Source organism: Canis lupus, chromosome 3 (assembly GCF_048164855.1).
Source record: "Canis lupus baileyi chromosome 3, mCanLup2.hap1, whole genome shotgun sequence".
Classification (NCBI taxonomy): domain Eukaryota; kingdom Metazoa; phylum Chordata; class Mammalia; order Carnivora; family Canidae; genus Canis; species Canis lupus.
This window is the reverse complement of record NC_132840.1, coordinates 63273534-63345622: the sequence shown is the minus strand read 5'-3', so window position 1 is coordinate 63345622 and position 72089 is coordinate 63273534. Positions and strand designations below refer to the sequence as shown.

Genomic DNA, 72089 nt, shown 5'->3' with positions numbered 1-72089 from the left:
GAGAAGCAGGCTCCATGCAGGGAGCCCAATGTAGGGCTTGATCCCAGGAAAAGGTAGTGCTCAACTGCTGAGCCACCCAGGTGTCCCAAATCTCTACCTTATTAAGTGTTAACTGTATCTTTATTAGTTTTTTTAATAGAAAATAAAACAAATTTTAATAAGATATTTATTAATGTTTATATGACTTATTTTAAAATTATCACTAGCCTACATATTCCTTAATATAAAGAACCCTCTTTTGCTTATTATAAAATCTCCACAGTTGAGTTTTAACCCTCACATGGCAAGAACTCAAAAGATATTGAACAGATAAATACATTTTCAAAGAATTTTTAAACATTCCTGAATATTCAGCAACATTAATTGTGCCTTGTATATTCTGAAGCAGTGTATTTCTATTGGAAAGAACATTGAGCTTAGGTTCACAGATAGGTTCCATATGTTTTATCGGCCTCCTCACCTAAGAAAATCTTTAATAACTTTGGCATTAAATGCTATGATATAGTAAAATAGGTATTATACTATGATTTCATCAATGTTTGTGATACATTGGATTACTGGCCCTAAACCACCTATCCCTACAACTATTCCCTTTGTTATTTAACTTGGAAATTCTTCCTCCAAAATGTTCAGCTATGTGATGTCCTTTAGCCAATGGAATTTAAGTAAACACAGTACGAACAGGGCATTGGCATTAGCTTGCACAATAGAGCATGCCCTCTTGTCCATCTGACATCCTCACAAGAACGCCTCCTGGATAGATTGCTGGTTCTAGGAGGAGGATGAGCTAACATGAAGCAATATTTTACTAGTAACCTGTTCTATCCTGTCCAATTAAAAGATCATTCTTGGCTGTTGCAACATTTTTCTAGCTATATCTCCTCAGTCAAGGGAAACTAAAGCAAAAATAAACTATTGGAATTGCATGAAAATAAAAAGCTTTTGCACAGTAAACCATCAACAAAACAAAAAGGCAACCTACTGAATGAGAGAAGATATTTTAAAATGATAAATCTGATAAAGAGTTCATATCCAAACTATATAAAGAAAACTCATAGAAGCCAACACTAAAAAATCTGATTAAAAAACGGACAGAGGACCCAAATAGGCATTTTTCCAAAAAGAAATACAGATGGCCAACAGACACATGAAAAAGATACTAATCGCCACCAATCATCAGGGAAATGCAAATCAAAGTGAGATATCACCCTAAACCTGTCAGAATGCCTAGTATTAAAAGGACAAGAAATAACAAATATGGGCAAGAATATGGAGAAAAGGGAACCCTTGTACACTGTTGGTGGGAATGTCAACTGGAGCAGCCACTGTGGAAAATAATATAGAGTTTCCTCAAAAAAAGTTAAAAATACCAAATGATAGTTATTCCACTACTGGACCTTTATCAAAAGAAAATGAAAACACTAATTGGAAAATATATATGCACTTCCATGTTTATTGTAGGTTTATTTACAGTAGCCAAGATATGGAAACATCCCAAGTGTCCATTGATGAATGCATAAAGAAGATGCAGTATATACATACAATAAAATATCAGTCATAAAAAAGAATGAGATCCTGCCATTTGTGACATCAATGAATCCAGAGGATATAATGCTAAGTGAAATAAGACAAGGAAAGACAAATACTGTAAGATGTTACTTATATGTGAAATCTAAAAAACAAAACATGAATAAGCAGAAAAAAGTAGAAACAGACCCATAAATAAAGAGAACAAACTGATGGCTGCCAGAGGGCAGGGGGTAAGGGAGATGGTCAAAATGGGTGAAGGATCGTGGGAGGTTTAGGCTTCTAGTTATGGAATGCATAATTCATGGGGATGATAGGTATAACAGGGAATATAATTGATGGTAATGTAATAATGTATGGTGATGGGTTGTAGCTCCCCTTGTGGTGAGTACAGCATAATGTATGGACTTGTTAAATACTAGGTTGTACACCCGAAACTAACGTAGCATTGTGTGTCAACTACAATAAATAATAATAATAATAATAATAATAATAATAATAATAGTCTCTATTATATAGAAATTGAGAGGGGGAAAAATCATGCTCAGAATGTTTTTACTTATTCTGATTTTTAAGAGTATTCTATCTGTCCCAAGTACTAGATCTTTGGTTCATGGAAACTTCAGCAATCCTTAAAGTTTTGTCACTATGGTTTTGGTTAAAATACCATTTCTCCCATCTAATGTACAAGCCCTTTGAAAATGTGAGTGCCTTTGACAGTTCTTTATAAAACTCCCACTTCTTCTTCTCATCCAGAACCCTGTTTGAGACTCTCCCATTCCTCCAGGTCTATCGTCTCTTTATGGATTTATGCTTTTCTATGACCTTTGTTATATTTGTCACTCTGTTGTCTTGGACACCTGTTTCATACCCTAGCTAATACAAGATTGACCTGGAAGACTTTTCAAGTTCAGACTCTTGAGCCATCCATACCCAGTGATTCTTGGGGAATAGGATCAGAAAATCTTGTTTAAATTTTCTCCTCAAAGATTTCTCGTACAGCAATTTTCATTTCCTAATGATCTGGCCTGTTTTCTTTTTCTTGGCTGTCAAAACTGAAGAATGATATAATGATCCCCCACCCCCCAATATTGCCTTCATTCTCCCTTTATTAATTGGTTCTTTCTTGTTTATCAGAGAAGAGACTAGTAAAGCATGTTTCTGTCTCTACTTTTGACAGAATAGTATTTCTAGTAAGTATGCATTGGTGGTTAATGTCTTTCATCATTGTTCTAACTTCACTGTGAGATGTTTTTATTTTTATTTTTTATTAGAATAGCAGTCCCCATCATGTTTCTCCAGTCAGGCATACTTATATTCTTTTGGGATTATTTTTATGTCTATTGTTGCTACCCTATGGGTTTCCCTCTCTTCAAGAAAAAAATACTACATCTTTTATTTGTATGAATTCATTCAATCTTTGAAAATATATAATGACATACAGAGGAATTAACCCCAATTTGCAGATGAGGACATCAAGACGCAGACAGATTGGTAGTCCTTTGTTCCAACATGTGCAATTTACAATCAGCAAAGTCAGGTTTAAGTCAAGGCCTGTTTTATTCCAAAAGACTGTGATCTTTCTACCACGTCACACTGTCTATATGCTAAATCAAGTTAAATTGAAATTACATTTGCAATCCCTTCTTTGTTTCCAAGACAACTTGTTTGAATTTAAATATATATGAAATAAATATTCTCTTTATATATATATTTATTCATGAAAATTTTATTTTACATATAAATTTATGTATACTATAAAAATTCCCTGATTGCTAAAAAAAATACTTAGAATCTTCTAGCTAAATATAAAAAGCAAAGTTTGAAAAGAGCAGCATGCAAATAAAAGCTGTTAATATAAAAATTCCCCAAATAAGCTGACACTCTATATATCCCTTCTACCTTTTAGTCACCCGAAATTTAATTATTGCCGCACAACCTCAGGAGCATATTTGCCAATTTGACGTGGGTGCTACTATATGTGTGAACATTCCAGATGAATGGCAGGTGGACCTCAATGTAACAAAAAAAAGGATATCCTTGAAAATTTCAAGTTCCTGCTTTCTCTAATAGGTTCTCAAGTTCTAACATTTAGAAAATATCACATTCAAATATCAAGGAAATTAGTTATTGACAGCAAAAATGACCTAAATAATGACCAGTCTTCTAAAGTTGTGAGGGCTTATTTCTCTTGGTTTGTTCTTTTTGAAAGAACAGCAGTGACCCCATTAAAAATATTCATTGCTTAAATATGCCAAGAACTCATTGATTTAGTCCAGGCATTATCAGTCTGGTGGATTATATGTTTTCCAAACTATTCATGCATCTAGTTTTGCTTTCTGCTTGATTCTCTCTCCCTTTGGTTCATTACCCACCTCATTAAAATTTCCATCAAGAAGAGGACACCTAATTCAATCCTGTCACTTGTTAACTGCTCTTCCAGCCACTGCATGTGTTGGCAAATTAAAAGCAACGGCTAACGTGTGTGTTGAGCCTAGCTTCTATTTTCATGTTTTCATTATGAGCTAAGAAGCAGCAAATGCTCTTTGAGTGAATATTGTGTTCAAGGTGGTCCATTAAGAAAAACTGAATTTCCAGATTGCTCTGTCCATAAGGAGCTTAGAATAAAGAATAGAAGAGGCTGGTCTTTATGCACAGTGCAATCAAAAAGGCAAAGGTATAACATATGTGCTTATATATATGTGTAAGTTTGAACATGTGCTCTGAATGCAAATAAATATGATGAGGCTTAATGTACATGCATAAGGATGGATGTACTGAAAAGAATTCTCCTAGAACCAGCAATATAAATGGAGTGAGATGATAATCCTGTCAAAGCAAAGGTCAGACAAGGAAGCTTTAAGGAATAAGATAAAGGAGATGGTAAACATTGAAAATTGCAGCCAGCCAACAGTTGCCTTGTGATCTTTGGGTCAATGAAGAGAACCCAGCAAAAGTGGTTAAAAGCAACACATCCCTGTGGCTGTTTTTATCCTCTATGCCCACAGATCCTTATCTTCAGGGGCTTTAAACACATTTGATGATGTCTGGGAGCAAAGATAAGTAAATGTAATCACCATGATAGATGGGTACTCTTTTTTCTTAAACCAAAAACCTAGTATCTGAACTTGGGAAGGAATCTAGAAATTATCTGGTACCAAATACTATAAATTAGAGTAGCACTTTGGATCATCAAGAAACTGCTAAGCCTGTCCCCTAGGTTCTCATTTCTTCACGTCACCCCCATCACCAGAGCACTGAAAACTTGTACAACTGTGATCCTAGAAAACTTTAGCCGGGGGGGGAGGGGCAAGATGGCTGAAGAGTAGGGTCCCCAAATCACCTGTCTCCACCAAATTACCTAGAAAACCTTCCAATCATCCTGAAAATCTATGAATTCGGCCTGAGAATTAAAGAGAGAACACCTGGAATGCAACAGTGAGAAGAGTTTGCGCTTCTATCAAGGTAGGAAGACGGGGAAAAAGAAATAAAGAAACAAAGGCCTCCAAGGGGGAGGGGCCCCTCGAGGAGCCGGGCGGAGGCCGGGGCGAGTGTCCCCAGGACAGGAGAGCCCGTCCCGGAGGAGCAGGAGCTGCACCGACCTTCCCGGGCGGAAAGGGGCTCCAGGGAGGTGGAGCAGGACCCAGGAGGGCGGGGATGCCCTCGGGCTCCCGGGGACACTAACAGACACTTGCGCCCCTGGAGAGTGCGCCGAGCTCCCTAAGGGCTGCAGCGCACGGCGGGACCCGGAGCAGCTCGGAGGGGCTCGGGCGGCGGCTCGGCGGAGGGGGCTGCGCGGCCCCGGGAGCGCGAATCCAACAGCGCAGGCTCCGGAGCACAGGGCGCCGGGACACAGCCCAGGATCCCGCCTCCCCCGGGACAGGCAGAGGCCGGGAGGGCCCAGGACGGCGAGGACGCTCCTGCCTCAGCTGAGCAGATCAGCGGCCCCGCCCCGGAGCCTCCAGGCCCTGCAGGCGGAGACCTCCGGAGTTACTGCGGGGGCTGACTCCAGGGCTCTAGAGCTGGCCCCACCACTGGGGCTGTTCCTCCTGCGGCCTCACGGGGTAAACAACCCCCACTGAGCCCTGCACCAGGCAGGGGCACAGCAGCTCCCCCAACTGCTAACACCTGAAAATCAGCACAACAGGCCCCTCCCCCAGAAGACCAGCAGGACTGATTGACAACTTCCAGAGGAAGCCAAGGGACTTAAAGTACACAGAATCAGAAGATACTCCCCCGTGGTTCTTTTTTTTTTTTCTTTGTTCTGTTTTTTTTTTTTTTTTTTTTTTTTTTAAATTTTATTTATTATTTATGATAGTCACACAGAGAGAGAGAGAGGCAGAGACACAGGCAGAGGGAGAAGCAGGCTCCATGCACCGGGAGCCCGACGTGGGATTCGATCCCGGGTCTCCAGGATCACGCCCTGGGCCAAAGGCAGGCGCCAAACCGCTGCGCCACCCAGGGATCCCTCTTTGTTCTGTTTTGTTTTGTTTTGCTTTTGGATTTGTTTCCTTCCCCCACCCCCCTTTTTTTTCTCCTTTTTCTTTCTCTTCTTCTTCCCTTTTTTTTTCTTTTTCGTTTTTTTCTTCCTTTTTTTTCTCTTTCTCTTTTCTTTCCTTCTTTCTCTCCTTTTACTCCTTTTCCCAGTACAACTTGCTTTTGGCCACTCTGCACTGAGCAAAATGACTAGAAGGAAAACCTCACCTCAAAAGAAAGAATCAGAAACAGTCCTCTCTCCCACAGAGTTACAAAATCTGGATTATAATTCAATGTCAGAAAGCCAATTCAGAAGCACTATTATACAGCTACTGGTGGCTCTAGAAAAAAGCATAAAGGACTCAAGAGACTTCATGACTGCAGAATTTAGAGCTAATCAGACAGAAATTAAAAATCAATTGAATGAGATGCAATCCAAACTAGAAGTCCTAACGACGAGGGTTAATGAGGTGGAAGAACGAGTGAGTGACATAGAAGACAAGTTGATAGCAAAGAGGGAAACTGAGGAAAAAAGAGGCAAACAATTAAAAGACCATGAAGATAGATTAAGGGAAATAAACGACAGCCTGAGGAAGAAAAACCTATGTTTAATTGGTGTTCCCGAGGGTGCCGAAAGGGCCAGAGGGCCAGAATATGTATTTGAACAAATTCTAGCTGAAAACTTTCCTAATCTGGGAAGGGAAACAGGCATTCAGATCCAGGAAATAGAGAGATCCCCCCCTAAAATCAATAAAAACCGTTTAACACCTCGACATTTAATAGTGAAGCTTGCAAATTCCAAAGATAAGGAGAAGATCCTTAAAGCAGCAAGAGACAAGAAATCCCTGACTTTTATGGGGAGGAGTATTAGGGTAACAGCAGACCTCTCCACAGAGACCTGGCAGGCCAGAAAGGGCTTGCAGGATATATTCAGGGTCCTAAATGAGAAGAACATGCAACCAAGAATACTTTATCCAGCAAAGCTCTCATTCAAAATGGAAGGAGAGATAAAGAGCTTCCAAGACAGGCAGCAACTAAAAGAATATGTGACCTCCAAACCAGCTCTGCAAGAAATTTTAAGGGGGACTCTTAAAATTCCCCTTTAAGAAGAAGTTCAGTGGAACATTCCACAAAAACAAGGACTGAATAGATATCAGGATGACACTAAACTCATATCTCTCAATAGTAACTCTGAATGTGAACGGGCTTAATGACCCCATCAAAAGGCGCAGGGTTTCAGACTGGATAAAAAAGCAGGACCCATCTATTTGCTGTCTACAAGAGACTCATTTTAGACAGAAGGACACCTACAGCCTGAAAATAAAAGGTTGGAGAACCATTTACCATTCGAATGGTCCTCAAAAGAAAGCAGGGGTAGCCATCCTTAGATCAGATAAACTAAAATTTACCCCGAGGACTGTAGTGAGAGATGAAGAGGGACACTATATCATACTTAAAGGATCTATTCAACAAGAGGACTTAACAATCCTCAATATATATGCCCCGAATGTGGGAGCTGCCAAATATATAAATCAATTATTAACCAAAGTGAAGAAATACTTAGATAATAATACACTTATACTTGGTGACTTCAATCTAGCTCTATCTATACTCGATAGGTCTTCTAAGCACAACATCTCCAAAGAAACGAGAGCTTTAAATGATACACTGGACCAGATGGATTTCACAGATATCTACAGAACTTTACATCCAAACTCAACTGAATACACATTCTTCTCAAGTGCACATGGAACTTTCTCCAGATTAGACCACATATTGGGTCACAAATCGGGTCTGAACCGATACCAAAAGATTGGGATTGTCCCCTGCATATTCTCAGACCATAATGCCTTGAAATTAGAACTAAATCACAACAAGAAGTTTGGAAGGACCTCAAACACGTGGAGGTTAAGGACCATCCTGCTAAAAGATGAAAGGGTCAACCAGGAAATTAAGGAAGAATTAAAAAGATTCATGGAAACTAATGAGAATGAAGATACAACCGTTCAAAATCTTTGGGATGCAGCAAAAGCAGTCCTAAGGGGGAAATACATCGCAATACAAGCATCTATTCAAAAACTGGAAAGAACTCAAATACAAAAGCTAACCTTACACATAAAGGAGCTAGAGAAAAAACAGCAAATAGATCCTACACCCAAGAGAAGAAGGGAGTTAATAAAGATTTGAGCAGAACTCAACGAAATCGAGACCAGAAGAACTGTGGAACAGATCAACAGAACCAGGAGTTGGTTCCTTGAAAGAATTAATAAGATAGATAAACCATTAGCCAGCCTTATTAAAAAGAAGAGAGAGAAGACTCAAATTAATAAAATCATGAATGAGAAAGGAGAGATCACTACCAACACCAAGGAAATACAAACGATTTTAAAAACATATTATGAACAGCTATACACCAATAAATTAGGCAATCTAGAAGAAATGGACGCATTCCTGGAAAGCCACAAACTACCAAAACTGGAACAGGAAGAAATAGAAAACCTTAACAGGCCAATAACCAGGGAAGAAATTGAAGCAATCATCAAAAACCTCCCAAGACACAAGAGTCCAGGGCTAGATGGCTTCCCAGGGGAATTTTATCAAGCGTTTAAAGAAGAAACCATACCTATTCTCCTAAAGCTCTTTGGAAAGATAGAAAGAGATGGAGTATTTCCAAATTCGTTCTATGAGGCCAGCATCACCTTAATTCCAAAACCAGACAAAGACCCCACCATAAAGGAGAATTACAGACCAATATCCCTGATGAACATGAATGCAAAAATTCTCAACAAGATACTAGCCAATTGGATCCAACAGTACATTAAGAAAATTATTCACCATGACCAAGTAGGATTTATCCCTGGGACACAAGGCTGGTTCAACACCCGTAAAACAATCAATGTGATTCATCATATCAGCAAGAGAAAAACCAAGAACCATATGATCCTCTCATTAGATGCAGAGAAAGCATTTGACAAAATACAGCATCCATTCCTGATCAAAACTCTTCAGAGTGTAGGGATAGAGGGAACATTCCTCGACATCTTAAAAGCCATCTATGAAAATCCCACAGCAAATATCATTCTCAATGGGGAAGCACTGGGAGCCTTTCCCCTAAAATCAGGAACAAGACAGGGATGTCCACTCTCAGCACTGCTATTCAACATAGTACTGGAAGTCCTAGCCTCAGCAATCAGACAACAAAAAGACATTAAAGGCATTCAAATTGGCAAAGAAGTCAAACTCTCCCTCTTCGCCGATGACATGATACTCTACATAGAAAACCCAAAAGTCTCCACCCCAAGATTGCTAGAACTCATACAGCAATTCGGTAGCGTGGCAGGATACAAAATCAATGCCCAGAAGTCAGTGGCATTTCTATACACTAACAATGAGACTGAAGAAAGAGAAATTAAGGAGTCAATCCCATTTACAATTGCACCCAAAAGCATAAGATACCTAGGAATAAACCTAACCAAAGATGTAAAGGATCTATACCCTCAAAACTATAGAACACTTCTGAAAGAAATTGAGGAAGACACAAAGAGATGGAAAAATATTCCATGCTCATGGATTGGCAGAATTAATATTGTGAAAATGTCAATGTTACCCAGGGCAATATACACGTTTAATGCAATCCCTATCAAAATACCATGGACTTTCTTCAGAGAGTTAGAACAAATTATTTTAAGATTTGTGTGGAATCAGAAAAGACCCCGAATAGCCAGGGGAATTTTAAAAAAGAAATCCATATCTGGGGGCATCACAATGCCAGATTTCAGGTTGTACTACAAAGCTGTGGTCATCAAGACAGTGTGGTACTGGCACAAAAACAGACACATAGATCACTGGAACAGAATAGAGAACCCAGAAGTGGACCCTCAACTTTATGGTCAACTAATATTCGATAAAGGAGGAAAGACTATCCACTGGAAGAAAGACAGTCTCTTCAATAAATGGTGCTGGGAAAATTGGACATCCACATGCAGAAGAATGAAACTAGACCACTCTCTTGCACCATACACAAAGATAAACTCAAAATGGATGAAAGATCTAAATGTGAGACAAGATTCCATCAAAATCCTAGAGAAGAACACAGGCAACACCCTTTTTGAACTCGGCCACAGTAACTTCTTGCAAGATACATCCACGAAGGCAAAAGAAACAAAAGCAAAAATGAACTATTGGGACTTCATCAAGATAAGAAGCTTTTGCACAGCAAAGGATACAGTCAACAAAACTAAAAGACAACCTACAGAATGGGAGAAGATATTTGCAAATGATGTATCAGATAAAGGGCTAGTTTCCAAGATCTATAAAGAACTTATTAAACTCAACACCAAAGAAACAAACAATCCAATCATGAAATGGGCAAAAGACATGAAGAGAAATCTCACAGAGGAAGACATAGACATGGCCAACATGCATATGAGAAAATGCTCTGCATCACTGGTCATCAGGGAAATACAAATCCAAACCACAATGAGATACCACCTCACACCAGTGAGAATGGGGCAAATTAACAAGGCAGGAAACAACAAATGTTGGAGGGGATGCAGAGAAAAGGGAACCCTCTTACACTGTTGGTGGGAATGTGAACTGGTGCAGCCACTCTGGAAAACTGTGTGGAGGTTCCTCAAAGAGTTAAAAATAGACCTGTCCTACGACCCAGCAATTGCACTATTGGGGATTTACCCCAAAGATACAGATGCAGTGAAACGCCGGGACACCTGCACCCCGATGTTTATAGCAGCAATGGCCACAATAGCCAAACTGTGGAAGGAGCCTCGGTGTCCAACGAAAGATGAATGGATAAAGAAGATGTGGGTTATGTATACAATGGAATATTCCTCAGCTATTAGAAATGACAAATACCCACCATTTGCTTCAACGTGGATGGAACTGGAGGGTATTATGCTGAGTGAAGTAAGCCAGTCGGAGAAGGACAAACATTATATGTTCTCATTCATTTGGGGAATATAAATAATAGTGAAAGGGAATATAAGGGAAGGGAGAAGAAATGTGTGGGAAATATCAGAAAGGGAGACAGAACGTAAAGACTGCTAACTCTGGGAAACGAACTAGGGGTGGTAGAAGGGGAGGAGGGCGGGGGGTGGGAGTGAATGGGTGACGGGCACTGGGGGTTATTCTGTATGTTGGTAAATTGAACACCAATAAAAAAAAAAAAAAAGAAAAAAAGAAAACTTTAGCCATTGAGATACATACCACCAAAAAGGACAGAGCCAGAGACTGAAGACTAGTTGTTTTTCACCAGTGAATCTGATGCTGATCAATGTCTCATCCATTCAAAAAGTAATGACCCAAGATAATAGGATCAAAGATGTATTTAGTAAGTGTAATTCAATTCAAACTAAACTTTTCTTCATCCCAATTTTTATTATGTTAACAAAGTGCCTATCAAAACAAAGAATGCAAATCCCTTATCAGATAAGTAATCTGCATTTTTTTTCCTTCAATCTGTGGCTTGTGTCTCATTATCTTGACATGTCTTTTGGAACATTAGGAGTTCTTCATTTTGATGAAATCCAGTTTGTCAATTTTTTTCTACACGGATTGTTCTTTTGTGTCATGTTTAAGGAATCTTTCCCTTACCCAGGGTTACATATATTTCATATGTTCTTCTAGAAGTTTTAGAGTTTTAGATTTCACATTGAAGTCTATAATATAGTATAAGTTATTTTTTGGATAGGGTGTAAAATGTAGACACAAATGTGTTTTTAACAAAAATGGACCTCCAATTGCTTCTGTACTATGTGTTGAAAATACTATCCTTTCTTCATAAAATTGCTTTTGCATCTTGATCAAAAATTAATTTACCATATATGCTGTATTAGCCTGCTCAGATTGGCATAACAAAATATCTTAGACTGGGTAGCTTAAGCAACAAAAATTTATTTTCTTTAAATTCTGGAGGTGAACTGTCCAAGATCAAAGTTTCAGGTGATTTGGTTTCTGGTGAAAGCTATTCTTCTGGCTTGCATATAGTTGCCTTAGAGCTGTCTTCTTATAAGGACACACTAATTCTATTGGATTAGGCTCCAATCTATATAACCTCATTTAACCTTAATTACCTAATTATAGGTCCTATCTCAAAATATAGACAAATTGGGAGTTAGGGCTTCAACATATGAATTTCAGGGGGACACATTCAGTCCATAACATACATATTAATCTATTTCTGGCCTATTTATTCCTTTGATCCATTGTGTACCTTGATATCAACATGAGCTGTCTAATTATAGTTGCTTTATAATACATTTTGAAACTGGCCATGTAAGTCGAACAAATGTGTTCTTTTTCAAAGTTGTCTTGCATTTCCATATGAACCAACTTTGAATTTCTACAAAAAGTTCTGCTTTAAATTTTACTTATTTGCACTGAATCTATAAATAAATTTAGTAGAGTTGAAATTTTAACAATATTGAGTTTTCCAATTCATGAACACATTTAGTCTTCCTTAATTTCTATCAGCAATATTTTTATAGTTTTCAAGTCTTGTGTACCTTTTGTCAGATATATCTGTAAAAAATTTATACTTTGATGTTATTATAAATGAGTTTTTTAAATTGTTAGTATATAGATAAACACTTGATTTTTTTTCTTGTATGGACTTTATCTTGCAGTGTTGCTGAACTCACTTATTAATTCCAATAGCTTTTTCTGTAGATTCCATAGGGTCTTTTATGTAAACAAGAAAGTCATCTGTGAATGAACAACTTTGTATCTTCCCTTTCAATCTGGATGCATTTTACTATTTTCTTATTGCACTGGTTAGAGCTTCCAGTACAATATTGAAAAGCATTGATGAGAATGGGTATTCATTTCTGATTTTAGGAGGAAAGCAGTTAGTCTGACGTCATTAAATATGATGTTAGTTTAGGTTTATTATAAAATTCCCTTCTATTCCATTTGTGCTAGAGAATTTTGTCATAAATAGATGGCAAATACTAAACTTTGTTAAATACTTCCTCTCAATCTATTGTGATGACCATAGTTATTTTTTTTCTTTTCCAGATTGTTATTATAATGAATTAAATTGATCTTTAAATGTTAAATCAACTTGAATTCTGGAAATAAATCATGATTGGTTGTGATGTATTTTTTTTCTATACTTTTGGGCTTAAAGGGTGACAATTTTCCTAAAATTTTTGTATCTATGTTCATCATAGATGTTTGCTTATTAGTACTTTTTTGTTTAATGTTTTTGTCTTGTTTTGGGAATCAGAATAATGCTGATCCTATTGAGTTAATAGGGAAAAATTCACATCTCTCCAATTTCTGGGAAAAAAATGAGTACAGTTGGTATTCTTTCTTTTTTAAATGTTTGGTAAACTTATCACTTAAGTCCTGAGACTTTCTTTGTGGAAAATTACTTAAATATAAATTTAGTTTTGTTAGTAGATACAGGACTACTCACATTATATAATTCATCTTGAATGAGAGAGCTTGTGTTTTTCAAGGGGTGTCTATTTCTTCAATATTTTTTTTTTTAGTTTAGTGACAAAATTCATTCATAATATTCCATTATTAACCTTTTAAAATATTTATAGAATCTGTAATGATATCACCTCTATTCCTGATATTAGAATATTTTTCTCATCAGTGAGACTCAACATTTAATAATTTATAGTGAACTTCTCAAAGTGCTTTTCAGAATTAGTGTTTTTGTTTTCTCCAGATAAATACCCTGAAATGGGATTGCTAAATCATATGGTAGTTCTATTTTTCATATTTTCATGAACATTAATACTCTTCCACAGTGGTTGCATCAGTCTGCATTCACACCAACAGTGTACAAGCATTCCCTTTTCTCCATGTTCTTGCCAATACTTGTTATTTCTTCTCATTCTAATAACAGCCATTCTAACAGGTGTGAGGTGATAACTCATTGTGAATCTGATTTATATTTCCCTAATGATTAATTATGTTGGTCATCTTTTCCTGTGTTTGTCGTTCATCTGCATGCTTTCTTTGAAAAAATGCCAATCAGATCTTCTGACCATTTTTTAATCAGATTTTTTATGCTATTGAACTATATGAGTTCTTTATAGGTTTTGAGTATTACCTGTTTATCAGATATGTGATTTTTAATGATTTTCTCCCATTCAGGGAGTTATCTTTCATGCTGCTAATGTTTCCTTTGTTGTGCAGAATCTTTTTAGATTGATGCAATCTTACTTAGTTTTGCTTTTGCTTTTGGTGTCAGAATCAAAAAAAGTCATTGTTAAGACATATTGTCAAGATTATCACTTATTTTCTTCCATGAGTTTTATGGTTTCTGGTCTTACATTTAAGTTTCAAATCTATTTTGAGTTAATGTTTGTGTACAATGTAAGATAGTGATCCATTTTCATTCTTTAGGATGAGCCTGTTCAGTGTCTCCAACACCATTTATTGAGATTGTCCTTTCCCCATTGTATATTCTTATTTTAGTTCATCTTATATGCGTGGATTTATTTCTGGGCTGTCTATTCTGTTCCATTGATGTGTATGTGTGTATTTAAGCCAAGACCACACTGTTTTAATTACTATAGTTTTGTAATATAGTTTGAAATCAGGGAACATGATGCCTCGAGATTTTTCTTTCTTTCTCAAGATTGCTTTAGCTGGTCATGGTCTTTTATAGTTTCATACAAATATTAGTATGTTTGTTCTAGTACTATGAAAAAATGTCATTAGGATTTTGATAGTGATTGTACTGAATCTGTAGATTACTTTGGTAGTGTAGACAAATTCTTTCAATCCATGACCATAGAATATCTTTCCATTTATTTGTGTAATCTTCAATTTCTTTCATCAATGTCTTAATATTTTTAAAATGCAGGTCTTCTAGCTCCTTGATTAAATTGATTTCTAGGTATTTTTTTGATGCAATTATAAATGGAATTGCATTCTTAATTTCTCTTTCTGATAGTTCATTGTTAGTGTACAGAAGTTAAAGAGATATTGTTTAGAAATGTAACAGATAATTTGGTGTATTGATTTTGAATCCTGCAACTTGACTAAATTAATTTATTAGTTTTCAGTTTTCTGAGGGATTCTATAGGGTTTTCTATGTATAACATCATGTCATCTGCAAATAGTGACAGTTTTCCTTCTTCATTTCCAATTTGGATATGTTTTATTTCTTTTTCTTGCTTACTTGCTCTGCCTAGGACTTCCAATACAATGCTGAATAGAAATGGTGTATTGTCTTGTTTCTGATTTTAAAGGAAAAGTTTTCAGCTTTTCATTTTTGTGTATGCTGTTAGCTGTAGGCTTATCATATAGAGCCTTTATTATGCTGAAGTACATTTCCTCTGTACCTACTTTGTTGAGAGTTTTTAATCCTAAAAGGATATAGAATTTTGTCAAATTGCTCCTTATGCATCTTTGGGAATGATTGTATAATTTTTATCCTATATTTTGTTAATGTGTATCACATTGGCTGATTTGTGGATGTCAAACCATCCTTGGATCCTGAAATAAATCCTATTTGATCATATTTTCTCAAGGTATTTTTAAATTATTCTTTTGATTTCTTTGTGACCCACTAATTGTTCAGTAACATGTTGTTTAATCTCCAAATATTTGTGATTTTCCCAGTTTTCATTGTGTAATTAATTTCTAGTTTCATACCACTAAAGCTAATATATCTCCTTAAATATTTGGGTACTCCTAGGTTGGGTGCAAAAATATTTACAAAGTGGGTTTTATCTTCTTGCTGAATTTACCATTTTATACAACTTCCTTCTTTTTATCTCTCATTACTGTCTTGTCTTAAAGTATGTTTTGTCTGATAAGAGTAGAGTAACTCCAGCTTGCTTTTGGTTTTCATTTGCATGGAATATCTTTTTTCATCCTTTGATTTCAGTCTTTACATAAAAGTGAGTCTTGTGTAGTGGTACATAGATGGATATTGTTTTTTATCCATTCATCTACTCCATGTCTTTTGTTCAAGAATTTAGTCCATTTACATTTAAACTAGTTATTAACAGATATGGGCTTACTGTTATTTTGTTATTCTTTTCTTGGGCAGTTTTTATAGTTACTCTCTGTTCATTTCTTCTTCTAATCCTCTCTTTGAGTTTGATAATTTTCTTTAGTGGTATGCTTGTATTTCTTTGTCTTTCTTGTCTGTTTACTATAGGATTTGCTTTGTGGTGACCATGAGGCTAATATATAACAACTTATACCATTAACACTCTATTTTAAGTTGATGACAACTTATTTTTGGTCCCATTGTGAAGCTCAATGTTATTATTTCCCACCCAACTTTTCATGTTCTTTTAAATATTTTATTTATTTATTCATGAGAGACAGAGAGAGAGAGAGAGAGAGAGAGAGAGGCAGAGATACAGACAGAGGGAGAAGCAGGCTGTATGCAGGGAGTCCGATGTCGGACTCAATCTGGGGTCTCCAGGATCAGGCTCTGGACTGATGGTGGCGCTAAACTGCTGAGCCACCCAGGCTGCTCCCTTTTCATGTTTTTGATGTCACATTTACCTCTATTTATTTTGCATATCCTTTAACTAATTATTGCAATCCTAGTTGTTATTTTTGTTTTTATTTCTTTTAACTTCCACATCTCGGCAACTACACAGTTGCATGGGGTGTAGATATACAAGTCTCCACAGGCCACCAAAGCCAGTTAATCGAGGGGCATCTCCTAGGTGACAGTCACAAAACCTGGAGCACCCAATGCATGTGAAACTCCCCTCCAGAACACACTGGTGCTCTAGAGTATGTCAGAGAGTAAGTACAACAATAGTACCCATCTTCTGAGGTCTTTGGAATGGATTATAGCCACCCTCAAAATGTATGTTTAATTAGAAGTCTGCCCTACAGCTGTAGTCATGATGTTTAGCTAAAAAAACCCCTTCACAGAAAGGCCAAGCTCCTAAGTCTGTTGTCTCTTGCTGTGCCCTGGGTGAGGTAGCTATTGAAACCTTATTTCTCTAGTTACGGTCCTGTGAGACTCACCCACTAGTGTAAGCCCCATTGGCCATCAGGGCCAAGCAATGTAGCAGAGTCCCTGAAAGGAGTCACAAAAACTGAGGAAGAGACAGGATAGGAGCTGTTTTTTGGGTGACAACAGTTATTACAGTCCCATGGGACCAAAAACACGAGCTTTCTTGGTATCTAGAACCAGGTGATCAACATACCTCCCTTAGGAAGATGCCACAAAAATCAGGGCACCAGATATGTGTAAAAGCTCTCTTCAAAAAGATACTGGTGATGTGGAGCATAGCAAAGGGAGACTATGAATATGGCATCCACCAGTTTCCATCTCCAGAGTGTTCTAGCAGTCTCCTACATGTCTGTGTTTATGCATTTTTAAGCTCTGCTACTATGTACAAATAATTTTAAAAAATTTTATGTCCTTCTCTTGAATAGACCATCTTATCTTTATGAAATAACTCTCTTTAATCTTGATCGATTTTTGTTTTCTGAAATCTACTATATTAATTTCTTACTGCAGCTGTTAAAAATTACAACCAACTTAGTGGTTTTAACAATATAGGCTTATTAGGACACCTGAGTGTCTCAGTGGTTGAGCATCTGCCTTTGGCTCAGGTCTTGTTCTCGGAGTCCTGGGATCAAGTCTTGCATTGGGCTCCCCACAGGGAGTCTGCTTCTCTCTCTGCCTATGTCTCTACCTCTCTGTGTGTCTCTCATGAATAAATAAATAAAACCTTAAAAAAATCTTATACTAGATACACACACAAAACAAAGAGAAAGGAATCCAAGTATAACACTAAAGAAAGCCATCAAACCATGAAGGAAGAGAACAGAGAACTACAATGAAATCAGTAATCAAAAAACTCCCCAAAAACAGAAGTCCAGGACCAGATGGTTTTACAGCTGAATTCTACCAAACATTTAAGAAGAGTTAATACCTATTCTTTTCAAACTCTTCCAAAAAATACAAGAGGAAGAAAAACTTCCAAGTTCCTTCTATGAAGCCAACATTACCCTGATATCAAATCAAAGACCACACACACACACACACACACACACACACACACACACACACTAGAGACCGGTATCTCTGAGGAACATAAAAGCAAAAATCCTGAAAAAAATATCAAACTCAATTCAACAGCACATTAAGAAATTTATTCAGCATGATCAAATGGGCTTTATTCCAGTGATCCAAGAGTGATGAATATCCATAAATCTATCAATATGATATATCATCTTAACATGAGGAAGAATAAAAATTATATAAGCATCTTGATAGATGCAGAAAAAGGATTTGACAAGATACAATATCCATTCATGACAAAAAACTCAACAAAGTAGGTTTGAAGGGAACATGTCCTTAGCAACCTATTTATGGATATGTTTCTTCAGACAGAGGAAACAAAACAAGAAGTGAATTATTAAGACTCAAAATAAAAAGTTTTTGCACAGCAAAGGAAACCAAGAACAAAACAAAAAGATAACCTAGTGAATGGGTAAAGATATTTGCAAATGACATATCCAATAAGGGGTTAGTACTCAAAGTATACAAAGAACTTACCCAACTCAACACCAAAAAAAAAAAAAAAAAATCTGAAAAAAATGGACAGAGAACCTGAATAGACATTTTTCCAAATGTCCAGCAGACATATGAAAAGATGCTCTCCATCACTAATCATTAGGTATTTGCAAATCAAATCCACAAGGAGATGTCACTTCATAGTATTCAGAATAGCTAGTTTCAAAAAGACAAAAAAATAACAAGTGTTGGTGAGATGATAGAGAAAAGGAATCCTTGTGCACTGTTGATAGGAATATAAACTGATACAACCACTATGTACATAGGCATAGAAGTTCCTTAAAAATTAAACAGAATACCATACAATCTAGTAATTCTACTATTGGGTATTTACCCAAGGAAAAGAAAATACTAATTCAAAAAGTTATATCCACCCCTCTGCTTATGTGAGCATTATTTGCAATAGTCAAGATTTGGAAGCCACCCTAGTATCCATTGCTAGATGAATGGATAAAAAAGATGTGGTATTTATATATAATGGAATATTATGCAGCCACAGTAAAGGATGATATCTTGCCATTTGTCACATCATGGATCAACCTAGAGGGTATTACATTAAGTGAAATGTCATCAGACAAAGATCAATACCAGATGATTTCACTTATAAGCAGAATCTAAGAAACAAAACAAATGCAAAACAACAAAAACAAAGAAGAGACCTGGTCATTGCCAGAAGAGAGGTTAGTGGGTAGATGGGGAAAGATAAAGGAAATTGATAGGTATGTACTTCCAATTATAAAATAAGTAACTCATAGAGATGAAAAGTATAGCATAAGGAACATAATCATTTGATATTGTACTTGTGTTGTATGCTAACAGATGGTGAGTCTACTTATTGTCATGAGCATTGTGATATACAGAATTGTTGAATCAGTATGTTGAACACCTGAAACTAGTATAGCATTCTATGCTAAATATACTTCAATTTTTTAAAAGTCAAGGTGTCAGAAGGGCTGTGTTAATTTCTGGAGGCTAGAAGAGAATCCATTTCCTTCCAGCCTCTAGAGGCCACCCACATTTCTTGACTCACTGCCCTTACTGTATACATCGAAGCCAGCATTGTCTGATCATTCTTTCATACTCACTTCTTTCCTTTTTATTTTTTTATCCCCTTTCACTTTTAAGGAAATCATGATTCCACTGGTCCCACCCAAATGTAATAGCAGTTTAGGCGACCAAACTAATAGGTGACTGTATCTGCAAACTTAGTTCTCCTTTGTTCTGTAATGTAACATACAATGTGGGTATCTTTGAGAGAGCCATTATTCTGCCTACCTCATCTACATTATCTAATATAGTATAACCAATCTAGCTTTTGTTTAGTTTGTGTTTGTATACTTTTTCTTTTTTTTCCTTTTACATTATACCTGTTTGTGTTTTTATATTTAAAGTGGGTTTCTTATAGGCACCATGTACTTGGGTCTTGCCTTTTATATTCAATCTAACAATCTATCTTTATCATTATAATTTTTTTTAGAGTAAGCTCTATGCCCAGCATGGGGTTTGAACTCACTACTCCAAGACCGAGTCACGTGTTCTACTGACTAAGCCAGCCAGTTGCCCCCAATCTATCTTTGGATAAAAAAACAGAAGATGGACTTGGACTGGCTCTCCTAGTTCTTAGGCCTTCAGACACAGACTGGAACTTGTACTGTAAACTTTCCTGCTCCTCAGGCCTTTGAATATTGTACCATCAAGTCTCCTGGTCTGGATTTCCCAGTTTCTAAAATTGCATGAGCTAATTACACACACATACAGCACACACAAATACTGATTAATACTCTGCAATATGTGTTCTATTTATTATTAATTCCTTTTATCTTTTTATCTGCATTTTTGATTAGATATTATAATTTCACTTTTTTTCCCCTTCTTTGGTGCTATAACTATTTGCTGTGTTATTTTAATGGTTTTCTTAAAGTTAAAGGATAGCTCTTTAATTTAGCTTGAATGATAGCATTCCACCTCACATGTAGTTTAAAATACATGTAAAAGCCTTGTATTTCCAAATTTCCTTCAGCTTTTATAGTTTTGTTGTACTTCTACATAATTATAAGTTTGCACATATGTCATTATTTTATTTTGAAGAGTTGATTTTCTTTTAAAGAGATTTAAATAAAAAATAGTCTCCGTTTTTAACCAAGTAATTATTATTTTTGGTACACAAGCACCAGGCATTGTTCCTTGTAATGCTTTTTGAGTGGTTCTTTCCCAGCCTTGAGTTATTTTCTCGTGCATAGGCACTGACTAGTCCTCAACTGGATACTCAAGGGAAATCACCTGCACATGTCCAGAATTTTCTTTCTGTGTAGCTCTCTCCCTTCTGGCGCTTTTTGAACTCTAGCTTCCTTGGCTTTCCTGGACACACAAATCCTCAAATCCAGGAGATTTTCTACACTATGCCTCCACTCCCCTCCCTGCCCTGTGTGGCCTGGAAGCTTTCACCAAACTGTGAACTCAGGCAGGTGTAGGACGCCTGCCTTCTGTTTTCATCTTGCAGGCTTTGTTATCATCTGTTGTCTAGTAGTCAACGTCTTGAGTGTCACTGTTTCATATGTTCTGTCTGTGTTTTTAGTAGTTTATGCTAGAGGGTAATTATATTCCCTTTTACTTTTGATACTTTAAAGACTTAAAGCCAAAATAGCAAGCAGAGACTGGGAATAATAATTGTAATAATATTCATCTTGAATAATTCTTATGTATTCCTTGTTTCCAAATCCTATTTTGTATCTCTTTCTAAAGAAGTTCTCCAAATCTGGACATAATAGAAACCTAATATGCAATCCAAAAAAAAAAAAAAAAAAAGTAATGTCCTAGTGTATTTTACCCTAGTCAGATCCCATGTAGGTAGCTTTATGTTTTAGAAAGTCTGGTTTTAAAAAGAGCATTGACAGAAGGATCAATTCTGGAGAAGATTTGCCGAAAAAGAGAGTGGTTTACAGAACTATCTTTGTGGAATGACTGAAATAATTAATGGCATTTGGTTTTGATAAGGGATTACTTTAAGAAATCATAATATCATATCAAGAAGGTTTAAGGAAAAATGAATTGACTTAGTGTGTAGCATAGAGGAGATGTAACTGCTTTTGTTCAGCATAAGCAAAAACATACTCACCAATTTGGTCACAAAGGTAAAAGGCTAAGTGAAAAACATTATGGCTCTGGAAATATTCAAACAGACATTTATATGACCATACATCAAGGAAGCTATGGAAAGCATTGTAAAAATGCCCTATCAATTTTCTTCTTAGTTTCTGAGGTCTGGTGTTTTTTGATTTGTGCTTGTCAACCAAAATGTTGAGTTCTCTCAGAGACCATGATAAAGACTAGAGAATGTTCAAGGGGACTCTCCCTTCCTCATCTCCCACTTCAGTCAAGGTAGCACAGTTTTTCATTGCTTTATCTGTTGATTTTCTCATGAAGAACTGGAGAAAGATTTTTGAAGAAAGTAGTGCATGAATACAAAGACTTGAAAATACAGAGGTGAAGTTCTACGAATTTACCTTCTGATTCTTTAGTTAGCAATAATTCTAAAAGCTTTAATATTCGAATGATAAAATGCTGCAAAACCAGAAAGCTAATTTATTTTGTGGTCACTTCTGGATTGGCACTAAATAAAAATGTCCCATCACTTAAAAGCATAAAAGGTACAATCCACACAGTACAATGGATTTGATTCTAGGGAGGCACTTCCAAGAATAATTATTTTGTCCTCAATTCAAAATAGGAAGTGAAGGATAATTTTTCCATTTCAGCTCCACTAGAGGATGTGTTTTCTAAAGCCACAAAAGAAATGTCTATGATAAAAGGAAATAGAATTTACTCAGGTGAATTCAGAGCTTGCACAGGGAAAATCTCAAAGAAGGAGTTGAACCCAGTGTTGTGAAGATAAAAACCAATGTTCTCTTCCTAACAGGATGGTAAGCGGAGATCCAATGCTCCTCAGACATTCTAGTTCTCTACAAGTTATTTGTGCTGTCAGGAAAGAGCTCTCTGTAGCACAAAAGCTTTTGTTTGCCCAGTTAACAAGGTATTCTATCTTTCTAACACACAATTTTCATCACAGCCAAAACATCTTGGAAACTACAGAAGTAAAGATACAGCAAATGGACACAAGGTCCAGCTTATGGATGAGATAGTGCTTGTTTTAATGTGGTTGTATCAGAAATGGCCATATATTGATTTAATGTATATGGTTCAACACTCATTACTGGCAACTTCTTTCTTGGCTTCTGCTTTTCAGATGTATCTGTTCTGTTCTGTGTATGATAAAGGTTTTCTAACATCATCACCAAGAGATGAATAATAATTATTTTATAATTTCCCTTCAGAAAGTAGGGAAAAAAACTAGATTTGCCACTTTTAAGTATGTGGATTTGGGATCATAATTTTACTTTTATGAAGATCAATTTCCTAATCTATGAAAGTTTTGACATTTAAATGGATACAAACAACTAGAGTATAATAAATGCCCCGTGATTTCTAGTATTGTTATTATTATAGTTTATTCTATTATTCTTGTTTCTCTAAAATTCAAGAAGTATTTCTTTTTTAGCGTTTTAGTCTTTGCAGACTATACTTGCTTCTTGGACATAATGAATGTACTTAATTTTTGTTTGCTAGTGACCAATTTAGCATACTGTCAAATATAAACAGTACACCATTAAGTCCAAAACTACAAAAGTGTAAGTAAAACATGTATCTCTAAGTTTATTTTCAGATGATTCCCTTCACCATTTTAGGTAGTTCCTGCATGATCCCAACACACAGTGAATCAAGACTTCATCCATGGGTATGACTTATTACTCCAAGTATTTCTTTTTTTTTTTTTTTCTCCAAGTATTTCATTTCATCTCCTTTGTTTTTGTTTTTTCAGTGTGAGACAATGATGTTGTTGATGAAGAATACATGTAAATTGATACAAGTATGAATGCAGTATGAAAGTATGCAAGATGCTGTTACTGTTACATATATTATATTTGTTAAGTATTCCAACAGAATCAGAAAAACATTGTATTGGATTATATTATAGTCCTTCCAGAACCATTTAGATACTTATAGAAAATTTCTACAAGTCAATATATGTTACATTTTGGAAGATACTTTGAATTACAGAAATACACACACCTCTAAATCAGGCTTCTTGTTTTATAATATGATTGTGTCTAATGAGAAACAACAGCTGAGGGACAGAATCGTGAAAAAGAATCTGAGAACTTCACATGGATCAAGTGTAGTGATTGAAACAGGAGATGATGTTGGAGAGATGAAGAGCTATAAACACTACAGAGCAGGGCTTGAATTTCATACCAAAGACAATAGAAACCACTGAAGGATTTCCAGAAGGAATGGAATCTGATCCAATTTCCACTGTTGAAAGCTCATCTCAGCAGTAGTGTAGAAAACAGAGTAGGCACAGGACAACAGCTAAAGCCAAGAACAAAAATAATAAGAATGTGTTCTATGAAAGAAGCAAAGTCATTTGCAGGAGAGAGCCAACTGAAGGATTATTGAGAAACTAACTCGAGAGGTCTTAACACGTAGAAACTGATATAGAATGAAAAATCTTGGATTATTGTGTGCTGTAAATCACTTAAGTGGAAAATATAGGCCAAGAAAGAATTTTTGAAGTAATCCGAGAAATGATGAGTTTAGGTTTAAATAACCTGAGCTTCAGATTCTGTTTGCAATCCTAATTTAAGAATACCCAACAGGCAGTTAGATACTTGGATCTGACATTTATATGAAGGTGTTGGAGTCATCAATATATAGCTAGTATTAATAGTATAGTTTAGGAAGAGAGTAGTATGAAAAAAGGCCTAAAATAATTTCAGAAAAATACTAATGTTTAGAAGAGAACAGAGTCCAGGAAATAAATTTGAGGAGTGACTACAAAAATAGACCACCAAGGAAGAACCACAAATACCAAAGGAGAGATTTCCTAATCTCCTCTAAGATGTTAGGTAAGACATAGACAGCAGAGACCATTGTGTTTGATGATTAACTGGTCTGTGGCCACCATAGTGAGAATGGTTATAACAGTGTTGTGTAAGAAACAGTCAGAGAAAAGGGTGAGCTGAAGAGTGAACTTCCCTGAGAGCTGATCTAGGGAAGAATGGAGAATTCATCAACATAACTGGTACATAGCATAAAGGAAGCTGAGAGTAAATGCATAAAGTATTTCAGAACTGAATGGGTGACAATAAGAAAAATCTTTTTATCCCAAAGAGAGGCTTTAAAAAATTAAGGTACAGTTCAAAGGGAAAAAAGTTGTCTTAAGGGACCAAATCTTTTTAGAGATGAGGCACCCCGATTAGCATAAGCCACTTCCGGGCTTTCTATTTTCTTAATTTTTTCACTTTTAAGTAGTCAATGGGTGACCTGAAAGATACTGTCCTATCATGAGACACCATTGGTATCTTCCTCAGAGAGGCAGTCAGAGTTTTTTGAAGCAGCAAAGGACAAGAGTGTACCACTTTGAGGATGGTTCCTCAGGGTTTCTGAGGGGAAATTAAAAGCATTTCTATTTTTTTTTTTAATTTATTTGTTTATGAGAGAGAGAGAGGCAGAGACATAGGCAGAGGGAGAAGCAGGCTCCATGCAGGGAGCCCGACTCAGGACTCGATCCCAGGTCTCCAGAATCATGCCCTGGGCCAAAGGCGGTGCTAAACCGCTGAGCCACACAGCCTACTCAAGGCATTTCTCTTTAAACGATAAAAGGAAACAAGCAATCAATAGCCTCTGGTGCCTTAACTGGAAGTTTTCAATGTTCAGCTGAAGGTTTACCTGCCTGTCATGCCAACTCTCTGAGCCAGAAACATTGTTGAGAGCACTGTGGTCAGTTCTGGGAAAATCGATTCTTCACATTTCTGCCTGTTTCTTGGCAATGTCAAATAGAAAATGCCCACACACTCCAAAGCACTTATTCCTTTGTATAATTTGAGGGGAGGGTTTGTGAGTGTAGCTTGCACTTTCTGGTGTAATCTGTAAAAGTCATGACATTCATAAAAGTGATGGTATCACCCGATTAAATGTCTTCTATCAATGTTATTCTTTGCAGGTTTGGGGAGAGAGACAAAATAAAAATACTCCATGGGTAAAAGTTCCATGATTTCTCATTTGTAATTTGTTGTTCTCTTCAGAAGTAAGCTGTATCAAGCAAGATATTTTTGATTGCAAAGAATATGAATCCAACTCAAAATAGCTTTAGCAAACTTTATGCCTTAGATAAGCCAATCATGAACAGGCAGGAGGAGGTTTGTTCTTAGAGATGTCTGGATCTAGACACTAGGAAACTGCCCATCACACACATTTCTCTCAGTTTACTTGCTTTGATGTCTTCAAATTTAAGTGTACTTTCTCCTCAACTTCATAAGATGACCTTAACTTACTCTGCAGAGATATGTCTTGTCTCCATCATATCATATCAAGGGAAAAGCTCAGAGTTGCCTCCTATGGGTCAAGTATCCATCTACCTGTCGAACCAGTTACTGAGTCCAGGTGAGAGAGACCCATAAATGGCCCAGCCAGGGTCATTTTGCAGTAGTAGTTGCAAGGTCTGTTGCCATAGAAGCTAACATAGGCAACGTCATTCAGAGAAGCCTCTTCAGTGACAGATCAACCTCTGTGCCTAGTCCAGGAACAAAGACCAATACATGTACCAGTATTAACAGAAGTTGTAGCTCCTTTTTTCATGATAAAGGAAGCACTTATAAAACTAAAAATTGCTTATCAAGCAGATGTCTTCCATCAAGTGCCTGGTAAGAAGATAGACAAAGGGCAACTTTGCCAGTAAAAAAGAGAAAGCCCCTGATAATGGAATCAGAGAAACTCGGGCTTTTGCTTACTTCCTTTGTGATGGTGAGCAAATTGTTTAATTCCTCTAAGTCTGTTTTCTTAAAGATAGCAATTATTCATTAAATACTCTTCAGTTTTTTTTAAACAAGCAAATTAATGAATATAAAATTTCCTTTTTAAAAATATTTTATTTATTTATTCATGAGAGACAGAGAGAGTGAAAGGCAGAGACACAGACAGAGGGAGAAGCAGACTCCCATGCAGGGAGCCCAAGGTGGGGCTCGATCCCTGGACTCTGGGATCATAACCTGGGCCAAAGACGCTCAACTGCTGAGCCACCCAGGCATCCTGAATGTAAAATTTCTTAATGGAAACCTAGCTATACAAATGCTGCATGTAACTCCTTTCTCTTTCTGACATGTCCTGTCTGGGGCCATGGGGCAATCTGTGTCCTGGGTAGCATTTTCACATACTGTTGCTAAGATTATCCCACCAATAGAATCAATCTTTTCAGCCTATTCTAGAGGCAGGTGCTTAATAAATTCACTCTGCCTTTACTAAATGTATGTGCATATGACACAGCTCAGCTTTGACCCTTATTTTAATCTCATTATGTTACCATCTTTCTCATTAGAAAGGGCTGACACTGCCCTCCTTGTGGGCAATGAAGCAGAGAAAAGCAATGAGGAGAAAAAGCTTTCCACAGAGAGGGAAATACGCTTTCCACAGAATGTGAAGGGCTGTATTATCTTGTGTCATTACAGAGTCCTAGCCCAAAGGGTAAACACTTAATTCTATGTCTTGGAAGGATGTATAAAGAAAGTGGGATGGCATAGACTTTTGAGTGTTTCTGCTACGGATTTTACATCTGACTCTCTATTACTAACTAGGTGACCTTGGGAAAGTTGCATAGCTATTTTGAGACCCAGTGTCTACATTTGCCCAAATGGACATAATAATAACTATCTTAGAATAGAGGGAAATAATAAAGAGATGCTGAAAAAGAATACATACATGACTTCTGAACCAAAATCCAGCAGAAGTTGCCTAGAGTTTTAATCCCTCAGGGACACAAGGAACCAGGACCCAAAAAGACCCACAGGTAACAAATAGAACCAGGCGTGTAGGACCATGACTTCTGCCCCAAGTGTGGAGGCTAAATCTTTTCTGGAGCTGTGGCCTTCACCAGGCTTCTGTACAAGTGCTGAGAAAGAAGCAGAGATGGCTGTCCAGGCAGAATTTGCATCAAGCTGCTGCTGATTGGGGATCCCTGGGTGGCTCAGCGGTTTGGCGCCTGCCTTTGGCCCAGGGCACAATCCTGGGGTCCCGGGATCAAGTCCCATGTTGGCCTGGAGCCTGCTTCTCCCTCTGCCTGTGTCTCTGCCTCTCTCTCTATCATAAATAAATAAATAAAATCTTTTTTAAAAAAAGCTGCTGCTGATTAAGAACCTGAACTTGTGATACTCTAAAAGAAGAAAGTCTGCTAACACCAATTTAATACCTGATTTTCAGCTGGGGACAGTATCTAGATGAAGGCAACAATCAAATCAACAGGTATGAAAGGAAACTTAAAAGAAATCCTTTCACTCAAAGCTCACAAAGAAAATCAACAACAAGCACAACAAGCCAACAAAGTCAGCACCTGGGAAGCTTTGTTAGAATTCTGGTTAAGAACATGATCTCTGGGTATGTTAGTTTTGAAAACATATTAATTAACCTCCTCATCCCTGCATTTTCTCATCTATGAAATAGATATAAAATAGCATCTACTTGATAGAGTAGCTGTGTTAAATGAGTTGGTATGAGTAAAATACTTAAAATAGTGCCTTATTCATAGTAGTTGCTATTATGAGACAGTATATTGTTATACTTTGGCTTAGAGGAAATCTGCTCTGGTGTCCTATTTAGTGTTTTTGTTTATATAACAAGAAGAAACTTAACAAAATTAATCTATTTAAAATCCTCACTGAAAAAGGAAAGAATGAAATTAAAACAAAATCAGAAAATAAAATACATTATTATGTATCATTAATACAAAAGGAGGAAGAAAATAGAGAAAAGAAAAGAAAGAAGAGAAAGGGAAAACAAATAGCAATAGGGTAGATTTAAACCTAACTATCAATAAGCACATAAAACCTAACTGGTCTAAAACCTAAATAAAAGACAGCTATTGCCTAACTAGAATATGTAAAAAGATCCATTCGTGTCATACTTAAAAGAGACTCATTATAAATATAAAAATACAAATAGGTTACATGTAAAAGGAAGGTGAATGATACACCAAATGTAGTGGATTGAATTGTAGAACCTAAAAGATATGTCCATCTGGAACTTCAGAATGTAGCATTATCTGGAATAAATGTCTTTACAGATGTAATTAAGGTAAAGATATTGAAATGAGATCATCCTGGATTAGAGTGAGTCCTATGAGTGAGTCCTTGCAATGGCAAGTTCTTATAAGAGAGAAGAGGAAGCAGATCAAGACACAAAGAAGGGAAAGCCATGTGAACACAGAGTTAAAGATTCATGTGTCTGCAAGCCAAGGAATGCTAATAATTATTAGTTGTTGGTAGCAACTAGAAGTTAGAAGAAATGCAAGTAATAGATTCTCCCTCAAAGCCTAGAGAACAAACTAGCCTTGCTGACACCTTGATTTTGGACTTCTGACCTCTAGAACTGCTAAAAGAGTACATTTCTATTGTGTTAGGCCATCTAGTTTGTGGTAATTTGTCACAGAATTTTTTGAAAACAATATACCCCATTAACATAAATCAAAAAGTTGGTGTGGCTATATATTATAGGACAAAGTGGATTTTGGAGTTATATTTAGACAAAGAATATAAGCAGGAATAAAAAATGTATTTAATAAAAATCAAAGGGCTAACTCATCAGGAGGACATTTATGCATCTAATAACACATCTCCAAAATCCATGAAAGAAAAATTGATTCAAATGCAAGAAGAAACAGGTAAGCCAAAATAAAAATCAGAAATTTCACTATCTCTCTCTCAGAACTTGACAAAACAAGCAGACAGAAATCATAAGCATATACAGGACTTGAAAAATTCAACCAACTTGACCTAAGTGACATAGAATACTTCATTCAAAAATGACATTTACAGACTACTTCAACAACCTCAGAATCTCTACCAAAGTAAACCAATTCTGGGTTAAAAAGAACTCAAGTCAAAGTATATTCTCTGACTATAATGGAATTAAATTAGAAATCTCTATCAGAAAGATTTTCAGAAAATCTCTAGATAGGACCTAAATAATACACATCAAAAAACCAAACCAAACCAACAAAAGAGCCCTTCTAGGTCAACAAATTAGAATAGAGGAAAACTGAAAAGTAATTTGAACTTAATGAAAATGAAAATACAACACACCAAGGTTTATGGGATGCTCCTAAAGCAGGAACTGAGAGAAAAATTAGAGTACTAAGTGCCTACAATAGAAAAGAAGGAATCAAGCAAGGACCTCAACTTCCTTCTCAAGAAACCAGGAAAGAAAGTTCAAATAAAATTCAAAGTAAGTCGAAGAAAGAAAACAGAGGTGTGACTTAGTTGGTTAGGGGTCTGACTCTTGATTTTGGCTTATGTCATGGTCTCAGAGTTGTGAGATTGAACCGCACCTCAGGCTTGTGCTGGGTATGGAGTCTGCTGACGATTCTTTCAGTCCCTTTCCCTCTGCCCTCTGCACACTACTTGTTCTCTCTTTCTTTCTCTCTCTCTCTCTAAAAAAAACAAAAAACCAAAACCAAAACAAAACCAAAACAAAGAAAAGAAAAGAAAAACAATAAAATACTGATGGAAATCACAAAACAAAAACAATAGAGGAAATCAACGAAAACAAAAGCTTTTTTTTTTTAAAGATCAATAAATGATAACCTCTGGCCATATGGATGAGGAAAAAAAAGAAAAGGCATGTTACCAATATCAGGAAGAGAAAGTGGCATTATTACAAATGTTAAAAGGATAGAAAAGAAATATTATGAACAAGTTTATGCTAATAATTCCAACAAATTTAGGTGAAATGGATGAATTTCTGAAACTACCACAGCTTCTTCAAGAAGAAATAAATTACCTGAGTAGTTCTATATCTATTGAAAGAACTGAGTTTATAGTTAAAATTATTTCCACAAAAAACATGTCAGGCTGAGATGGATTCACTTGTCAATTGTAGCAACATTTAAGAAATAAATAATACCAATTTTCAACAAACTTCATCAAAAATTGAGGAAACCATCATTAACCTGATACCAAAACTTGACCAAAACTATTACAGGAATAGAAAACTACAAACCCATATCTTTCATGAACACATGCAAAACTTCTAACAAAAATTTAAGCAATAAAAAGAATTTAAGCAATAGATTCAATATATATAGGGAAGGCTCTTTTTTTTTTTTTTTTTTTTCAAATACAAGGTTGATTTAAAATTCAAAAGACAGTCAAGGACCAAAAGAACAAACAACAAAAAAGAAAAAGTTAATTATAATTCTCAGTAGAAGCCACAGTGCTTTCAACAAAACCAACTTCTCTCCTAAAAAACAAACAAGAAAAAAAATCAGCAACAGAAGTTTATTAAATAAATAAATGCTTTCCTCCAAAATTAACAAGAGAAGAATGTTCCCCCACCACTATAACATTGACTGGCAACCCTAACCAGTGAAATTAGGCAAGATAAACAAATCAAATGCATCCAGATTGGAAAGAAAGAATTAAATTGTCTTTATTTATAGACTAGCAAGTCAGTTAGCAAGGTGGTAGGGTATGAGATTAGTAATAAAAAATCAATTGTATTTCTACACAGTTTCATTGAAGAATCAGAAATTAAAATAAATATATTTATGTAGAATAATGAACATGAAATACTCAGGGATAAATCTGACAAAACATATGGAAGACCTGTACACTGAACGGTACAAAACAATCCTGAAAGGAATTAAAACCTAAACAAATGTAGATAAATAACGCATTAATGTATTTGAATGTCTACTATTATAAAGATATCCATTCTACCCCAATTGAACTATAAATAAAATACTATCTAAATCAAATACCCCAGAAATATTTTTATAAAAATATGCATGGTAATTCTAAGATTTGGGTAAAAATCCGAAGGACCTGATGATTGAAACCATTTCAACAAAAATAACAATACTGGGGGACTTAGGCCAACTTTTCTTCAAAATAAAAAAAAAGGGATACTTATCAAGACAGATATTGGAATAATGATAGTTATAAAACTCTACAGAACAGAACAGAGTCCATATATATATATATATATATATATATATATATATATAGCCAACTGATTTTTCAACATGACAGTCAGTGTAATTCAATGGTGGCACTCAATGTATTCAATGCATAACAGAAAATTTATTTCAAGTAGAGTTGGAACAACTAGATATCCATGTTGTGAGCAAATAATCTCACAAGATAGGCAAAATTATTTTTAATAGATTATCGACCTAATCATTAAGCTTCTAGAAGAAAACAGAGAATAAAATTGATAGCCTAGGATAGACAAATATTTCACAGAACCCAAAAGCATGAACCATAAAAAATTAAATTGATAAACTGGCTTTATCAAATAATATATACTATATAACCCTTTGTAGAACACTGTCAAGAAAATGAAAACGTAAGTTGCAGACTAGAGGAAAATAGTAGAAACTCCTATATCTGACATAGGAAATTTATCTAGAATACAGAAAGAGTTCTCAGACGTCAATGAGAGGATATCCCAATATATAAATAACACAAAAAATTGGAACAAACATTTCACAAATGACATTATACCAGTACTAGTCAATGAGCACACACATAGAAATGCTCAGTGTCATTAGTAACATAAAAACAAAAATCAAAATTGCATCAAGATAAGATTTTTTTAACCCATGCAAATGACTAAAAATAGAAAGATTAGCAACTCCAGGCGTTGACAGAGGCTTAAAACAACTGGAACTCTCATACATTGCTGGTAAGAGTGTAGATGGTACAACCACCTTGGAAAACTATTTGGCAGTTCCTTACAGAATCATATAACACATTTAGTATGTAACCCAGCATATCCACATCTTGAAAATTATACAAGAGAAATGAAGACATTCATCCATAAAATATTGACCTGTAACTGCTCAGAGCAGGTATATTCATAATAGTACCAAATTAGGAAAAAGATTCCATTAGCAAATAATATATTCATATATGTATATATGTTATATATTGCATATTCAAATATATATATTTGTGTACTAAAAGGCTATTCAGCAATGAAAATGAGGAAATGTCTGCTTCACACAATATGGTTGAATCTCAAACACATTATTCTGAGAAGTAGCAGCCTTTTTTTGACACCTGGGGCATACATATCTAATCTGTTATAGTAGAAATTAGATCAGTGGTTGTGTATACTGGAGAGTAGGGGAATGTAATTACAAAAAGGAATGACCAAACTTTCTGAGGGGATGTAAATGATATATAATTAGATTAAGGACATAATTAGTATCTGCATTTACCAAAAATCACTGACCTTGCATTTAAAAGGTGCTATTATATGTAATGTATGCTTTAATAAAGTTAATTTTTAAAATACACTAGAAAAAAAGGGATAATAAATTCAGAATTTAAAATAAAGTTTGCCTTGTGACCAAGGATGGCATAGTGGGAGAAGGCATATGTACATTATTTTCAAGATCCTATTGTTGTTGAGATAGTTGATTTAGAAGAGCTCACACATGAGAAAGAACAAACATACAAACAAAATGTTTGGACTAATGTTTAAAAGTCTGATGAATAAAGGATTGTAACAATACTATTCTATTCAATTAAAGTCCAGTAAAAATAAAGAGGTAAAATGTTAGTTACATGCGTAATATCATTCATGAAAATAAAAAAAAATTACTTTAAAAAATTATTACTCTATTAGAAGGAAAGATAATAATCATTTAATGAACTTTTTGGTGGAACTTATTAAATAATATGCACAAGACAAATTTACAAAGAACAAGTAATTTGATCATACTATATTTTAAAATATCTGTAGGATAAAAAAACCAAACAGCAGAAAATTATTTGTAAATAATATATTAGACATATCAGGAAGAAAGATATGAAAAACCCAATAAAAATGGGAAAATAATAGGAATAGAGAATTTATAAAGATGGACATTACCTCAATATGCATTATATACAAACAATATAATTTTCTAGAAGGCAGCAAATACAAATGAGATAAATATAAGTTATTTTTCAATTTTCAGGTAAAGAATTGAAGATAATAAAATCATTTTTGACAGGAAGTGAGGAAAAAGAGATTGTTACATATTTCTAGTAGGTATATAAATTGGTATAGCTACATCGGAGAATTAGATTCATACCCTGTGAATAATCAACTCCTACCTACCCTAGAGAAACAAATATACAATGAGGTACATTAAAAATTATTTGTAGTAACCAAAAAAAAAAAAAAAAAAGAAGAAGAAGAAAAGAAAATGGTTTCAAAATCCATCAATGAGAGATTTTTTGTAAAATCACATGATCCATTCTTTCCATGGATACTACATAGCAGTTTTTAAAAAAGTGGCAAGGAGGTAAATCTGTATGTGGTAACCTGGATACTTCTTCTTCTTTTTTTTTTTTTTTTTAAGATTTTATTTATTTATTTATTAATGAGAGACCGAGAGGCAGAGGGAAAAGCAGGCTCCATGCAGGGAGCCCGACATGGGCCTGGATCCGGGGTCTCCAGGATCACACCCTGGGCTGAAGGCGGAGGCAAACCGCTGAGCCACCCGGGCTTCCCAACCTGGAAACTTCTAATGCAGAGGCAAGTTGCAGTAATACATGACACAATTCATTAAAACAGTGCATGTCCATGTGTATAAATGTAGACACATTTATGTGCATACATATATGTGCATATATATGCATGTATCTTCATAAACATACATATATATACATGTATACACACATACATAGTTTAATACATAATAGAACATTTTCTTTAAATTTTTCAATTCTGTTTTTCTTCCCATTTCCATAGAGAATTCATAAATCCTCAGTGTGGTATCTATTCTATAACTTCCTCCACGTATGTATGATGATGTATTATAGATGAACACAGACTTTTAAAACTTTTAATGAAAACTGGATCATGTTATATAAATTTATACAAGAAGGGATCCCTGGGTGGTGCAGTGGTTTAGCGCCTGTCTTTGGCCCAGGGAGCGATCCTGGAGACCCGGGATCGAATCCCACGTCGGGCTCCCGGTGCATGGAGCCTGCTTCTCCCTCTGCCTATGTCTCTGCCTCTCTGTCTCTCTCTCTCTGTGACTGTCATAAATAAATAAAAATTAAAAAAAATAAATTTATACAAGAAAATTTTGTCATTTAAAATAAACTAAAGGAGTTTTTTTTTTTCTAAAGGAGTTTTTAAATGTTATTGATGTATACCATATATTCAGATAAGTGTACAAATCTTAAATCTGTATTTGGCTTCTTTTTTTTACCAAATGCACATACTTGACCAAATGAAGATATGTAATATTGCTAGTCTAATGTCTTTCTCAAAAATATTCTGTAAAGCTGGTGAAAAGGGAGTCAAGAATCAAACTTCAGATTTAAAATATCAACTTTATGTTCCTCCATGTTATTTGGTAGCTTAATAAAAAAGACAACTGATAATAACTTGTGATCCAGATGACCACACCTATTTGCAAACAAATACTTCTTTATCAATTTCATAACTGTTTGAACAAGCTGCTTATTGATACCTTTATTCCATATGATTATTCCAATAGTTTTGCCTTCTTCGTTATGATAAAACTTTATAAAATAGGATTTAATAGAATAAGGAAATGCTATTTTATCTCCTTTCCCCTCTGCAATATGTATTTATTGGTTTGCAGACTTGAAATTTCATGGTCTGTTTAACTCAGTGTTGCTGTTTGTGATTCCACAATGCTCAGTAACATCACTGTACATTCCAGGCACATCCACATGACCTAGTTAATGAATGCTCTGAATGCTCTGAGCAGATTATGCTGATGATATGCTGTGCTCAGGCCAGAGCACAGGATGAGACCTAAGAAGGGCTCATTTTCTCTCTTGGCTACTGATTTGCTATGTAAACTTCAATATTATATTGAGTCCTAAGCCTAAACTCCTCCCACGCACAAGGCTAATAATAACAGAGTATTTGATGGTGAAGTACTTTGGCAACCTTGTTAGAAAAGCTTTGGGAGTGCACATATTTATTATTTATAAAGGCTAGGAAATATTTAATGGCAACTATTTTCTTATTCTACAAAAATTATTTCCATAGAAATGGATCCACCATTATTGAACTTAATATAGAAAACCTACTGAGAGAAACTAGAAATAGTATCACTTTGGTGATTATCTTCAACATTATTTTTAATCTATTATTCATACATCAGTGATTTATCTACCATCTAGATAAACAGTCATGTCTAATTAATAGTGAGCATGAGGTAAAAAACAAAAAACAACCACCATCAAAATATCAATTGCATTAAACTATTTTAACAACAAATGCAACAAATGAATGTCTATATATTTAGTTGTTAATAGTGATTAGATTAACTATTGGAAAACTGGTTTATTACCAGCAATCAACTGACTATTTTGTATATCCTGGCATATGCAAGGTTATGTCTTCCTGTCTAAATAGATGGCCATACCCAAAACACCAAAAATCCCATGAATGTATTCTTCTCTTAGTTGTGTCAGTTTATATTGACTGGGTAACCCCAAACAATGCTGGCATCATTCAGTAAAAATTTAAGCAAAACTTTAGTTAATTTGTACCTTTCTCTAGGGAATTGGAGATGTCACTGGGAAATCTACAGATCCCATCCTGGAGACTTTCATCACTGTGGCCTGACCTGAGTTGAAAAGTAAAGTCTCCTCTTTTTTTTCACACATATAGAATGTTAGATAAAATAAATTTCATTTTATGAAATGTATTAGCAGGATTAAAATTAAGTGCCAGAATTTAAAAGGGAACATAGAATAAGGGTGAGAAGAAGTTTAAGTTCTCTGGCTAGGAATAACCAAATCAGGGATAGAGAGGCTGGGTTAGTGGTTTTGATGATCACATGGAATAGATGAACACAAAGGCTACAGGTCATATGCTCAGAAGAGAGTCTGGAATTTCAACGCAGAAGTCTAGGAATAATTGTCCCATCCATAAATAGTGGCATGGAAACCTTAGTTCTCCACTCCAAGGATATGACACAAAGGTGAGCTGCTTGTCTAAATAAACTGTCATTTCTGTTATGCAATTTTTAAACCATACATCTTGCTTAAAATGTAGGAAATCCTGAAACCTAAAGCAAAGAAATTAATATTTAAAAATAAACTAGAAACAATAAATTAAAGAGTATTATTAGCATAATCCCCCTTGAAACCATGTCACAGGAGTCAAATCTATTGCCCACAGAAAGCCCCCAAAGAAGATATCTGGGAATGAGGATGAGTCCTCAGACAAAATTACAAAGTATGCAGTGAAATCCATTGCTGTGAAATATACACAGCTGATATGAAGGAAAAGGATTTCAAAATGATGAAATAATAACAGTAATGAGGCAAAAATAGTAAATGTGAAGCAAAGTAAAATGGAACCGTAGAAATGCAAAATGTGAAAGGTGAAATTAAAAAAAATACTCAGTGGTTCTTTAAATAATATAGTTGATATAAATGAAGAGAGAATTGCTGAATTGAAAAATAGATCTGAGTACATTACCCAGAAAGCAGTAGAGAGAGAGATTTTCTCCTTTTTTTGAAAATATGAATGAGGCATGGAGAACAGATTGAGAATTCCTAAATTACATCTAACGCTGTTTCAGAAGAAAAGGCAGTATTTAGAGAATTCACATGGATAAATGTGAAGAAAGAGTCCTTGGAGGAAGATGCCATGATACAAGTAAGTAAATAAGTAAAATAAATAAACAAACCCAAAGCCACATGACATGATTCTCTAACTTAAAAACAAAACAGGGATCCCTGGGTGGTGCAGCAGTTTGGCGCCTGCCTTTGGCCCAGGGCGCGATCCTGGAGACCCGGGATCGAATCCCACGTCGGGCTCCCGGTGCATGGAGCCTGCTTCTCCCTCTGCCTGTGTCTCTGCCTCATTCTCTCTCTCTCTCTGTGACTATCACAAATAAATAAAAATTAAAAAAAAATATTTAAAAACAAAGCAAAACAAACTAGAAAATCTTTTTTAAAACTCCAGATTTAAGGAGACAAAAGAATGACTATCAAAAGGATGGTATATTTCTCATGCAGAATAGTAAATAAAATGATGTAATGCTGAAGAAATTATAATTATATACCCAAATATATTATTATTGATAAGTGGATGTGATGGGAATGCAAATACTTTTTCAAAAAGACAAAAATGAAAGCTTTTATTGCTGACAGACCACAAAGCAACTCCTCAGTATGGTAGTACAGCAAGAAAGAAAGTGAGTTCAAAGAAAAGGATTTCAGGATTGAGTAAGAGTCTACAAATACATATATATTTTACCCCTTAAAATGTCATCAGTTCATTTATTTTTGGTGGGATTTAAAGTATTGTTTTATATGTTAATTCTCTGTATTGTATAATTTTTACTCTCAAAATATTACTTTTTAATAAGAAAACAGTTCAAATTTTCTTTAAAGAGTTTATCACTGGTAATTCCCAGCCTCTGCTACAGGTCCATCACCTTGGAAATTCTACTGATTTTCTGAGAAGTGTTGACTTAGTATCATGGGAGCTGCTGGGGTGTTAGAATCAGAACTGACATATGGATGAATTTCAAAATAATCTATCATGAAAGTAAAAGAGCACAAATGATCAGAGAAGTTATTTAATGTCAAAGGATAGAGGTAGCCCTCCAGTAAAAGATAAAATACTTAGATAAAGTATATATACCACTAAGAGAATTCACAGAAGGTTGAAAAAAAAACACATAAGAAAATGTCTTGTTATGTCCTGGGATGTTGTCATGCTAAAGGGTCATGATGATGAAGTAATATCTGATGGGGTAGTAGGAGTACTGAGGAGCCCTTGGATCACAACCCACTGTGAAGTCAACTAGGTCTTTCCACACCAGAACAAGAACCCTAAGTTCTATTTCCTGCTATAGTTTTGGTGAGGGTATAAATCCAGGTAGACTAGTTTATACCCCCTTATATTTTCCTATTACCAAAGAACAATGCAAAGAAGCAGTGGAAAGAAGCACATTTAGAGCACCTATTCTATCAACCTCCATGACTATCAAACATTGAGAACTTATTTCTTTGGCTTTAGAGTCAAAGCCATGCTCAGGAGGGGTCTTTCCTAAGTGTGGAATAGCAGAATGGACATTTATGCCCTGCTTTCTTTAGCTTTTGGCAGAAAATAATAGAAACCATAGGGAATCCTAAGCCGAAACAAAGGGATGTATTATAAGGATTGTTATAAAAACAAGGCAAATTCAAAGAGAACACACCAAGCTTGATGCAGCAGTATTCAACAAGGAAAGCTCTTGGGCACAGAGCAGCAGTCACTGGGCCTCCTGTTGGCCATGACATTCTAGGTCAGGGCAGAGATACAGAGCAAACTCAACTGACAGACTTCAAGGAAGGGACTTCAGTCCTCTGGCTGTTTTCTTATCCTGCCAGTTCAGGGCTCACATTAGGGTGAACACTGGCCACTTCTTTAATGTGAGCAGACTGAGTGGGTCCAAGCCTTTTGGTCGCACCCATGTAATAATGGCAATCTAGTCCTTGGGTTTTTCACAGTAGTAAATATTGGAAAGTACCAGCCCTTCTTCACGTGCAATCAGGGGCTGAGTCCAATCCTTGCTCTTGACTACAGTTAGCTGCTTTAAGCACTAGACCATAATAAGTTTCCATGGATTTCTTTAGGAGGCCAACTCCATCTCTGAATCCAGACTGCAAAGAATCAATCAAATTAACCCTCACCTCTCAAAGATACAATATATATATTTCAAAGACTATGATTAGAGAGAATAGCCAAACACGGCAAGAACATTGCCGGCATTTAAAGTCAAGAACAGAGAAGCTGCTAGGAACCAAGACAGCACTCTCCTCCCTCCCTCACCATCCCCCTTATTATCTCTTCTCTGCTACCTTATGTTTATTCATCTCTTCTTACTCTGAAGACCAGCTTTCTTTACTTCTCCCTGCACATAGCAGGATGATCATACCACCATCTGCATTTGAATTTTTATGTTCTGTTTCAGCACTAAGTACAGCCCAAGTCCCAATCTCACACAGAAAGAACATCATTGGCTTTAAGTGAAGAGTTCATCCCTGTTCAATAAACTATGGCACAGGGAGGGTAACATACTACATAGCATGCCTTCCAGAGGTGGGAAAGAGTAGTTTTCACGGGAAGAACACAGCTATAGCTGGAGAGATACAGCTCTGTCACAAAACTCACCCCCATCTATGTGTCTTACCTCAATGAATTTTAATCAGTTTTGATCCAAGCCAGACACATGAGCATGATTTCTATTACTCTTTTATCCTTATCTTCTGTATATAATCAACCATCAAACCATGTCAATGCTGTATCTTTAATATTTTTAAACTTCTTATAGTGTAAGAAAATCTTTGCTTCAACAAGTATGTCTTTTCATCCACCTCTACAGGCCAGAGCTCTTCACAATATATCCCCTGAGAGAGCAAAGCTAGGATAGCCAAGTCAACTTGGCTAAGAGAAGCTTTTGATTGTTTTTTTCTTATTTTTTTTAATTTAGTCCATTCTAGTTTTTTGTATGCATAGAAGTATCATGGTCATTAGACATGAAATCAGTCTTAAGTTCAAGAACTTTCTTTGTGACCTGGGAAATGCACATAGATTCTCTGGGCCATTGCCTTCACTCAAATTCAACCTCTTCACCAGCAAACTTTGAAAATGTCACTTCTATGTCGAGTAATCCCTCTCCATAATTTGTGCAGTTATGACTTTGGTTGAAAAGTGACAGAAAACCAACCAAATTATCTCATGGAGTTTTTGAAGAATTAAACAACCAAAACAGCTTCCAGGTTTCATCTCACACAGGTTCCACCAGAGAAAGGAACTAACTGTTCCAGTTTGAACAATGTTGGGTTAGGAACCTCTTCTAAGCCAGCAGAGAGCAATGTAGGTTGGAGGACGTCCTATGAAAACAACAGGTTCAGAAACAGCTATGTAGACAATAGGATCATTCCAGAGGGATAAAGAATGCATCTTGGGCCGGATGCATTCTACATCTTAAGGTTCACGAAGACAGGAACACTATTTAACTTGCAATTGAGGAAAAGAGAAGGGGAAACAGAACTACAATTTATTGCTTATGCTCGACTTTCATGTTTCAAAAATAGTACATATTTGACTTTAATGGTACTATGAGGAAGACAGATCATTTCAGGAAACTGATAATTATAGAAGCAAAATATAGTCACCTAGCTTAGACTTTGGATAAATTTGTCTCTTTCCGAAGTCCATTCTTTTTTTACTGTATTATTCTTCCCCTTATCCTGTTCCAGGAATTCCTGGACCCTCAAATGCTTTCATATAGGTGAAGATGAAAGAGATATTTTTCTCTTTTTTGTTCCTAGGGTATAAAATAAACATAATTTGCATAAGCAGTGGCAGTCAGGTCACTCAGACAGCCACATGTGGCAGTGCACAATTCCAATAGACAGCTTGAGCAGATGTTTATGCCTATGGGGACAAGGTTGCAGAATTTACAGAGAAAGACTTCCATAAATATCCATTGAATGACTTCAAATAACCTATCGACAGCCAGCCCTGTCTGTTCCATAGTCATGTGTATATCATTTCACCCACAGTCCCAAGGATACCAACGAGGCACTGGCTTTCTTGAAATTTATTCAAGACTCTTAGAGCTAAGGAGACCCTAATGAATTATCTCACTTTATCAATGTTAATATTTCTCATGCTAAGGTACCATGATTAAATAAAGCCCAGTGATGATAAACAGCTCATGAAAACTACAGGGGAACTAAAAGTATTTTTTTTTTTTTATTTATGATAGGCACACAGTGAGAGAGAGAGAGGCAGAGACACAGGCAGAAGGAGAAGCAGGCTCCATGCACCGGGAGCCCGACGTGGGATTCGATCCCGGGTCTCCAGGATTGCGCCCTGGGCCAAAGGCAGGCGCTAAACCGCTGCGCCACCCAGGGATCCCCTAAAAGTATTTTTAAGGTGTAAAAAAAAGCTATCTATTGATAGCTGGTAACATTGTATGTTAACCAATAATTTCATTTCTGCACTTATAAATTACTTCTGAAACATGTAATTTAAAGAATTGATCAATACACCCACAATTAATAAAAATTTGAAGAATGAAAAATTCATAATTTACAATGATAATGTGGTCCTAGCATGTTCCACTTTGGTTTTTTTTTTTTTTTTCAAGGTATGGAAGAAAATTTATTTAGCTTTGTGACGCTTTAGTTTCACAATAATGCATACCCTTGGCACTGTAAGCCCCTAAAGTTCCATAAATAGCTTTAATAAGGTAAATATTTAGGTTGATTTTAAGAGGCTTTCAGACATTAAGTTTGAGAAAGTTAGTGGTTTTCAGAATTTGCATACATGACAAAACAGTAATATAAATCAAACAGTAAGACTTAACACCCTTAATAACATAGTAAACTACAATTTCTAATCAAACATCTCTTCCTAGATTATATTCATTTTGATCTCTTATTTTCCATTTTAAACTCTGGTATTTTCTTCTGAATATAGGTTACAAATAATCTTTTCTGTTAACTCCCAGTTTTAATACCACAAAGTTCCCTGTTTTACCTTAACTGTATTTTTATCATCTAGTGTAGGATATGCTTTTTAAACTAATTATACTCCAGTAACTTTGTTAAGAAAAAATGTTAAGAAAATAAAGAACAAATAATGGAGTCATTCTTTCACTAATCCTTATCCAGTTTCAGGAAAAATCATTCCCCCAAAGCATCAATCTGTGTGGTAAATCTTTCCACGTCCAAAACAAAAGTGAAATTATGGGAAACCTATGATAGTTTACTGCATATTGTATGCTTTTAATAGCTCAACACTGGTAATACTTGATAATCGAGAGTAAATTAATAGGCCTAACATTTAAAAATGTATACTTTAATAAGTATATAAACAATTAGGTAAGCTTGTGAAGAAACTGACCAAGATAACATATATTAGGAGATACAAGTGTCCATCAAAATTTTCTATATTTTTTTCTTTTTTTTTTTTAACAGAGTATCTATCCAAGTTGTTTACTGTATAATTTCTCATGTGCCATTTTGGAAGTTCTTTATTGTAAAGACTATTCTTTTGTCTGATGACAAACAGCAGCCACACTGTCAGTGATTATTCCGGACCTCCACGTTGGATAAATTCAATTTCTTCTTGAGACACAAGTTTCCTTCTGTATTTCTGAGGAAATGTTTTTATTATTTCTGCAGTATCTGGTGGACCATGATGCATCAGCAAATCTGGTGATTTACCTCCCTTAGAATGCCGTGAAACTGAAGAAGAATGAGACGGTAGTCCTGCTGATCTCAAAACTTCTGATACATTAGGTTTAGGATTGTCTCTTCTGTCAGGGAACCTTATTAATGGTGTATGTGGCCTGACTACCTGAACCACCCTGCTGGCGGACGCCATCTTGCTGCCCATCATGACCCCAGCTTGGGGCGGCTTCCGGGGCGGCTTCCGGGGCATGTCTCACTTTGAAAATGATTCACAAAGTGCAGAAAATGTCTTTCCCAGTAGGAATGTACATACTCAGTTTAGCCACAATTCTTTTGCTCTTAAGGTGGTGCTACTATAAGATGAAACATTACAGAATTATTTACCATTCAAATTTCATTCAACAAATAGTTGCTGAGTGACTTATTAAGTGCTGAACACTGAATGTTACAAATACTATGCTTCACTTCTTTGATTTCATATATTTTTTTCTTTTTTGATTCAGTAAAATCTATTTCTCCTATAATACTGAGATCCAGGTGACTATTACAATAGATTTTTTGAGTGTTAATACCTTCCTTTTTCCTATTTAATTACATAAATTTTGACAATCACATATGGTCCCATAAGAACTACCATCATGCCAAAGGTACTAAACATTTGCATTAGTCACAAATTCCTTCGTGACCCTACCCTAACCCTTGGAAACCACTTATAAGCTCCTTCTTTCTATAAATATATCTATTCTATAGTGTAATAGAAAAGAAATCACACAGTATGTAACCTTTTGAGTCAGTTTAATTTGCCTCAGCATAAAGCTTTTGAGATTCATCCCACATTTTTGAACTTATTAGTAACTTATTCCTTCTACTGCTGGTTAGTATTCTATTCTATACTAGCTAATAAACATTTTGATTGTTTTCAGTCCTGGAGAATACTGAAAAAAAGCTTTTTATAATTTTTTTAAAGATTTATTTATTTTTATTTATTTATGATAGAGAGAGAGAGAGAGAGAGAGAGAGAGAGAGGCAGAGACACAGGAAGAGGGAGAAGCAGGCTCCATGCAAGGATCCCGACTTGGGACTCGATCCCGGGACTCCAGGATCGCACCCTGGGCCAAAGGCAGGCGCCAAACCGCTGAACCACCCAGGGATCCCCTAAAAAAAAAGCTTTAATGAACATTTGTATTTATATCAACATATGGTTTCATGTCACTTGAACAAATACCCAGAAGTGGGATGGCTGGGTTGTATGGAAGTGTGTATTTAACTTTATAAGAAACTGCACTGGGGCATCTGGGTGGCTCAGTCAGGTAAGCATCTGACTCTTGATTTCGGCTCAGGTCATGGTCTTAGGGTTTTGAGATCAAGCCCCACATCCAGCTCTGTGCTCAGTGGGGAGTCTGCTCAAGATTCTCCCACTCCTTCTGCCTCTCCCCCCTGCTTATGCTCTCTGTCTCTCAAATAAATAAAAAATAAACACTTTAAGAAAGAATATATATATTTTTAAAAAACTGCACTGATTTTCAACTTTGCTGTATCATTTTGTATTCCCAAACCAATGTATGAGACCAAGTTGCTCCATAAATTTACCAGTTTGTTTTGTTTTAAAGATTTATTTAGTTATTTATTTAAGAGCACATTCATGGGGAGGGGGAGACAAGCTGATACCCCAAGGGAAGCACGGCATGGGGATTGATCCCAGGATCACGACTTGACCTGAAATCAAGAGTCAGATACTTAACCAGCTGAGCCACCCAAGTGCCCCAGTTTTTTTTCTTTTTCTTTTTCTTTTTCATCTTTCTTTTTCTTTTTCATCTTTCTTTTTCTCTTTCTTTCTTTCTTTCTTTCTTCTTTCTTTTTTTCTTTCTTCGTTCTTTCTTTCTTCTTTCAGAAGAATTTATTTATTCATAAGAGACACAGAGAGAGAGGCAGAAACATAGGCAGAGGGAGAAGCAAGCTCCCTGCAGGGAGCCTGATGTGGGACTCAATCCCAGGACTCCAGGATCATGCCCTGAGCTGAAGGCAGATGTTCAACCGCTGAGCCACCCAGGCGTCCCCCTAGTTTCTTTTTTAAGTCACTTCAAGGTTATCTAAGGTCTAAGACATATTTATAATGATTTTAATTTGCATTTCTTAATATCTAATGACAATGAGAGTCTTCACATAGTTGTTGTCATCTCCATACTTTCTTTAGTGAATTGCCTGTTCATCTGTTTTTCCTATTTTGTATGGTTTTATTCGACTTCTAGGTATAGAGCTTTAAAAGTTCTTTATCTATTTTTGATATAAGATCATCATCAGATATGTGTTTGCAAATATTTTCTCCCAGTTTGTTATTTGTCTTTTTATTCTCTCAACTGTGATTTGAGAAGCAAAAGTTTTTAACTCTGAAAACATCCAAACTTTATCAATGTTTATAGATTGTACATTTTGTGTTTACTCAAGACATCTTTGTCTAATAAAGCTGTAGGTTTTGCAGTTAGGTGTGTGATCCATTCTGAAATAATTTTTGTATATAATGTGATGTGTATATCATGTAAGTACCTCATTAGGATTGATTTGTATATACATATTCCAGTATTAATTAGTGCAAATAATATTTTTTCTGTGTTGATTTGCATTTACGTCTTTATGAAAATCAATTAGCCATATATGTGTGGATCTATTTCTATTTCCGTTATTTTTCATTCATGTATGTGTCTTTTCTTTTGCCAACATTGTACTGATTACCATAGCTTGATCTCAAGGCTTGATATCAATAGTATTGAATTCCTCAATTTTGTTCTTTCAAGAAATTTATTTAGCTCTCCAGATTCTTTCTTTTGAAATATGAATTTTAGAATGAGCTTCTTGATTTCCATTAAAAATCCTACTCAGATTTGATTTGGATTGCATTAAATCTGTAGATCAACCTAATATTTTTAACAATTTTAAGTCTTCCAATCCATGAACATTGTACATTGCTCCATTCACTTAGGCCTTAGACTTCTTCCATCTGTGTTTTGTAGTTGTTAACATATAGATCCTATACAAATACTTATGTTTAGTTTTCCATTTTTGTGAAGGTAGATAGATGCACTTTTCCCTTTTCATCTCACTTAAGCTGAACTCAACACCTTGGACATTATATATAAAACAAACATATGAAGGCTCTGAAAGGCAGAGAGAATGAAGACAAGCTAGGGAACTTGATACCAAGGAACAAGATAGTGGTGAGTTCCTTGGATTTCCTTTTTGACTCACATATCCCAAATACTGAAGAATCCAGCAAATCAGAAATACTAATGGGCATAGACCAAAGGAAAAATAAAATGTCCGAGTAAAGCCAGCTTTCTCTTAAGGACCAGGAGAGAGGCAGCATAGTAAGATAGCAACTACTGCACATTAGCCAACTACCATGGGGATGGGAAACTGGGAGCCCATTCCCAGCCGCACCAACAAAAGTAGTGTGATGAGGGAAAAAGAAGACACAAATTACCAAAATCAGGAATTAGAGGACATCAATACAGGCCTCACAGACACATGGAAGATACTAAGGAAATACTAGAAACAACTCTACACACATAAATCTGACAATTAAAATGAAGCAGATGTATTTCTTGAAAAAGAGAAAATACAGAACATGAAGAATATATTTTAATAACTTTATAATTAATCAGGAATTTGAAGTCATAATTTATTTATTTTATTTTTTTTAAGATTTTATTTGTTTATTCATGAAAGACACACACACACAGAGAGGCAGAGACATAGGCAGCAAGAGAAGCAGGCTCCACTCAGGGAGCCAGATGTGGGACTCATCCCAGGACTCCAGGATCACGCCCTGGGCAGAAGGCAGGTGCTCTATCACTGAGCCACCCAGGCGTCCCTTGAAGTCAGAATTTAAAAACTCCTAATAGAATCTCTGGATTGATATGGTTTCACTGAAGAATTTTACCAAATGTTTAAAAAACAACTGTACAGTAGTCTTTCACCATCTCTTCAAGAAAATGCAAGAGATACTTCCTAATTCATTTTATGAAACTAGAATTACCCTGATACCAAAACCAGACCAGCACAGCCCCAAACTGGAAAACTGCAGACTAATATGTTCACATATATAGGTGCAGATTTAAAAAAAATGTTTTATTTATTCATGAGAGATACAGAGAGAGAGGCAAGTATTCTTAATGAACTAGGGGTGATGGAAGGGGAGGAGGGCGGGGGGGTGGGGGTGAATGGGTGATGGGCACTGAGGGGGGCACTTGACGGGATGAGCACTGGGTGTTATTCTGTATGTTGGTAAATTGAACACCAATAAAAATAAATTTATTATTAAAAAAACAAATAAGATTCTCCAGTATGCAAAAAGAATTAGTCAATATCCAAATTAGATTTATTCCAGTGATGCAAGGTTTTACAATATTTGAAAATACATCACTTCATTCCACCATAATAATACGCTGCAGAGGAAAAATCATATGATCATATCGACTAATGCAAACACCCACAAAAAGCATCAGAAAAAAAGTTCGACATACATTTATAAAATCTCTCAGAAAAGTAGACATATAGAAGAATTTCAGTTTTATTAAAAACAATACCAACTTTTAGCTAATATCATACTTAAAGGTAAAAAATTGAAAGCTTTCCCCCTAAGACTTCCCCTCTAAAGACTCTCCACTTAGTACTGGAAGTTCCAGTGAGCATGATGAGATAGGAAAAGCAAATAAACAGCATACAGATTAGAGAAGAAAACAGGGCATGGTTGTCTATGTAGACATCAAAAATAATGTTTGCAAAAAGATTTTAAATTTTACTGGAAGGGTTTAATAACTTAATACTAAGTGAAATAAGAAGAATATTTTCTTATGTGTATATACATATACACAAGTGTTAACTTTGTTAAATATTTTTCCTCTTGACATTTTCGGGTACTAATTATTTTTCATATAACTAGAAAAAAAAGTTTTAAAATGCATGAAGATTCTAGTCACTGTATTCTGCTTTTAATTCCTGACTTTATTTATTTATTTTTTTTGGTATCCGTATTCCTTATCAAATCATAAGTATCTTTATCACAGTTGTGCTAAGCAGTAGAAGGATAAGACCAATTTAGAAACAGTAACTGGTCATCTAGAAGCATTTATTCCAACAAACATATTAGGGATATCAGTCATTTTAATATGTCCTGGGAAATAAAAATAAATGAGATGGAAATTGCTCTTGAGGAGTTCACTGTATATTAGGGAAATAAATACTCTGTTACAAGCTAGACAATAATTTAGTTTTGGAGTAATAAAGGTTTAAACAAAGTGCTAAGCAAAGTTGAGGAGAGAGACATAAATTCTAATTGTAAAGATTGGAAATTTCAAAAAGGAGAAAGTGTGAAAGCTATACTTTTATACATAAACGGCATTTGGTATGTGAACATCTAACGATTATGGTGAGCAATGGTAGTATATGACATTAAGTGTTGATAATGACACAGATACTATTTGTTTTATTTAAAAAAATTTTTAAATAATAAATTTACTTTTTATTGGTGTTCAATTTGTCAACATACAGAATAACACCCAGTTCTCATCCCGTCAAGTGCCCCCCTCAGTTCCTGTCACCCATTCACCCCCACTCCCCGCCCTCCTCCCCTTCCACCACCCCTAGTTTGTTTCCCAGAGTTAGGAGTCTTTATGTTCTGTCTCCCTTTCTGATATTTCCTACCCATTTCTTCTCCCTTCCCTTCTATTCCCTTTCACTATTATTTATATTCCCCAAATGAATGAGAACATGCACTGTTTGTCCTTCTCCGATTGACTTACTTCACTCAGCATAATACCCTCCAGTTCCATCCACGTTGAAGCAAATGGTGGGTATTTGTCGTTTCTAATGGCTGAGTAATATTCCATTGTATACATAGACCACATCTTCTTTATCCATTCATCTTTCGATGGACACCAAGGCTCCTTCCACAGTTTGGCTATTGTGGACATTGCTGCTAGAGACATTGGGGCGCAGGTGTCCCGGCGTTTCATTGCATCTGTATCTTTGGGGTAAGTCCCCAACAGTGCAATTGCTGGTTTGTAGGGCAGGTCTATTTTTAACTCTTTGAGGAACCTCCACACAGTTTTCCAGAGTGGCTGCACCAGTTCACATTCCCACCAACAGTGTAAGAGGGTTCCCTTTTCTCCGCATCCTCTCCAACATTTGTGGTTTCCCACCTTGTTAATTTTCCCCATTCTCACTGGTGTGAGGTGGTATCTCATTGTGGTTTTGATTTGTATTTCCCTGATGGCCAGTGATGCAGAGCATTTTCTCATGTGCGTGTTGGCCATGTCTATGTCTTCCTCTGTGAGATTTCTCTTCATGTCTTTTGCCCATTTCATGATTGGATTGTTTGTTTCTATGGTGTTGAGTTTAATAAGTTCTTTATAGATCTTGGAAACTAGCCTTTTATCTGATACGTCATTTGCAAATATCTTCTCCCATTCTGTAGGTTGTCTTTTAGTTTTGTTGACTGTATAAGAACATATAAGAACATATAAGAACATTGCATATGTGTATGTTATGTCCACACTTCACAGGCTTTGGTTTATATATTATGGAGCTTAATATCCAAATTATAGTCTAAAAATAATTCCTTTTATGGATAGAGAGCTTTATAGTTTTCCAAGGGCTTTTCATGCCTTCCATGTCTCACAGAAACTCTGAGAGCCAAGTTCTGGCAGGTGCTCTATCTGCACATAATAGTCAAGGAAATTGCATCTCAGAAGGACCATGTGACTTAATTAAGGGAAGACGCAAGATCTCAAACTCCAATCTTCCATTTCTGAGATTTTTTTTTCCTCCTGGAAATGCATGGAATTTTCTCTGTTCATTATTTTTGTTTGTTTTGGGGTTACATGCATCTGTACCCGTAGCAGCTCATCTTCCTTCTCAATTATGTCTAGCTTAACTGATATTAAAATGAGTGTTCAGAAAGCACATATCAAATCAGAGCTAAGTTAAGTAATCAAGACCTGTTCTACGTGGTAGCCAGAAGTGTTCTGGAATCTAAAGCTAGCCAGAAAAAATCCACAAGATAAGTTACACACATGCAGAAAATCAGGAAATGAATCTTGTCTCCATAAAGAATGTGAGTATCCATAAATTACCTTTCCCTCATGATCCTGTATACAATATAGTTTTATAAGCATATCCTGAAGGCATATAATTCTAAGTCTACCTCAGGCTCATTTATTCATTCATTTATTTGAAATTGGCTCATTCATCTATTTCCCTAGAATGATCTACTTCTCTTTGGAGAGATCATAGTCCAGTGGCAGAGATGGACTATAGATAAAATAAATAGTTATAGAGTGCAATACCTGTTAGATGATCGAGAGAGAGTGTGACACAGAAGAGGGTGAAGATATTGTTCAGATGAAAGTCTTCTCTGCCTGGAGACAATCCAGACTGAAACCTGACAGATGAAAGGAACCTGGGTAGAAAAGAAGAGGAACATTCCAGATAGGTAGAAGAGCAGGTAGAGAGCCCTGACACAGCAAAGAGCATCTTAGCTTTTCATTGTACATCATAGTGTTGGTTCAGGATCTGGGGACAGGAGGAGAGAAAGACCTTTCCCACTTCCAATCCAGAGGCAAATTAATCATAGGAATAGTGAGTCCGGTGATTCCTCTGATTTACTTCCTATTTCATCTCCCTGTGTGCCTGCAGATTACATTCTTTGGGAAAGTAGTCCATACTCATCCATTCTTCCAAACACTTAGACAGTACACATCTATTTGCAGTTACATAACTTTGAGCTATAAAATACAAAGGCACGCTTGAGAAAAAAACTGGGTGTTCCCCACGTTTTTCATAAATTAATTCAGTTTCAAAAACCTTGAGGAAACTTTCTATTGAAAAGAGTAAAAGAAAAATATTTCTTCCATATTAAAGCAATTTCATGTTGCATCTTTTCAGTTAAATTGTCTTTTATCAGGCTCCTTTAAGAGCAGTAAAAATCTGTAAGGGTGCTGACCCTCTTATCTTTAATGGCATGCAAGTCAAGACATCCCAGGACATAGTTTTCCTTCAAAGTCAGTTTCCTGGGACATGGAACATCAAAACAACTGAGAAGTTCACAAATATAATCTCCTCACATAAGTTCTCACAAGATTTCCTCTGTTAAGCCAAAAGAAGCATACTAAGTATTGCAAAGTTCATTTTTAAGATGTTATATGCATGGTTCACAAGACACCATTATCCAAGTCATTTACTCAACTGGATTTCATTTCTAAATAAAGTGAAAATAGGAGACAATTAGAAACTACAAATCTCAGTACTGAACTTGATTATAATAGGGTGCCATTTTAAACTTCTGCTTCCTGAAGAGATTTATTATATTCAGTTTCATTACTTATCTATTGGAGCCATTTGTAACACTTCAGACTTGCCTGACCAGGAAGGCCATTCTAATAGTTGTATATCCAAACTTAAGAGAGTCAGCGATCTGTCACCCTCCTGCTGAGTTTAATCATATTCACTTCAGGAAACTATTTGCCTTGGGACTGTTCAGTCTCTTGTGGTGCTATAATTTATTATTTGAGGGAAAGTACCCATTTATACACTGCCAGCAAATCCTCCAGGAAAAAAAATGATAAATATCACAATGTTTCCAAGCCTAAATCAACATTTTATCATTTAAACATGTCACATTTCTGTAATACAGGACAAAGCAAAATAAGAAGGAAAAAAATAGCAAAACCCTAGATATGAAACATAAATTCTATGTATATTTAAGATATTATAGAAAACACTCAATTCTGTTCACTTGATCTTAACAACAATCTCACAAAGTAGATATCATTATTCCCAACTTCCAGAAAAAAAAAAAAAAAACAGGCTACAGGAGAGCCAAATGTGGTGTCAAGATTATACTATGAGAAGAAGCCCACAATTATTCCCATTATTCTGAATAGCTTTTCTTTTTTTAATTTTATTTTCATTTTTAAAAAAGATTTTATTTCTTTATTTGAGAGAGAGAGAGAGAGAGTGTGTGTACAAGCAGAGTGAGGGGCAGAGCGACAAGCAGACTCCCTGCTGAGCAAGGAGCTGACACGAGGCTCTATCCCAGGACTCTGGATCATGACCTGAGCTGCAAAGGCAGACACTTAACTGACTGAGCCACCTAGGTACCCCTGCTCCCTTTTTTTCTGAATAGCTTTCAATGCAAATAGGGAAAAATATGCAGAAAGGTTACAAAACAAACATAAAAATGATATATCAACTAGTGTCTAAATGATATTGGTTAAGAGTAAGAATTCACAGAATCTTCATAGATATTCATAGAATTCCATCTGCTTCTCCCTGTCCTAGAGTGAGGAACTTTGACAGAGTTTTGGGGAAGTCCTTTGGTAAATCTTATTCTCAGGGCTGGTGCTAATTTTTTCCCATGGAAGATACCTGCTCAATGGAGACCCTGCCTTGTGTAGGCACAGTGTCCTTAGAAGGCATTTTATTTATCTAATGCTATTAAGTGTCCACCTTAATACTGTAAAAGAACAATTATTTCATTATTTCTCTAGGTCATGGTTCTTTGGGTTGGTTAAGCTCAGCTAGATGGTTCTTCTGCTTCATATGATTTCAGCAAAAGGGGCCATAATCATCTGGGGGTTTATTCAGTTGAAATAACAAGTGGATTGGCAGCTGATGCTGGATCTCAGCTGGAAGTTCATGTGAGATGTCAATTGGAGTAACTTGGCTTCTCCATGTAACTTGAGCTTCTCACAGTATGGAGACTGGTTCTAAGAGGGATCATTCTGATAACAAGTACTTCAAAAGGAAGCCCTCTTGTGCCTGGACTTAGAATTCCCACTATGCCATTTCCCTGCTTTCTGTTGGCTAGTTTCTATTTAGGAAGAAGAAAATAGGTTCTACCTCTTGATGTGACCATCAGCATGAACATACAGAGGGGAAGAATTGTTGCAGGCCCTCTTTGCACTCAAACTCCCATAAAAGATCACATCTTTGGTATAGTGAAGCTATAGATATGACCATTTAGTAATGCCTCCCCCAAATCTTCCCATTAGGTCAATGTCATATGCAATGAATGTCAAGGTGCATATTAATATATGGTCAAAAATTATTAGAATGAGGTCAAGATTATGGAAGACTTTTTGGAGGAGGTAATGTAAGCTTCATCTGACTGAGATGGTATACAGATTGAACAACTGTAGTGAGGTAACAGTCAGCTTATGTTTATTTAATACAAGCAAACCAGACTGTAATCCATAATAGTGATATTTGCCCAAGTCGATGTTTTGAGCATAGAAAAAGCTGCCTGTGTGTGTGTGTGTGCATGTGTGAGTTTTATTGTAAAGACAAGCTGGAGCAAATCAGACAGACTATATTTTAAGGTTCTGTTCTAAGTAGATTCTTAAAAAGCCCTATGAATCAATTTGGATCAAACTTTAATGGTAACCAAGTAACATATTTGTGACAGATGGTGGAGCAGATGACTGAATATGCATTATGTTGGTTCCTTGCCAAACAATTTTTAAATACACAGCTTGTCGAGTGATTGGAAATGAGTCGTGGATTTATAGAGTACATTATATCCATAATAAAATAACACTAAGAAAGATCTATAGAGGCCAAAAGAGCACCTTGTGTGTGTGTGGGGAGTTCTGGACAATGCAATGTAGCATATATTCTTGCAGCAATTCCATACGGTTATTTAAAAGTCATGGCCAGAGGCTGCAGTGAGCACAGTGTTAGCATTCTGATAAGATGAGACAAAGCTGGAATACCAAGCAGGTGTGAGGCAAGCATGGTCTGAGAAACAGATAGGAAGGCAAAGATAAAGGGGGATGGATAAACAAGGAAATGATTAAAATTACTCAGGGTGGATAGTCTCAAGTAGATTCAATCTCAAAGCTGCTTTAGGAATAGGATGCTTCCTGCACAGAAAGTATAAGAAATTTCTAATTATCTAGGTATTTCAAGTACAATTTTTTTTTTAAACAGCTACTCAAAAAGTTCAACCAAATAAGAGATTATTGTTAGAATTATTATTGTTTTGTTAAAGATGAGGATTAGAGAATGACAAATGATATTAAGTGGTAGGAGCACCGTGTTAGTTTTGTGGCTTTCAGTGCAATGCAGATGATCACACACATATACACATTCATTCACACATTACCAGGGAGATGAGGTGGGGGGTCAGTAATTTATCTAAACAGATCTATATAGGGAGATCCATCTGCCTCCTCCAGAACATACAACCACCAGATAATGGCACTCTTACTGTTCCTTCTCCATCCCAATGTCCATCTAGGAACTTCCTCCTCCCTACAAGGTACTGTGCAGGGTGAGAGCAATCAGTCTCTGCGGCTAAAGGCACACATTGGTTTAGCTACCAGTGGAGAGCCTCTGTGTGTCTGGGAAGGTTGAAGGAGATTGCCTTATATTAATCTTCGGATTCACCAGGAGTGCTGTGTCTCTTCCCCAATACAAGTTACATGCTCTTAAATATAGTATGAATCTCAAGGAAAATGAGGGACGAACCCTTCATCCAGCAATACCAGCAACTGGCTACCCACTTAGCTCACAGCTCTGTGCAAATTCCCAGTCTAGTGGGTGGCTGTAAAGTTATGGTTTTATCAACTCTCTCTTTGCAGAACTGCAGGCCTGTTACAGTCATAAAGACAGAAAGATTTGTGCATTTGACAAGATAAGAGTCCAGTCACCTGGGCTGCTGCCACCTATGCACTGGACAGAAGCCCAAAAGCAAGGTCACCTCACTGCTGGACTTGAGCAGTTTGAATGGTTTTATGACCACATGGCCTTTGAGTCTGCTATTTATGGGAAGAGAAGGGGAAAGATCCAGTCTTATGAAAAATACCTTTCATTCTACTCCTCCTGCTCTAGAGGCTCAACGGGGCAAACTATAACACAGGTCCTCCTTGCACCCAGGCCCCACACATAGTCTGCCCATAAAAGAGACAGGCAGGGCACTTTAGCACCCGAGTCCTCAGTGAGGGACTTCTTAGGACTGAACCTCCCTACTCCTAGCTCCCCATTGGGGTCAGCAGCTAGACACAAGCAGCATTCAGGGAGGACAGCAGGGGCATAGAAGGAAAAGGAAGTGAACCCAAATGCTGGACAAGGTTGAGTGCTCCCCACACAGGATTAGCATTTTAATTCAAGATGGGTGACTATGTGAACTGGAAACTCAAGAACTCACACTCACATTGGTAGATTCCATTGGATGGGCCTCCAAAAGCTGACTGATGAGCAAAATGCCCATGAGGAATACCATATAGGAGGGAAGGCATTCTCTTCTCATGGGAGAAAATCTGAGCTCCTGAATAAAGAAGGACCTCACTCTCAGGAATCCCCTCTCAGAAGGAGGTAAGATTATGTCTCCCTTTTGGCAGCTGAGAAAAGCATGGAAAAGGGAAAGGTAACAAGAGTTTCAAGATGCCTGATATTAGTCCTTTTCCTTAGAGAGATCTCCCTGACTCTACAATCTGGAATAACCCATTCCCTATAATCTATAATAACACTCTATCAGATTGTGTTTTCTTCAATGCATTTGTCACTCTATCTGATATACACTTATTTGTTTGTTATTTCCTTCCACCAAATGTAAAAGTCAACAGAATGGTGCTGTTATCTGTTTTTTTCTTTCACTGATACCTCAGTTCCTCAAACAGGACCTGGGACAAAGTCAACATTTTGCAAACATTTTTGCATTTGTTTCCTTTTCATTTTTCCTCTGAATAAATATTTTTATATATTTGCAATTACCTTGCATATATAATTTTTACATTCTTTTCTACTAAGTATTGTACACATTTATTTTCATAGCCACATAACCTTTATAATGATAACTTGAAATGACTGCTTAGTATTCTGAGTGGCACGAGCGTACTGCTATTTCTGGGTATCTAATTTACTTCCAGTTTGTATAGTATTATACCAAAATTTATAATAAACATATAACTTAGTATCCTTTGCATATGATCTTATATTCTCTTAAACCATTACTTTAGAATAAATGAGATGACTAAATAGACAGATTTAAGCATTTTTATGATCCTTGTTACATAGCCACCAATTCCTTTCCCAAAGAGTTATAGCAACTTAACAGATTCAAGACATGATGCAAAGCACTTTCCCATAAAGAATTCCTAACTCAGTAGGTGATTTTCTTTCTTCAGGGTTCATGTCCTCTCAAATATCTCCAACAGTGAGGAGGGCAGACAAACATCTATTGCATTTGTCTATGTGGTAGGCAACTGTGGAGATATATCTCTGGCTGAGAAAGTCCTACAGGCCTGGACTTTCATTATGTATCTACTATTCAGGCCTGTGTTGACTACAAGAAGACTTAGAGTTTATAAAACAAAGTAGGGAAATCATCTGAGGCCACATTTCCACAGGCAAAAAATGGCTACCAGAGGACAGGAGAAGATGATTGGAGACAGTTACAAAGAGAACTCCTGGGTTGAGCTGTCCCATATGGCTATATAACTTGGAGAACATTTCCAAGCCAAGAGCTTTTCTAAAAGTTACATGATATCAGAAAGGGAGACAGAACGTAAAGACTGCTAACTCTGGGAAATGAACTAGGGGTGGTAGAAGGGGAGGAGGGCGGGGGGTGGGAGTGAATGGGTGACGGGCACTGGGGGTTATTCTGTATGTTAGTAAATTGAACACCAATAAAAAATAAATTAAAAAAAATAAAAGTTACATGATAGATGTTTTCTCTTTTCTTATCCTATAGTCCATGACTTTCCTTAATCCTGAATGGTATCCCAAGAGGACATCTTGCCAGGCTTCCAAGTCAAGAGTTAACCAAACAAGGGGTAAGTGTTTCCATTTACCATGAACTGAAGGCTTGAAGTTGTCCTGTGAATTTACATTACCTTTCCCCTGGGGGCCATGAAGGGCATCTTATTTATTGGTTTGTTTGTCCTTGGTGCAACAGGGTAGAAAAGCATAATTAGCTCCATTTTTCATGTTTGTTGAAGTGAACTTAGAAAGCCAAAAAAAAAAAAAAATGCCAGCTAGCTAGCTTCTATTCTTGAGTTCTAGTCCAGGATGTATTTTATTACACTTCATTTATTAATTTTATTATAAGATCATTGGTCCTCAAAATTTCCTATTTCTAAACTTCATCACTCTTGTTTAATTGCCTTCCCATGGAGCAAAACAGTGAGTACAACAGTGACTTCTAATATTCAACATTTTGAACAATGCTGAATATTGAATAAACTACAAGTCTCTTCAATTTCATTTAAATTAATTCACAATGAGCTAATTTCTCAGCATAACAATTAGATATGGTTTTGCTTGAATTCCATGCACTTACACTCTTGTCTTTTCACTGATTTTCTTTTGTTCTCTAAGAATATGTCTGATTTTCTAACTTAATATTGATTAAAGTTTAGCCAACATAAAAATACATCTTCTCCAGCCTTCTGGATCCTAAAGTCTGAATATTTTCTTATTTTTCTCTCTTAAGTGTGATTAATTTATCAGTCTTCCCTTCATGCCACATATTAACCATTTAGATAGGATTCAGAGGATGCCTGGGTGGCTCAACAGTTGAGTGTCAGATGCCTTTGGCTCAGGTCGTGATCCTGGGGTCTGGGATCGAGTCCCACATCAGGCTTCCTGCATGGAGCCTGCTTCTCCCATGGCCTATGTCTCTGCCTCTCTCTCTCTTTCGGTGTCTCATGAATAAATAAATGAAATCTTAAAAAAAAAAAATAGGATTCAGAACCAGGCATCAGAGATTTAGAAAACCTGAGAAGTCTTATCTTCTATACTTACTGGCTTTTAAAATTACAAACTGACTATCATATGGAAATATCTTTAACTCTTATTCCCTTTTGCTTATTTTTCCAGGACAGGTTTCAGATATTGATATCGATAAAAGACACTAATTCTCAAAAACACTGAGGAAAAAATATCAAAATACTGGTTTATTACCATTTAAGTTTCTCCTGCTGTTTAAGCTGTATGCTGATAATGAGTCCTAATTAAATTTATTTCAGTCATGTCACAGCACAATAAAAAAAAGTCTCCATTACTATACAGTGGCCATGATTATCTGGCTAGAGTCCAGTTTGCCAGAGCAAAGTCAACTAGCTGAAAACAAGAAATGCTTTTGCTTACAGTAGTTTTTACTGGTTTTCAAAATCTTCTCTTCCTTTCCCCTTTACTACCCTTACGCCTTTTGTAGCTTCATAAATTTACTGGCTAAATGACTTTATAGTCATTAAATGACTTTCTATTCATAAGTTGAGACAGAGAGAACTCATTGTTTCCACATGAAAAAATATCAATTTAGTTTTCAAGGAGTCTAAATTAACTCTCAACTCTTAGGAAGGCGCTCACTCTTCCTTAACCATACCTTTCAGTCAGGAACAAATATGTCCAAACAACATAATCTAAACAACAGCTCAGTGAGGAGAAAAAGATCTGAGAACAATGAGTGGAGTCTCAAAAGAGTTGAAAAGAGCCAGCGTTTCCAACCTATTTCCTGACTTCCCTTCTGCTCTGACACATCCCAAGGATGGCAATGGATGGCCAGAAGACAAAACAGGAGAACATTTTAAATTATTCCCTCTCTTGGTCTAATGGGAACTTAATGGCTGGGCTGTGTGAATAGTAGTAAATAAGCAATTTGTAAGAGCTAGAATATTCTATTTTTCCCGGAAGCCATAGAATCAGTTCTATAAAATAATGAACACAGAGCTAAATGTAGTGAAAGGAAACATTTCTGGCACAGTGCATGACTATTCTCTTTAAACTTTCATCCCTAGTTATTGGCATTTCATGTCACCTCTACAAACACATCTGGGAAATAATTCTAGTTTTGGAGTTAGGCTCAGCTGTTGTACTTAGACTATCATTAACTTCTTCATAGTATTCATCAACATTGCATTCCCATGATTGTTTGATGACTCACTGCCTCTCTAGACACAGATCTTTGGGCAAAGAATCATGTTTTGTCATATCCGCTGTCATATCTCCAGTTCTGAGCACCAGTAGGCAAGCCATAAATATTTTTGAATGGATGAATAGGACATTGACTGACTGAATAAATATAGAGTTGAAAGGTCAGCCTAAGTCTGAAAGGTTTCCGTAGAACACATGGAATGCACTGTCATTATTCTGCACACAAATAGGGATGAAGATACATACATACAAAATATTTGTCATCTTCAAGCTCGTTTGTAGGGTGTTTGGCAAATATTTGAACCTTCATCAAATGCCTTATCCTTAATCAAAACAAATATTTGTTCTCAAAAGCTTCTTTCCCTGTATGTGTATATATTTTACACAGGTGCATCCAAAAGACCTTTTTATACACAATTTTCCAATTCTGTAACAATTTATTCAGACATTTTAACATGAGAGCACCTGGAGGAATTTTAGATTAAGAGCTCCTCCTTTTCTTCTCCTTTCTTATCCCCACAATATCATAGAACTCATGCTTTGTTCATTGTAAACAGTCTCCAATCTATATTGATCCTGGATTCACATGTTTACTCAGTCTGGAAAAAAAAAAAGCGTTTCTGCACTGCTGATTGCAAATACAAATTAAGCACCAGCTGGGCCTATGAGTCAGTGTTTAAAGATTACTGCAGCCTTATATCATGGCATAATTCCAGTTGTAAGATCAATCATGTGTAATAAATACTCAGCATAAGCTGAAGGTTTTCTCTGAAGAGTTTCAAAAATGAGGATGACAAGTTTTGAGCAAAAATGAAGTTGAAGAAGGCCATCTTTAGCCATCACCACCGATGTTTTAATTTTCCTGATTTTAACAGGCTGTTCATTTTCTAAAGGGTGGTGAAAACACATTGGCTGAATAATAACACCATTTGTCTGACTCACTACAGTCCAAGAGGAACAGTGAAAAGACATTTGAATGCAGAGGAGCTGATGAGAAGCCCTAGCTCTGCTACTTCTTTGCTTGTCTTATGACTCTCAACAACTACTAAACACCTTTGAGCCTAATTTAGCCTATTCCTCTGTCAGAGCCTGAGCCCTGCACCACAACCCCCCTCCCCCGCCACTGGGTAACTGTGAACCAATTACTCAACCTTCTAAGATGATTTTCTTACCCATAAAATGGGGACAGTTACCCCACTCATCTCAGAGTGCCACAGTGAGGATTGAATGGATATTTGTACAGTATTTGAAACAACAGGCTTCAACGGCTATAAATAGCCGTTACTATCATTCCTCTTATGTATTCTTTGTGAACAGAACAGCATATATTCTGTTTTTGCATGAGTTCAAAGCACACTAAAATCTAATAATTTAATTCATTTATGTAGGCAAAATTTGGGGTCAGAGATGATTTGCAATTCCCCTTCCCTCTGCTCTATCTGTCCTAAACCTTCATCCAGTATTTTTAGAACCTTGGACCACTATATCAGTCTTATCTATAACAAAGTAACCACTGGGGGCTTAAACAGCAGAAATGTATTGTCCTACAGCTCTGGAGGCTAGAAGTCCAAGATCAAGCTGTCAGCAGGGTTGGCTTCTTCTAAGGGCCTCCCTCCTTGGTGTGCAAATGTCTGATTTCTCACTTTGTCTTCACATGGTCTTTCCTACAAGCATGTCTGTGTCCTAATCTCCCCCTTGTGATGAGGACTCCAGTTATAGTAGATTAGGGTCCAATCGCAAAGACCTCATTTCAACTTAGCCACTTCCTTAGCGACCTTATCTCATGATACGGTTGCCTTCTGAAGTATGCTGAATGTATACATTTAGGGGACACCATTCAGCCCAAAAAACCCACTAACTTCAGTTCAGCTATCAGTCATGAGTCTCTGTTTCAAGTCAGCCCTGGTAAGCATTGAGATCCTTCCCTGTTATTTGTCTCATGGAAGTGGACTAGCATGGAAGGATAAGCTCAACCCATAAGGTGAACGTGGAGGTCCTATCCTGCAAGGATCTATTATTTCCTGCAGCACATTTCAACGACCTGGATCTAAGCACAGAGGAAAGAAAACACAGTAATTAAGTTTACTTTGCCCCAACCAATAGAAGCTGCGTTTCTGCCCCAAACCACCCATCCCTTCAAGGTCAGCTTCCTTCAGACAAGTTTCCAAGACTCAAGAGCCAGGCTTTAGTGTGCCAATGTCAGAAATCTGCTGGGATTTCACATTTTCCACCAGTGGTCCGAAAATGACAAATCCAGCTAATCACACGTAGATGTCAAGGACTTGGCACTTTGCTCTGGGCATTTGTCTGAGAGTCAGCAGATCCCAGGTGAGGTTATTACCCCACATCTGTTCCTTCACTTTCCCAGATGTGGTCTTGGCCTCTACCGTGTCTTGCTACTGCCACCTCCTCCTTGCTGTTCCTTCAGGGATGAGCTGCCTGGGAGCTGTCCTTCATCCCCATCAGGAAGGTGCTGAAACCCTCAGCAGAGTTTCTTGTTGTATTTATCTCTTGGAAAGAGGAAACAGCCCTAAGCTTTATTCTCAGGGGAGCTTTATTCCATCTTTCAGAGCACCTCCATTTCATCATCATCATCATACTCTGAGGATCACTCCTAAAGTACTCAGCCATTTCTGCAGAAACCTGTTTAGCAGTAGCTAGCTCAGTATCATGCAGGTATGTGCATTCTACACGTAGAATTCATCTCAATTCCCTTTCTGGAAAGGAGTGGGATATAGTGAATGAAAAGTGCATAGGCTTTGGGATTCAAAGAACTGATTCAACTTGGGTTCACTCATTTTATTCCTTTTTGGAATAAGTTCTTGGCAAGAGCCTACTATGTGCCCTGTAGCTGTAACTTTGAATAACACTAATACCCTGCACTTCAGTGTTTGATCCACAACATGCACACATAATTACCGCCTTGCATAGTTCTTACGAGAATTGAACGGCATCAGGAATGGAAAGACCTTGGCTTACATTGGAGATTCTCAGTAAATATTAATTAATATTATTAATGATGTTGGTGTTATTATTTGGTGCAGATTAGTGGTGAACATCAGCAAATAGACCCATAGCACTTTGTCCTGGACATGCCATTCTATTAGCACTGGCCCTTATCCTCCCTTTCAGCGAGGTCTTCTTTTTTTTCTATGTTTCTTTAAACACTTCTCATTTGTCCATTCAACATACACATTTTGAATGTCCACTACGCCCCAGGCACAAAGCCAAACCCCAGGGGTACAATAGTGAACAAAAAAGGCATAGCTCCTGCAAGCAAGAGCAGGATGCACTTGCTGAATGTCATGTGGTAAACACAGACATTCAGCAAGTGATTTCAGATGTGGTATACGCTCTGCAGGATATGCAGTGCTCTGGGGACCCTTACCAACAGGACCTATGTGAGTGACATAGGAGCCACTGCCAGGTGACACCTTCGGCTGTCTCATAAAATTAGTTAAGAAAACACCTACAGTCTCCATACTACATACTAACATAGATATGAGTTCAAGGCGGCCTAAGTTGTATTAGCATCTGCGCAGTAAATTCCTTCTGGATATTCCCACGACTTGTGTATATTCTGTCCAGAGTGACAGTGATAGGAAAGGCATGTCCTATCACTCCTGGGAATATATGTGTCGTTGTTTCATGAGACTTGGCTTCCACAAAAGAAATGATAAAGACCTGACATGGCCTTTTATGAGAACATTTTTTCTGAGTCCATTTCTGGCATTATAAGTTTATTTCTGCAGAAGCTTCCTAATGTATACCATGTTAACCCAGCCAGCGTGGAGGTAGAAGATGGGAAAACTGGCTGTGGTTTTCAATATGAGCAATCAAAACAAATGAGAATGAACTCAGACTTCTGCTTCTAGTCCTTCCCATGACCCTTACACATCTAAATTATAGGTTGGATTTGTTTGGTCAGGGTTTTATTGGTCCTTGCTTTTGTCTCTCTTCCTCTTTCCTTTTCTTGTTCCTTTACTACTGTTAGAAAGAACTGAGAAGTCAAAATGAGGTTGCAGAGACAAAGGCAGTGGGTCCATCATGCCCTGACTTCATACTCTCTGGAAGATACATTGCAAAGTTTCACCCACCAGACTGGAGCCATGTACAGTTTCCTCCAGTCATCCAGTTAGGGAGCCAGATCTCTCCAAGGAGAAATAGGAAACAATCAGCACCAAGTAATTGTAGGATAGTAGCTGTGCATGGTGATAAGAGGGTGAGAATGTAAAGCACATAAGTCAAATGAAAACATAAATGGATAAAGCAGCTTACATACTTTGCTTATGTGGCTTAAGATTCTCTTGGACATGTAGGGCAGCAGATCTTCCAAGAGGTGCCAAAAAGAGTTATTTTTTTGCACACTATCATCTTTATCTGATAACAGATACAGTGGATCTCCTTGACAACTAAGATCAGATGGTATTCATTGAATAGCTATAAACCTATTTGGTAAAACAAAACCATAATGATGAAAAAAAAAGTTTTCTTTTTATTATACAGTTAATGTATTTGAAAATTCTAAATATATTTAAGAAAGTTTGAAAATATAAAATATAGTGATGCAAGAAGAATAGCAATATATATGAATGTATAAACTCGCATGCATTTATTGGCATCTCTCATGTTTTTTTTTTTTAATGATTGAATAAAGGTCCTTTGTATGGAAGTAACAAAATTTAATTATCCAACCTTGTACATTCAATTATAACTTTTCTCCATTATAATTAAGGCTGCAATAACTACTGCTTCGGTGAACAGCCTTTAGTTGTACATTGTACAGTTCTGATTATTTCTAATGACATTTTAAAAAAAGATTTATTTATTTATTTGAGAGAGAGAGAGAGAGCGTGCATGCATGAGCAGGGGGAGGGACAGCAGGCGTGGGAGAGAGAATCTCAGGCCCACTTCCCATGAGCATGAAGTCTGCCTGACATGAGGCTTGATCCTGGGACCCTGAGATCATGACCTAGCTGAAACCAAGAGCCGACTGCTACACCAACTGAGCCACCCAGGTGCCCCTGCTCTGATTATTTCTTAGGATACTTTTCTAAAAGTGGAATTGCTGGGTCAAACATATATACATTTGAATCGTTCTTAATTACTGGCAAATTTCCCTGCAGTGAGGTACTTCTTTCCCCTCTTAGCCACACAGTCAATGAGACTCCACATTTCCTGGGGACATGTTCTCAATAAAATGGTGATTTCCATTTTATTTCTTATTTCTTATGCGCACACACACACACACACACACACACAGTCACTCTTACTCACTTTCCCCTGCTAGTTTGCTATCCTATCCCTTCCCGGACTGCTGCTTGCAATTCTTCCCACCTAATTCTCTGTGTGTGGTCTAATGCAGCTGGCCCTTTTCTGTGCAGACACTTTATTCTTTATCAGGGAGGAATGCCATGCTTCATCTGACCCTGACTTGACAGCTCTGAGGTTTGGCAATAAACTCTTTTTATCTTGCTTATCAGATCTGAAGGTCAGAGGTAAGCCTGCAAATCCAAGTGCTATTTTTGACACAGAAAGCCAAACATTCCCCGTTCATCAGAAACATCACAAACCTTCTTTGTTCTCTTTTACTAAATGGACTTCTGGGAACCCTTGATTTATTGTATTCTTCTCCGGGTCCTGTGTAATGACCTGCTACTATGTGATAAGGGAAAGATTGATTTTGCTTTCCTCTTGTAAAAGAAACATAACTTCCCTATTTGAAAGAGCATCCATTCTAAGAGCTGTGAACTGTGGTACCTCCCAGCACCAGCCCTCTTTGACCTTGGCATCAATTAGCAAAAGTACTTCTGAGGTCATGGCCTCTTGTCCTCCACCACAGCAGTAAACAGGTAGGTGACATAGATGGAGACCTGCACTGTTCAATCCAGTAGCTATTAGCTACATGTGACTATTTGAGTTCAAATTAATTATTAAATAAATTTGAAAATCAGTTCCTCAACAGCACAACCCACATTTCGAGTGATCAATAGGTCAACATGGCTAGTGGCTATTAACAATGCAGCTTACAGAACATTGTTATCAACAGAAAATTCTATCAGACACTTTTCATCTAGATACTCATTTTTGGTAATTGTCGGAAAAGGGATAAGAGTAAATTGAGAAGCAGAATTTGTAGTTCTCTTCTTCAGTCATGTTCAGGTCTTTTTTTGCCTATATTTGGTCTCTTCCCCAAAATTTAAGTGTTTCTTCTTTCAAAGAATTCTATCCTCCTTAATGCCAACATTGCCTCTCTGGTTCATGCTTGGCAAGGAATATTTAGTCATTACTTGCATAAAGAAATTTGATTATGGCCACTAAAAGGAATAAAATGTAGGAGACAAATTCACTGTGTCAAAAGCATACCCATCCCAGACCAGTATTCCTCACTCTGGGCCCTATTTCTCTTACTTTCTGTGTCCTTACCATGAACCTCCATTCCTTAGAGGAAGCCTCAGGGGAAGGCTACATAATGGTCTCAGTGAAGTCATATATTTGGTACAAATCTATTGAGGACTTACTGTGTGTACAGTACTGTCCCCAGCACTGAAGACATAGTAATGTTTCCAGCAAATTATCTGCCATCATGGAGCCATGCATTTTAGCAAACTAGTGAGCACCATGGCCTATGATTTTACAGTTTTCTGAAATAGAGCAAGCCTTTTTAAACTTCTCATGTATAATTTATTTTCACTTTAGACTCCAAACTATTCTCTCTTTTTTTTATGGTATAGCATTTTATTTTATTCTTCTTTTTAAAATTTTTTAAATTTATTTTTTAAATTGAAGTTCGATTTGCCAACATATAACACCCAGTGCTCATCCCATCAAGTGCCCTCCTGAGTGCTCCAAGCTATTCTTAATTCCACATTCACTCAGCTTGGACAGTCTTGCATCTTCCATTCATAAGAATCCATTTATTCTTATTTAATACCTGCTTCAACATGCCACTTTCAAAAGAGAACTTAACTAAGTTAACAGAATCAGAATTATCATTCACAGATAAAAAAGAAATTATTCTTTACATAAGATCTACATTACATGAAATATGAATTTATTTCAAGCCAAATTCATAATGACCAGAAGAATAGCTTTACAGAGTCCATCCTGCATACCAAGAGATATGATGATTTGAAGGTGAGCCCCTGACAAAACCTACAACAACTTTTATTCTCTGTTCAAATATAGAAAACACTGCTTACTCAACAGACATTAATTAACCAGAGTAGATGGAAACATGTTGTCATGGGAAAATGGAATTCATATGGTGTTTTTAGTATTTACTCAAAGAAAATCCTTATGACCACTCTTTCCCCCTGCTCCTGTGAATGGGTGTAGATGAACTTACTTCAGATGCTACTGTGATTCAGGTTAAGCTAGATGATGGAGTCAGAAAGAAATGGGTTTTGCTGCTTCTTTTCCCTACTAACAGACATTGAATGTGGAAGGATGAACACACATGGGAATCTGTTCAAAAATAAGAATGCTAAATCATTCTGAAGACATAAAAGGGAATGTCTCAAGTATTGCTGGAATATTTAATAATGCAAAAGCATTCCAGATTATTTGAAGCATTTTGATTAATTGAAATTGATGACTAGCTGCCAATTCCCTGACAAGAAATAATATGAGTCTCTGTTGGATAACAGACAAGAAAAATGTTAAGCCAAATATAGCCCCTGTCATTAATGTGTTGAAAGGCAATGCTTACATCTGCACACATGTACATTTATACTTTCTGAGTAAATTTCCTATTTAATCTTATATCACAATATTAATATTAAAAACATTGTAAGCGGTGCTTCAGGTTAAAGCTCTTTCCCAGAACTACATATACTGGGAAAAATAGTCTTTGTGAGAATCTTTATTTCCTTAGGGATTTGAGATGACCTTTTGTTGCTGTTATGCATAAGCAAATGCAAGTCACTGATGAAGATATTGTGTTACTGCTTATTCATATGGTGATTCAATATGTTCATTCTCTGATCCTTTTTAATTTTTGTATTACCTTTTTAATCAGCAAACATTTATTGTCTACTTTTCATCTAGGTAGTGAAAATTTTGCCTTTTTAAGAAATAGAAATAGTGTTGACACCATTCATAATAAAAATAAATCACTGACTGCTTTTCATCTGGACCTGATGCTCTACTACACATCAAGTTGAATCATTTTCAATGGTCTCTGCTGTCTCAGAGTTTATTAAATGGAGATAGGTGTTTACCTTGTCTATAGGCAAAGAATAATTCACTCTTGAATTCAAAGGGGGTCATAAGCAATATGGTTAATTATTTTTATAGTTTTTTTGCAGTTGTTAACTTTTATATTTTTGAATTTTATAAATATTGTTTTCCAAAGTCATTAAATATACTAGCATAAGATAGAATGGCACTGAGACCTTGCCTGAAGATGATATGTGCATAACTTCCCACGATGTAGTACAAATTTCTCATTACTAAGATATACTCTCATCCTTATAATTTCATCCATCCTTATAATTGGCTCACATGGATTCCAAATAAAGTTATCTCTGATCTGCTCTTGATGGACTGAAATGGCTTAGGAAATACAAAAAAGCTAGAGTTACTCTTTGCCTCATAGCATAGAAACTTTTATTCATTTTTTCCTTCAATCACAATGTGTAGAGCTTAGAGTAAACACAGCTGTGTGTGTGTGTTCATCAAAGATTATTCATAAAATATGGCTCATCCCTAATCTAACTGAATAAAATATTAATGTACATCAAAATGATGGGACTTTAAACATACACACAAATGTTCCTTAAAGAAAGTGACAAACAAATCTACCATAAATGCTTATATTCATGGCTACAAAGCTTACATTGGAAGCAAGGGGCTACTGAGGTATGCTGAAGACAAGAATATACAGTGTTCATGACTGTGGTATTCACTAGTGAGTCCTGCTGAGCCTGGCTCCTCCACATGTAATGACTCTAAGGACCCATATCCAGGCATGAATAATCATTAATTGAGGAAGTACTTTATGCTTCTTAGAAATAGGACTCTTGACCTGAAACAGTGCAACATTCCTTCTCCTTTGTCACTGAATACTTTCTTCACATTAGATAAAGCAATATCAAAATGGAAGCATGGGCCTTAAAACAATTAAAATTGGCATTTGAATAACTTTAAGATTAATTTCATCTGTACTGTCTTTATCTTTGGTGTGACTTAATGAGTTAACTGATATTGTAGAGGCCAAGGGCAGATTGCCCCAAGATCGGCCAGTTTGGCATAAAGATTATATTGAGCTGAAAGCAATCCACATCCTGTGGGCTCCAGAAAAATTTTTTTGCCTCTCCCTTAACTATCCGGAAGAATCTAAACTGAGAGTCTTTCCCAAAATTAGGTTATTATCAGAGATAAATTTCATCTGAGTGACCCATCTGTACAGCAAATGTCTCATTACTAAACACGTGCCCCATGAAATGCACTTCTTTGCTCTGAAGCTCCAGACCTCCTAGTCCCCTCTCTGTAGTTCAGGATAGTGTATTTACTTCATTTTGTTTGACTGTCCTTGGATTTCCATGTCTGTGTGGATTTCCCATCATACAAAATTGTTTGATTTTCTCCTGTTAATTCATCTCCTGTCAATTTGATTCTTAGTCCAGCTAGTAGGACAGGATAGTCTGGTTCCTTGACAATAATTCTGTTTTCCTGAGAAGGCAAAACTAAGGCTTAGGAAAAGTAGTTTAAGATTGTCTACTCAGGGACAAAATCCGAGTTTCAGTACATGTACTTGGTTGGTTAGTAGCTCTTTGGTTAGGCACGCTCTTTTGTCAATAGAATTTTGTACAAAAAAAAAAAAAGCATCAAAAATGCATCAGTTGTCCGAATGCAATCTTAATCACTAATAATCCTGACCATGACTACAAACTCAAGAAGTTTTTTTATGCTCTCCCAAGATAGTAAGACACAGCTGGGCATGTGAAGTTTCCTTGGGTGACAACCTGCTGCTCTATTAGCCATAAAATACAGGGAATCATGGCACTGTTGCCTTGGTAACAAGATGTGAGAAAGCCTGCCTGGGGCACCTCCATACCTCTCCCTGTGTTCCATTGACAAGACAACAGGATGTGGGTGAGTGTGCACAACTCAAAGCCAGCCTCCTCTGAGAGGCGACTGTTAAAACAAGAGTAAGTTTGGAATAATGATGTCATGATTACTTGTGTGAGCACTTTACATTTCACAAACCCAGTAATGCTAAGTTCAAGGTCACTGCGTTGGAGAAAAAAGGCCAAGTTAACCTAGTATCATTGTTGAGTGCTCAATGAATAAGGCCATAAAAGCTCAGTCAAATTGTAATAATGTCCAAAACCTGTGGCCAAAGTTATAGAATAAAATGTAATATCCTAGAAACTGATAAGATCTTAGGTAGTCATAATTTAGAAAAATAAAAATGACAAAATGCTTCCTCTTAATGTATAAACTATCCCTAAAATTGGCCTTGGAATCAGAGAAATGTGTATTTAAATGCAACTTTTGCCACTTAACTGGCTGTGTGACATTGTGAGACATTATGTAGCTCTCTAGGCCACCATAAAATGGAAATAACAATACCTACCCAGCAGAACTGTGAGAAGGATTTAATGCAATAATGTTTATCAATAGTTTCCCATAATGAGTGACTTTTCTCCCCATGGGACATTTGGCAATATATAGTATAGAGCACTCAATTATTTGTTGGACATCTACTAGAAGCACTGCACATAAGGAAACTACAAAGGATTGTAACTCCCTGATATGAGAATTACCTTGAAAAATACTAAATAGATAAAAGAAGAGTTTAGCGATAGTACATAGGAAAAATAAATGATTAAGATACAAGAACTGGCAATCAACTTCAAAATGGCAGTGAGCTCAGGGAACTCCTCTCCTCCTGTAACAATGAAAATATGGGCAAAACAATGAGAATAAAACATTTCGGAATGTGAGCAATTAACCAAAGTTACAAAATAAATTGAGAATCATCTATCCAAAAGAACAAATGAACCTTAATAAGACACAGTATGTTCTGTAACATTTTAACTCCATCTCCCTTTCCTTCCCAGCTCAGGAACTCAGTAGCCAAAAGGCAACAGAATTGCAGACAACACTGAGATCTGATTGCTTTTTGAGCTGTGAAAAGTATCCTCAAGCAAAACTGAACTTTTGTCTAAACATGTAGATCCCTGGAAAATGGTTATTCTCAGCATGTGATGGCTATTTGATTTGACACAGAGCTCAGCTCAGCAGGAAAGCAAGGAAGAAGTAGGTAACCTTTAAAAGCAGCCACATTATCCTTGGAGACCGGAAAGGCTGAGCATCTACAAGGCTCTGTGCATACCCAGGGAAGATCTAAGAAAGGAAAAATCCTTAGTCACTCATCTTTCCTTGACTTTGAGGCCATGACCAAGAGGAAGTGAAAACTGAAGTTGTCATGTAAACTACCATTGGCAAAAAAGTGAAGGACATACAGGAAGGACATTTAAGGAAATCTTGTGACCAATCATTGACTGATCACTAAATTATATTGATCAACAAGTCCCCTCCAGGAAGCTAGGCTTAAAAATAAAGACAAAAACCTTTCCTAAAAATCTAGCAGAGAAATGAATAGCCACATATAGGAGGTAAGACAGAATCTATAGAATTAGTCCAGGAAAGTAATTAAACAAACAGCAACAGAATAAACTAAAACAACATAACAATAAAAACAATTAATCTTATGGGGAGGAATATTATCATTATAATATGTTAATGTCCAGTTTTCCCTAAAATTGAAATATGCAAACAAATGTAAAGTATGCCACATACACAAAGGAAAGAGCAGTCAACAAAAAACTGTTGTTGAGGAAGCCCCAAGTATTGATTTAATATACAAAGAGTTAAAATCAGCTACTACAAATACATTCAAAGAACTAAAGGAAAACATGTCTAAAAAATTAAAGGAAAATATGGTCATGATGTCTCACTAGAGAATATGAATAAACACACAGAAATTATTAAAAGAACCAAGAAGAAATTATGAGACTCCAGAAAAAGGAGAGAAAATAGCAAAACAAAACAAAACAAAAACAAAAACAAAAAAACCCACAAAAGTTGAAAACCCACACACATATTTGAATGAAATAATGACCCATAACTTTCCAATTTTTGTGAAAAAATTATCTACACATTCAAAAATCTCAATGGAATCCAAATAGAATAAATTCAAAGAGATCAAAGAATATGTTGCACATAATCCATTTGACAAAATTTAAAATTCTAAGAGAAAATCATGAAAACAAAGAGAAAAAAATAACACAAATGAAATACAAGTGATTCTCAAAAATAATAGCTGTTTTCTTATCAGAAACCATGGAAACCTGAAAACAGTGCAATCACATTTCAAAATGTTTAAAGAAATACTGTCACCCAACAATTCTGCATACAGATAAACTATCCTTCAGAAGTTTAGAAAAATTAGGACATTAGCAGATAAATTAAAACAGAATTTATCACTGACATACCTGCCTTGCAGGAAATGCTGAAAGGAGACCTTCAGAATAAAATAAAATGACACTAGACAGTAACCTGAATTCATATGAAGACATAAGAGCACTAATTGAGCTAGCTATATAGGTATTATGAAAGACAACAGAAATATATTTTTGTTTATAACTGTTCTATTTTTAAAAAACAATTTCATTTAAAAATTACAAATTTGTATTGAAGTGTTTATAACATATATATATTTTGTATGATATGATAATATTAGTACAAAGGAGAAGTGAGGAAATGGAGTTATATTACAGCAATGTTTTTTGTTTACTACTAAAATTAGGTGAGCAATATTTTAAAGTATATTTTAATTGTAGTTTTTTTTTTTTTTTTTTTTAAGATTTATCTACTTGAGAGAGAAAGAGTACAAGTGGTGGGAGGGGCAGAGGGAGAGGCAGATGGAGAAGTAGACACCCCTCTGAGCAGGGTACCATGACATGGGGCTGGATCCCAGGACATCAAGTCATGATCTGAGCTGAAGGCAGATGCTTAACTGACTAAGCTACCCAGGCACCCCTTAATTTAGGTTTTAATTAAGATGTTAATGGTAACTCCCAGGATATCTATTAAAAAAATAACTCAAAAATATATTAAAAGTAACAAAAAAAGAAGTTAAAAGGATACACTATATAATATTTATTTAATGTTTGGAAGACACAAATTCAGGGATACAGGAAAAAAAAGACCTCCAAAAAAACAAGTAACAAAATAGTAGATGTTTTCCTACCTTATCAATAATCACATTAAATGTAAATGTATTAAATTCTACAAAGAAAAGA

General features: G+C 36.3%; 1 pseudogene; it reads right to left on the bottom strand.

Moving 5' to 3' along the window:
* Positions 1-42000: 42000 nt before the first annotated feature.
* LOC140625075 (alpha-ketoglutarate dehydrogenase component 4 pseudogene) lies at positions 42001-43071 on the bottom strand (annotated as a pseudogene).
* Positions 43072-72089: the final 29018 nt, after the last annotated feature.